This window comes from Dreissena polymorpha, unplaced genomic scaffold (assembly GCF_020536995.1).
Source record: "Dreissena polymorpha isolate Duluth1 unplaced genomic scaffold, UMN_Dpol_1.0 chrUn102, whole genome shotgun sequence".
Classification (NCBI taxonomy): domain Eukaryota; kingdom Metazoa; phylum Mollusca; class Bivalvia; order Myida; family Dreissenidae; genus Dreissena; species Dreissena polymorpha.
The window spans coordinates 1605-73693 of record NW_026273416.1 but is presented as its reverse complement, the minus strand read 5'-3'; the positions used below and the strand labels follow the sequence as shown (position 1 = coordinate 73693).

General features: G+C 37.2%; 1 long non-coding RNA gene across 8 annotated transcripts; it reads left to right on the top strand.

The window, feature by feature from the left end:
• The first annotated feature begins 63178 nt into the window (after positions 1-63178).
• Positions 63179-68458, top strand: LOC127864080 (uncharacterized). 8 transcript variants are annotated; one of them, XR_008041436.1, is made up of 3 exons: positions 63179-63226; positions 65830-66128; positions 68367-68458. It is a non-coding gene; the product is annotated as an uncharacterized LOC127864080 (long non-coding RNA). The 8 variants fall into 8 exon arrangements; XR_008041431.1 differs by lacking the exon at positions 63179-63226 and adding an exon at positions 63629-63785; XR_008041435.1 differs by lacking the exon at positions 63179-63226 and adding an exon at positions 63922-63969.
• Positions 68459-72089: the final 3631 nt, after the last annotated feature.

Here is a 72089-nt window from a genome sequence, read left to right as displayed (position 1 = left end):
AGTCAGTGATATAACTAAAAGAAATTAATACAGCAACAAATTTAAATTAACAAAAACAGACATATACCGGTAACTACAAATTATACAAATATATAGCAGTACATATTGTATGGTATCGTAATATGCTTTTACTGTTGTTTTTTTTAAATCTGTATATTATTTTAAGTAGGCATGTTTTAATAGACATGCGTATCTTTGTTTAATATTTATTTTATGTCATTTCACAAACTGTATTATTTCCGTTTTAAACCGAGACTGTACGATTTTGTCAAATATTTATGAATTTATATAAAACGTGTAAAAACTTATTATACGTATAGTTCAATATAAATAAAAATAAAAGTTAAGAAGGACATGTGTCGAAAAATGCGAAATAAGCCTGATATTTAATTCTGAAATCGACAATGTCTATACAGTCGAGTTCGCCAGCATGTATTTCATGCATGTACGATGTGAATCTAAATTTTGTTTTACGGATTATTTTAATTTCCTGCAACAATATATATTCATACGACAAACGAACACTAACTCCGAACCTAATAAAAAGATGAATGCTTCGGTTATTGTAGGAAAATATGTACGAAATATATTCGTCACAATCGGCTCGGGGCTCTAATTTGTCTTTGCTGCATTTTATGAAATTCGTCTTCAATGTATATTTTTTCTTGCCTATTTTGCGTTATTGTAACATATTTTAATCAATATATTACAATTTAACATATACAAAAATCGTATAGTCTCGCTTTAATAATATTTGTTAAAATAAATTGCAAACTTTTTAACCAATTTATGTAATATTGTTCCATCGTAATCTGTAAAGAACATGACACTAACACGGGGCATCAACAAGAACGATCAAGAACGTGTCCTTTCAATGTTGCTCAATCTGTGTCAGTTTGCAACATGTATGGCGAAAAATTGTTGCCTTGTTTTACTGATAAGGGATTTGATTACAGAACATAAATATATCTTTAAACATTTTCTATAAAATATGTGTTCGTCATTTTTAGTAAACAAATTGACTGCATAATGTTACATCAAATACTGCCTAGGTAAAAAAGTCAGTTGAGGAAGCCAAGAAATCATGCGATAATTTCTAGCTGCTTACCTACTCTGGAATGTATGGGTTTAGTTTAAACCTACGCCCTACATATTTTAATTTGAGTAAAGATTTATGTTATTCAAATAAAAGTTGGCTTGCTATATTCTCAAATCTTTTTCCTAAAAATAAGGGATGTAGTTGACACTTGTTCGTAATTTCATTTCATCGTTCCTCAAAAGGTTGTAACTTTGTTGCTCTGGTCTCTTCCCTACCATTGAGTAATTAAATGGTAATTAAAATGAATGCGTTTTGGTTTCCTTTTATTATTATTTAATTTGAGTTGCGATGCTATGAGGTTAAATTTTATTCACACTTATATGTATCATGAATATTGCTGGGCCAAGTGTGAGGGTGACCGTTCCAAGGCGGTGACCCAAGCTTTATTCTTATATATGTTTATGTTGTTTTGTATTGTGCTGTGTTCTACTATTTGGCAATTGGTCACTTGCCTTTAATTAATGACCAACTAATTGCATGTCACTAACATGCAATACTGCTCCAGCACCTGGAGTTTCACTTCTTTATCTTCAATGCAAAATTTCAAGATATTATGTTATTCACTTCAGTAAACATATACGAACAATGATTAAAATATTCTATGTCTTCAGAATATCCACAAAACATGTGTTTATCATAAATCATTAGAAATGTGTTTATAAGGATGCGCACACAATAACAAGTTTTGTCCACCAGTTTATACTTTTAAACATAAAGATTGACGTTTTTAAACGCACATTCCAATGACGTCATACAGTGGATTCACTTATTTTAAGGAGGTCTCATTTTTGCACACCTACCATTTCTCCAATTTATGATCACTGGAATATTTACCAATTAGGTTTTCCGCATTCTTCACTATAAAAGTGAAACGTCGAATCAGATCAGTCGTAACACCATATGCCGTTATGTTTGAACATAAGACGTTCTTCTGACGTTGATATGAACTCTTTGTAAAAATATAAGTACAACTTTGGCATGTTAAACGTTTATTTGAAAATAAGTTAATAGATGCACAGCTTTTAACATGCTTTTTCAAACTTTCAATGTGTAATGAACTGCTTGAATGCTTTAACCATAAAAGTATACATCTGCAATAAAGCCTGTCTATAGTGAACATATCAAATGGCACTGAAGTCAGAGAGACATATACCTGTAATACAAGTATAAAATTAATTACTGCAAAATCTAAAAAAGATAAGCATTAATTTTTTCCTGCCTTTCAAGTCCGAATTTGAAACATTTAAGTATTTTAATCATAATAGACAGCTTTTTACACACAAATATAATACCTAAAAATCGCACCTTTTACTGTAAAAGTAGTTTTCTTTGAAAACATCCTCTTTCTGTAAGAAAGAACTTTCAATGAGAAAAGTGTTGAAACAATTATATTATTTTACCATCATAGTGGAGAACAGTGTCTTTTATCAACATAAACACCGATAAAGTCATATTTCTCCCTATCTAATTACCCATTAGCACAATAGTTTGTGTTTTCTGTTGATATAAACCAGATACAGTAATTCCTTTACAAGGTAAGGGCTTCATATTTTATTTTTTACCTTGAATAAGGGACACAACTGGCTTATGTTAAAATGATTTAAGTGCACTTAAATCCTTTTGGCACATGTATTACCTCTCAATATGTATGAAAACATATTGTGCCAAAAAGACTTAAGTGCTATTAAAGCTTCCTTGCAGTCATGAAAAGGATATAAAGCATTCTGGCATACAAGGGATTTGTTGATAAGCACTTAGTGCACCTTGGTTCTATCGGATATACTATGTTGTATACAAGGTATGATTCCAGGGAATAAGGAAAATTGAAGAGTATTGGAATAGCTTTCTAAACGTGCAAAAAGTGATTTTTGATAAAAAGTGCACTTACCACGTTCTGGCTCTTACCCCTATATATAATATATACGCCTCCAGCAACACTTTAGACATGCTAGAAACTACGCCCAGTCCAACGAACATTTTATTTAGCATGGTATGCAGATACAAATATACAAATATAGTACGCCTGACACAAACCAAAACAATGCCGAACTCGATTGACTACTTATTTGACTTCCTTTCTAGAAATATCATGACCATTTTTAGGCAAATATATGTTTTATACGGTATCATAAAAACGAAATGTGTTTGCGATGAGCAACATGTTTATGCTTAAATCCAGAACATCATATGTAAAGGGATTTCGGAAATATGCCTTTTCGAGTAAGGTCAGTTTTTCGGAAATGCGTATTGGCAGCTGACCAGGACCGTTACAAAATGGATATCTATAAATTTCGAAAATGGAAATTAATAATGAAATACCATCCATTATAAATGTTTACACTTATTCTGAAGTTATGAACCAAGTAAGAATTAAAATATTTGTTAGCAATACTTTCGTATTTTATAAAAGAGTCAGCCACTATCAGCTGATTATCTTACTCCATTTAAATAATATTTTTCAATCCAGATGACGGAGAGGATGACATAATATAGGAAATGTCTAAAATTTATAGCAAAGGCCTTATTGCGTTTATTTTTTAAAAATTAAACTATTCTGATGAATTGAGTATAAAACACAAAATGCCAGAATGTGATTCCCTTCTTCGAAACCTGTTACCTATAAAACACGATGCTTTGTCAAAGCGAAAACTTACATACACCTGTGTACTCGTGTGCTTTTGTAAATAATCCTAGGTATGCTAGGCATGTATAATAATGAATTTGTAAATGTCTGCATCATTATCTTGTGTAGACGCTTTATGTATAAGTTGATGCAACAAACCATTAGAGTTGATTTAGTTGAATATACACATAACGGTAGAGTAGATCTACTACATTTTTAATTCAAATGTTAATTGGTGAATTGAGTATTATATGTTAAACTTTTTGGCAAAAAGTGCATTTACAATATGCATACAAGCGAGTAGCAAAAATTATAAGAAACTTGTTCATTTATGGAAGTGAACACGTTTATGATAGCCTTATAAGACATTGTACCATATATATTTATATTGTATGACTGTAAGTACGTCGTTCATGACAAAGTATTCACTTGTGTCATATTTTAGCCGTTTAACGTGAATCGTAAGGCATAGTAGACGTCAGGTCATCAATGCACCAATATCGTTACGCCAGTGGTACTTGAGTATTTGCAAGTCTATAGGGTGTCATACTCATTGACAAGACCTTAGACATCTCGTTATTAGGCGGCGATACTGGGAACCGTTTGCACAGGTATACGACCGGTCACGTGATACGTCACCAATACGTTCTACTTCCGGGCATAGTATGTTCGCATTTTGACAAACTTATACTTCCGGGCATTGTCTGTTCGGCGTTTGACACAACACGACTTCCGGGCTTGATACAGCTCTGGTTATCTGCAGTATATTTTTGGGTTTGATATCGCTCGGAGTTTGCTGCTTCGCAGAACCCTACTTCAGAAGCTCACTTGCGGCTCGGGTCATTGACGGCTGGACATTAGTTTAGGTCGTGACTCTCACTACTACTCCACCATTACATCTACCGTTCGACTACTCCAGCTACAGACACTAGATATTATATAAATATAAGATCTGGCACGAGTTGTCATATGATACCATATTTTATTGAACGAGTTCAGGAAATAAGTGAGTAAGCGAGCCTTTGGCTCAACGAATGTCAGATTTTTTGTATGACATGCTTTTAAATGAGTAAAATTATTACATATTTGCGCAAACATAATGAAAAATCCCGAAAACGTTGTTTACATTTTGTTACGTCATTTGACGTTGCAACGTATTTTCAGCAAAATAACAAAATCCGATTGGTCAATCAAACGAAAACTAAACCTAAAGAAAACGCTTAAAAAGTATATTACACATGTGTTATTTTTTAAATAATTTTTTGTTTTATTTGTACGATTGTTGATATCTGGTTCTAGCGGGGGGGGGGGGGGGGGTTATTGCGCTGGGTTATCATAGCGTCTGCAGTCCTGACTATTACAGACTCTTCAATACGAACAAATAAGTACGACAAAGGAAGATTCGTTGTCCACCTGCCTTACAAATGACCTCGTAGCTTTATGATGATTTGGTACAAGCTGACTAGACGACCGTGCTGCAACATAAGAAATCCATCACATGTATATACCTGAAAATTTTATAAACTTCATCAGGTACTATAAGCGGGTTATTTTCAACAAAAGTTGGATGCATATGTGATAAAACAAGGCGCGTAATGGCGAGTGGCTCATATTGAGATTATTGATACCCATGGTTAATATAGTTATCGTTTAATTTTACTTTCTTATAAAATAAACGTGTCTTCGCCGCATTAGCAGATTTAGATTTTTAGGAGGATTGCATTTGTCGCCATGATAGACTCCCCATATATCACGCCGTGCTTAAACAAAACGGTTAATGTTGGAAACATGTGTGCCGTACCGGCTAATACGAGAAACTGCTGCGGATCATATTAGACAATGTTGATTCTTTTTCAGGTAAGTGTGTTCTCTAAGTTTCGCAATTGTATTTTAATTTTACTTAAAAAACAACTTAACAAAAAACACCAATACTCCATGGAACAATTAACACATTCATTCAGTAAACTTGATGCTCGTGCACAGTAACAAACAAAAGCGTCAATTTGGATTGGGAACCTACACCGACCAACAGTTTAAGCATACAACCTGTCGAAGCTGTTGTAAAATGCAGACATTGGTTCATATAATCATTTTATACTTCTGAGCTCGCAAACATTCATCATAATTCTTATGAAGAGTTACTTTTTAGTTTGTAGAAAAAAAGCTCTCCATGTGTCGATTACTGGCATCAGATTATGCATGAAAATTAATATGCATCATATTATAGCTGAAACTACTGGACTTTATTATATAACGGTGTGTGTATAGACTCCATCGATGCTGCTGATATGGTAACATGTAAAGGATTTCTTTCTTTTAAACCAAACACAATTCGTCACAATATAAAAGGTGCCAATTCAACCTAGAAAAAAATATTTGTTAGATGAATGATCTTGTTTTTCCTTGTTCCTCAGCCATGCGTCATTTGTCTAAACGTATGACAAATTTCTATATCCTGCCTTGAGAAAGGTAATCAAAACTAGTCTTTAAAGGTTAGCAATTATTAACTATTTCGAAATCCGATGGAAAAAGCGTAATCTAATACATATCTATTAATGATAGTTACAGTAATGATTGTTTAAATATTGAAATTTAATTATTGATTGATACTTAAATTCTAACTGTAAACGAACTCGTCGTTTGAAGTATCTAACCAACCATACCCGCACTGTACGCGTTAATTTGTGTGCTATTTAAATATAAATTAATTTTTTTTTAGACCAGTTAAGAATTGTTCTCGTATTCCTACTCGTTTTATATAGATAACGTATGTGTGCGTCGGCGTGGTGATTGTTGCTTTGGATGATAAATGTATTGAAACGTTTACTTGGTAGGGAAAATTAGTTGTGTTTAACCTTCGATTTCCATTTAAATTTCCTTTCCTAAATCATTTACCAGAAAAAAGAACGCATACTAATGTATGATCTGTATGGAATAAAAACACATACCTATAAAAGCCATACACGTTTTGTGTTAATGACATAAGGCGAAAAATACGTATTTTCAGAAAGTCTATCCAAATGTCATATTTATAGAAATATACACTCATGTTGTACATAATATCCATTTTTGTTAATGTTAAGGTCAAAAATACACGTAAACGATACATGGCTATGAAATTAGATGTAGGGTTAAATCTGATTAATATATACTAAATCAATTACTTTTCAGTTAAACTATTTATAATTATTTTCGATTATGTGTATTTATTTGAAATTAAATGCCCTTATCTGACTTAACATGTATTACATATCCAAACTTACAATACATTTGCATGAACACATTTGATGCATTTTAAAATTAGTCATTTATTCCGTTTACCTAATCACGTTAAGCCCTGCTGAAAGTATCTCCTTTTATTAAATAACTGCATAATTTAAAATTTAGCCAAAACAACTTCTGCTAGATTACAAGGTCGATAAAACTGCGGAACCTTAATTTATGTTCCTAAGTATTTCATCAACGACATTCACTGAGTTTGGTGGGTGAAACTTGATACGTAGTAGCCGATTTTATGATTGCATCAGTCTAATTATAAATACCACGAATCTGTAGCCAGTCCAAACAGAACAGCCTTTCTATAGTACATACGTTTAGATTGTGTTACAAATATCGATCTAACATATCTTGGTTTGCATTATTTGAGCATGGTGTTCAAAACCTCATGACTATGCATTTTTATAGTGCTCACAAAATGCGTTTGTAAAACCAAACGCTATACGATTGACTACAAAAATAACCAATGATAAACTGTAAAACTGTATAGCGGTCAAGTCCAATATTTGAAGAACATGAACATTACCGTGTAAGAAATACTATTCTACCACGGCACGTGACTTGTTTTCTATATACAAAGAAGGAAAACTACTGTTGGTTATTACCCCGATATACCAACGATTGTTTAAAGTGACGTCACTTTGATTGTACGAGCACTGTTTATGAATGAAGACGACGTCATTTGACTTTAATTGTTGTGATGTTGTTATAAATGAAATCGTGTTAGAATCGAAATAATCGACGGGTAACCGTTGGTTATTGCGGTAATAACCAACGGTATGGAGTTCCGAATCGTAGGAATTAAACCACGAGGGCGTAGCCCGAGTGGTTTGATAACAACATCGGAACGACATACCGTTGGTTATTACCGCAATAACCAACGGTTACCCGTCGATTATTTCTTAACTCTACCACGGCACGTGACTTGTTTTCTATATACAAAGAAGGAAAACAACCGTGGGTTATTACCCCGATATACCAACGGATATTAGTATGACGTCACTTTAATTGGCCGCGCACTGTTTATGAATGAAGACGACGTCATTTGATTTTGATTGTTGTGGTGACGTCGCGTTTTCGCGGAAAATTGGAGGACATTCGGTTAATATGATTCTCATTTATAACCGTTAAAACGCGGATAACTTATTAATGAAATCGTGTTAGAATCGAAATAATCTACGTGTAAGCGTTGGTTATTGCGGTAATAACCAACGGTATGTCGTTCCTATGCTTGTTATCAAACAACTCGGGCTAAGCCCTCGTGGTTTAATTCCTACGCATCGGAACTCCATACCGTTGGTTATTACCGCAATAACCAACGGTTACCCGTCGATTATTTCTTAATTAAACCACTTATTTGCTCACGGTCGCTTATATGTCTGCCATAAAGGAATTGAAGACAGGAAACAGTGCAGGTCCTGGTATGTTGTTAAATGAGTTTTTGATATATGGCTTTGGCCAGTTTTTACCTTTTCTGAATATTTTATTTAATACAAATTTTGATACAGGTTATTTCCCTGAATCTTGGTCGGAAGGATTTATTTTATGCTTTCCGGTGGTTTATAGAGAAATATCAGTGAAATAAAATTGGTATTCCACTGTTTTAAACAGTGAAAAATAACAGTGAAAAATATCGATATTTTTCACTGTTTTACTGTGAAATGACGTCATTGTTTTGACGAAATGACGTCATAATTCCAGCGAAACTATCAAGTTAAACTCATTTACAATGTAAATAAACGGTGAAAAAAACGTAAAATAAAAAGAAAATTTGTTGGGTTCGATGGAATATCGATTTTATTTCACTCGTGATCATAGAAAATATATATTTTCACTCGTGGCATCGCCACTCGTGAAAATATTGTTTTCTATGATTACTCGTGAAATAAAATCGATATTCCACCGAATCCAACACATATCCTCTATTTATTACACCGTTACATAAAAAGGTGTTTTGAATAACCCAGAAAACTATAGAGAAATAACGCTTTTAAGTACTATTGGGAAATTACTTACTAGAATTTTAAACAATCGTTTATAAAGTGTGCAGAGCAATATAATGTTTATATCAAGGTACAAGCAGGTTTTCGTAGCGGTATGAGTACTACAGATACTATTTTTGTTTTACATGGCTTAATTACGCATGTTAATACTGGAAAGAAGTTATACTCTTGTTTTATGGATTTTAGTAAAGCTTTTGATTATGTAGAAAGAAATAGTTTCTGGTATAAATTGATTAAAATTGGTGTAAGAGGTAAAATGCTTACTTTAATTAGAAATATGTATAGTGGTATTAAATCTCGTGTGAAATATAACAATACACTTAGTAATTAATTTACATGTATGCTTGGTGTTAGACAAGGTTAATGCATATCACCTTTCCTTTTCTCTATGTTCTTGAATGATATTGAAGAGTATTTGATTTTGAACAATTTTGACGGAATAGATACATGACCAAATTATTTCTTCTTTTATAGGCTGATGATATTGTTGTTTCTGATACAGCAGATGGATTACAAAAAGGTCTGGATTTACTTCAAGAATATTGTAACAAATGGAAACTTAAAATAAATGTTCAGAAAACTAAAGTCATAGTGTTTAGAAAATCTGGAATGTTGCCAAGAAAATTGAAATTTGTTTTTAATAATGAAAATATTGAAAATGTTAAGTCTTTCTCCTATCTTGGTATTGTATTTACTCAAGGTGGGTCTTTTAGCGAAACTCAGAGTTCGCTAGTAAAGCACAGAAAGCAATTTTCAAATTTGACAGTTATTTATTGAATTTCACTGATGTGTCTATACTTCAAAGATTATAGTTGTTTGCTAAACGTGTTGCACCTATTCTAAGTTATTCATGTGAAGTAGTTTTTTTATAATGCTGTTAAGATTGAGAGAGTACATACTCTATATTGTAAACGAATTTTAAGAGTCAAACGTTCCACACAAAACGATTTTGTATATGGCATTTTTAAAATATTTAGTTTAGCAAATCAAAGATATATTAGAATTGTTAGATATTGGTTAAAATTGTTAATAAGCAATGACAACAAATACACTCGAATAGTATATTAATATGTTAAAAGCTAATGCAGATATATACCCTGATAAAACATCATGGGTTACTTTAGTCCGAGATTTACTGACCTCAATAGGCTTCTACCAAGTATGGCTTTCCCAAGGAATCGGTGATATTGATGTTTTTATGTATGTTTTTAAGCAACGTCTTCATGATAGTTATATCAAGTTATGGCACCATCGTCTGGATAACTCGACCCAAGCAACGTTTTTTTCGGGAGGTAGTCGACTTTGATTTTCAAACGTTTCTTAAGTGTATAAATGTTCAAAAGTTCAGGATTGCTTTCACTAGGTAAATTGTTTCTTCTCACAATCTAAAAATTGAGTCTGGAAGGTGGCATAAACCAATATGTATCCCGTTAGAGGATAGAACAAGTACTATAACTTTGTTATAAGCTTGAAGACGAGTTTCACTTTATTTTAGAATGTTCATTATTTCATGATTTACGCAAACAATACATCAACAAATATTTTTGGTGTAGACCTTGTATGTTTAAATTAAAGAAGCTGTTTGAAATCAAAAAATAAATTGTACTTCGGCGTCTAAGCATGTTTATATTTAAATGTTTTGAAATCAGATAATCTGTAAATGATACATAATTTGTAAAATACACTGAATGTCTCTTTTGATAATGCAACGCACAATATAAGTATTATCATTCGTTCATGTGTATTGAGTATATGCTATGATTTCTCGTTTACCAAGTCTCTACTGGTAATTTAGTGATAAATATTCAACACAAATACTGAAATATCATTATATGTGTACTTTTGTTATACATGTGTTTATTGGCAGATCATGGTGTCTCTTTAAAAAAAAAAGAATAACGAAATGTGTTTATGCATGTTGCGTATCTTTTGGGCAACTTTGTAAGAAATCATTCAATGATCAACATAATTTTGTCTTTTGAATTTACGATTATAAATAATAATGTAAAAAGATTTTGATATATACGAGAAGCAATTCATTGTGGTGTGTAATAAATTATATGTTACTTGTATTTAACCGCTGTATATATTTTGTGTTGACATAAATTAAACGAACATATAGAAACTACAAGACAAAAATGTTCGTATTATTAATCTGCATCTTTGTTTTATTTAATTCTTTAGCACAACTCATTCCTTTAAATGTATTAGGACTTGATTTATTTCAACTAAACTTTTTCATTGCCATTGTGTCGCGTGACTTCATATTACTGTTTATGTACATATCTGTATGTTCACATGGGCCTATGGCCTACTGATTCTGAAATAAAATCTTCTATGTTATTCAAGACCACAAATTAAAGCCACACACCTTTAAATGAAGTATATTTTAATCAATACATATGGATACCATTTGAAAGTGTTCAAAATTGTCATTAATTCTATAACCTAGTTAGCGATTAATTTATTTAAAAAAATGATTTTGAAACCGAAAGTAGGATTTCTATACTTATACGTCCATTTCGGCAAACGCGATTTTTTTTAAGTTTTAAAGCGCAAAAAAGATAGATTTCTACCTTGTAACCACCGGATATATTCCAATTGAGATAGATACAATTTAATATATAGCCTAGTTAGCATGAAAAAATTATTATGTTTTAAACGGTACCGTATTTAAAACCGAAAGTAGGATTTCTAGACGTATACGTCCATTTCGACACACACGCGATTATTTTATAAGTTTTTAAGCGCATAAGAGACGGATTTCTACCTAGTTACCACCAGATAATTCTAATTGGCATAGATAAAATATGTTTCGTATTTATACTTAAATTTACTATGTCATGTACTTCATTTCAAGGCGTGTGGCTTTAACAATCTAGAAAGAGGCTTTTTCTGGTTTTGGTTAATTGATAAAATTAAAATCAGTTGTTTCAGATTCGCAAATGTTCGTTTTTGTTAAAATATTCGTGAGGAAACAGTTATACTGAACATTTACCATGCTCTAAAAAAAATCCATTATAGGCATCTTTTGAAAAACCTGAATATTATAAAGGATTGCAATGCGAAACGATTGAATAATTTGGAGAGTTCTGTTGTTGTCGTTATATTTTGTAATACTACGAGGATTGCTTATATAAAGTATAAAATACATCACTTTTTGTATGAGCACGGTTGGCCGAGTGGTCTAAGTGATAGACGTTCACTCAAGGGGTCAGTGGTTCGAGCCCAATTAAGGAGTACTTGTTTTCTTCAATTTTATTCTTGTGTTTTTTACTGGAGCTTTTTAGATCACATTTTTACATTTATGCATATAAATAATTTATTGACAAACTTCAATACATGCCAAAATCTGTGAAAAGGCCCCGTTAAGGAGCGATAAAAAATACTGGAAAAATTAGCATAGATTCAAGTAATGTTGCATAAAAAATAATATATATATTTAAAAAATATAAACCACATAAGCCTTCGATGTAAGCCTTAATGTCTGACTGCATTTTTATATCGCATACAGTATAATTCTATGTATGAAGCCATGATACAAGTGTTATTTAATGGTGTTCGTTTTATTACCACATTAATACTCATTTAAACATCATATTTCTACAGCCATGAAACATATCTATTTAAGAACCTTCATGTCATTATTACGATAATATTCTTCGTAAAATAGCAAATTCATCAATTACATAACTGGTCTCCTAATGCATTTGTTGTGTCACTTCTATTAAAATCTCAATTTGACGTCTCAGTATCGCATTCAGGATGAAATCAGAGTTATCCCTCACCAAATTCTCATCTCTACATTGCAAACTTCTGTTCATCTCCCACAGCTGCAGCTTCTCCAGCTCTATCCTTGTCTTGTTGAACAGCAAAACCGATTCTGGCGACGGCCATACGTATTATCGGCAATCGCATTATTACCTTGTGACCTTCCGCCAGCATTTCTGAAATATCTGCTACCAATTTACTCTGCAGAGCATCCTGCAAAGCACAAGCTTTCATTAAATTTCTCTCCGGAGTCATGTAATAGCAGAGATGTCTTTTCTCAATTGCAATCTTAAGCTCTCTCGGTGCGTCATACAGCCAGTGAAGTAAGTTTCGTTCATGAAACTCTGTCTTTTGTGTGTTTTCAGCTTGCCATATTATGATGTTTTTCACTCGTACGATGTTATTTCTTTATTAGTTGGTTTCAATACATTTTTGAGGATCATTTTTAGTATAGCATAGACTTTTATGTGTGTGTCATTAGGAATGTGTACAAGGTCTGCCTCACCTGTGTTAAAACAAATCCTCCACTCCATTTCCTCGGTTTCACTTCCCTTAAAACCTACCGGGGTAAGAAAGGCTTTAATGATACAACTTTCTGAAATATGACTGGTGACGGCCAATGTCGGGGTCTTGCAGCCCATCTTTGGAGGATGCTGGGGCAGCCGCAAGGTAATGAGGGTACCATGTCCATATACAGTACACCTAGAAAGGACTTCGGCATTGATGGCCCCGCTTGTTTATGATGGACCACTGATGAATTGATATCTGGATTTGCCATATATCTATCTAGAAAAAATTACTAGAGAGCATTGTGAATTACGTCAGAAGCGGCATCAGCTAGTCTCTCTTTTGACAGTCTGCAGGGTCCTGGATATACACGCGTATCCATCCTAAACACGTATATGTCGTCTGATATGGTTTGAAGACTGACAACAGCTTCCACACAGCGGACATGGTCTAATATTAATAACACGTCCCAGTCGTTTTCAAAAAAGCAGGTCAGCCCCTCTGCCTTGCTTCCAGCTGTCATAACAGTCATTCGACCTAGTTTCGCATTATTCGGCTTATCTTTTCCCCTGTATTTCTCAACTCGCCATTGTCTCATCTTTTCGCCGTATCCCAGCCGGGTCATTATAGAAATGATCTCCACAGACACACTTTCCACATGATTTTGAAAACAATATAATATTTTGTTTGTGTTTATTTAAGATACGAAATTTTATTTTACAAGCACATAATAAAAGTCATATTCCTAAAGAATTTATAAATATAGGTTTAAATAATTTAGTTGTGTTAATTTATTAATGGAGTATTATGCCTTTTCAAACTGTTAAACTGTATGTTGAAGTATTATATAATACCATAAATATAACGAGTTCAAAGAAAGGCATACATATTTGTATAATGTGTAGATCATGTTGTATAATACAGTACATCTTTGATCATTGATTGGCATAAGTAGTGTAAATAAACACACAAACACACTATTGTATTATGGATACTTATAAATTTATAATTCATATATTGATAACTAATACAATAACAGTTATATACTTGTGGTTATTAAAGTGTAAACATTATGCTAAGCTCTTACGCCGGGTCATGTTGGTTTGTTACAACAAATACATATGACGTTATTCATTCCTTACAATTACGGACAATGAAATATTCCCCATGTCAAGTACGTTAATAAAATGCACGCGTGTATTTACTCTGTTGCAATGTGGGTGGATTGTAGACAAACACGCGTTCAATGGTATTTGCTATTAAATCGTACTAAGATTGATTCATACACGATGATATAGTTTGCAATGAAATAAAATGTGTGTTGTAAACTGTGTCGGGATTTTCTTATAGCTCAAGTTAAAACGTCGCTACGTAATCCGTCCATGACGTTTGTATTAAAAAACAACTATGTAAATAGCTGCTCCGGGTGATTTTGGTCTTAATGTTCTTACAAATGTAGATAGTTAAAGATGGTATACACACACATATATATACATTATAATACACACGAAACTGCAGATAGCAATTCTAAAATTTGCATATTGCGGGATATAAATTTCAGTTCAGTCTGTCACCATATGTGATAACAATATGAAAATAGCCTTTAGGCGAAATTCTAACTTTATCAATATGAAACATGTTCCGAGACTCGCATTAAACAGACCAAAATGCGAAACATACATATAAAGAACTTTACATTTAATATATTAAAATGTTTACAATAATATTTATTGTATTATATTTCCGAAACATGATTGAGGAAGTATAACATTGATTTAAAAGATTCTGCATACGGGGATAAAAACTTTTAATACACACATACACATAATTTGTAGCTTTAACGAGATACTAAGCAATAAGTTTATTGTTTTGTGGAAAGGTAAGAGTTGCGCAAGAGAACTACAGAAGTGTTGCTTTAGATTCACATTACCAGCAAACTTACTCATGAGCGTTTAGTGTACAGATTTCAGAGTCTGTTAAAGTCTCTGACTTACTCGTAAGTGACGACTAGAAAGGCTGCTGAATCTATGGACGCTTTTAGATCCTTACTTACCTTTAACGACGACTGTTCAGACTGCATAGCCTGTGAAGTCTTTCAGTCTTAGACTTATCTGTAAGTGACGACTGGGCAGGCCCTACCCCATGTATTCGGAGGGATTAATATTAAATTAATTAAAAGGGATCAATATTTGAACCCGATTGGTGGCTTCAACTTGTTAGCTTTCTTATATGTTCCTTTTATTTTTTAATCTATATGTCTTTTCAAAAGAATGTGTTTTTTTTCTCCTGCTATTTTAAAAAATATGTATAATTTGACGATATTATCTATGGTTTTAGAGCATTTCTGACGTTGCATTTCCCGATATGAGTCTATTATTAATAATTCATCAATCTACCTAATTCATTTTCATTTGCCACCAAATAACGGTTGACCGACCTTTAAAGCTTACTTTCTGAGAGTTGAGCATTAGTAAAATAGTAAGACTTACAGCGGAGAAAATGTTACGTATCGATGAGTACGAATGTATTCAATTTACTCAAGTTCGCCGTGGCGTAATGGAAAATGTGTCCGCCTAGCGATAGGGAGGTCAGGTTTCGATCCCAACTCGGGAAGAGTTCTCTAGATTTTCCCTAAAGACACCAAGTACTGGTTATATGACAAGGAAAAGGACTCGAGAGCTTTTTTATAAGCCTGAGGCTTTCGATGCAATCGAGCAAAAATAAATAGGTTTAAACTAAACTAAACTAAACTAAGTATACTAAAACATGGTATATCAGCTAAATTTATTCCTGTCAATTATTTCAATTCATTAAAAAAAAATCACATTTCAAAATCTTTAAATGCAAAATGAATGTTTAATTTATAAGTTTTATTAACCATTTAATTCATGAACAATTATATTGTCTGTGGTATTGCTGTTTGTATCAATTTGTTTACAACCAATAGCGAAAAAGACTGAGCCTAGTTGGTTTTCGTTCATTTCGATGGATTGAGTATGCCCCTCAGAGTAACTATAATTTATGATTAAATTACCGAAAAAACCGTCTAAATGACGATTACAATTAATATTATTTGAATTTCCTATATAACATGTACTTTCCATTGAATAAGCTCGACATGGCGCACGTTTTAAACATTGTAAGGAGAGCAAATTTGTCATTAAGTACAATTCATTAATTAATATCGTATACCATTTACATACGGAAGTACATTTTGAAATAAGCGTATGCAATTTTGATGGCTAATATATTAAATAAGAAATTAATGGTGTAAGCACCCAATCGGTATTTTGTTTCCTATTCGATTCACTGTGAAATCTTAACATCGATTTTGATCGATAACAAACATGGCAGTGCACCGAAAGTTGGGTATAATAAATTTCAGTATCTTAACGCCCAAAATTGCAGATTATTCCATAATGGATCACACAAAGTCACTAGAATTAATCTAACTTCCAATTGTTTTTATAATGACAATTGCATAGGCGAAAAACAATTTCAAATGCTTTGAAAACATAAACGTTATCTTCTATAGACCCTTCCTCCCCTTATTGTTAACCTTACCACAATAGTTATACATCAGTCTCTTTAATCGTATCCGAGAGGAAAAACTATACAGGCTGCCTTTTCTGTAAAAGCACTTAGCCATTGACTAACCTGGGATTGGCAACTATACAGATTTTTTGTCTGGGGACATTCTCAGTCCTTGGCTTACCTTAGAATTAACACTATACGGACTTTCGTGACTGGGAACGCGCTCAGACCTTGACATATCAGCGAGTGACAACTGTACATGCTTCTGTGTCCCTTGTCTCACCTGAGAATTACGACTATACATGCTGCGGTGTCTAGGTGCGCTGTCATTTCTTGACTTACCTGTGAGTGACAACTGTACACGCTGCTGCATCTGGGAACGTTTTCAGACCTTGACTTACCTTAGTGTAACAACTATGCACACGCTCCTGTGTCTGGGAACGTTCTTATTTCTTGACTAACTTTAAAGTAACAACTGTACCGGATAATGTGTCTGGGAACGCTCTTAGTAATTGACTTACGTGAGGATGATAAGTGTACCGGCTACTGTTTCTGCGAACGTTCTTAGTCCTTGACTTACCTGATGGTGATTATTGTACCGGCTGTTGCGTGTGGAAACGATTGTGTCCTTGACTTACCTGTTGATGATTAATGTACCGGCTACTGTGTCTGGGAACGCTCTTAATCATTGACTTACATGAAGGTGTCAGCTATACAGACCGCTGTGTCTGGGAACACTTTCAGTCTCTTATTTTCTAAAGAGTTGTGACCGTATAGGCTACTGTCTGCTGGAACGCGCATTGTCTCTTACTTACCTGACATGTATGCCATGACAGGCTGCTATGTTTTGAACCACTATCAGTTCTTGACTTACCCGAGAGTGAGGAATACACATGCTACTTTTATGTGGTAGCGCTCTATAACCTTGTCTTACTTGAGAGGACTATGCAGACTGGTGCGTTTGGAAACGCTTCCAGTCTCTGACTTAAACGAGAGAGACAATTGTACAGGCTACTGTGTCTTAATATTCCAATACAGGCTGCTGTGTCTTGATACTTCTATACAGGCTTCTGTGTCTTAATACTAAAAGACTCTGACTAACCCGAGAGTGACTACTATTTAGGCTCCTGTGTCTATGATTGCTCCCAGTCTCTGACGAACCCGAGAGTGACTTCTACAGAGGTTCCTGTGTCTATGATTGCTTCTAGTCTCTGACTAACCCGAGAGTGACTACTATACAGGCTCCTGTGTCTATGATTGCTTCAAGTCTCTGACTAACCCGAGAGTTACTTCTATACAGGCTCCTGTGTCTATGATTGCTTCTAGTCTCCGACTAACCCGAGAGTGACTACTATACAGGCTCCTGTGTCTATGATTGCTTCCAGTTTGTGACTAACCCGAGAGTGACTTCTATACAGGCTTCTGTGTCTATGATTGCTTCTAGTCTCTGACTAACCCGAGAGTGACTACTATACAGGCTCCTGTGTCTATGATTGCTTCCAGTCTCTGACTAACCCGAGAGTGACTTCTATACAGGCTCCTGTGTCTATGATTGCTTCCAGTCTCTGACTAACCCGAGAGTGACTACTATATAGGCTCCTGTGTCTATGATTGCTTCTAGTCTCTGACTAACCCGAGAGTGACTTCTATACAGGCACCTGTGTCTATGATTGCTTCTAGTCTCTGACTAACCCGAGAGTGACTACTATACAGGCTTCTGTGTCCATGATTGCTCCCAGTCTCTGACTAACCCGAGAGTGACTTCTATACAGGCTCCTGTGTCTATGATTGCTTCCAGTCTCTGACTAACCCGAGAGTGACTTCTATACAGGCTCCTGTGTCTATGATTGCTTCCAGTCTCTGACTAACCCGAGAGTGACTTCTATACAGGCTCCTGTGTCTATGATTGCTCCCAGTCTCTGACTAACCCGAGAGTGACTTCTATACAGGCTCCTGTGTCTATGATTGCTTCTAGTCTCTGACTAACCCGAGAGTGACTACTATACAGGCTCCTGTGTCTATGATTGCTCCCAGTCTCTGACTAACCCGAGAGTGACTTCTATACAGGCTCCTGTGTCTATGATTGCTTCTAGTCTCTGACTAACCCGAGAGTGACTTCTATACAGGCTCCTGTGTCTATGATTGCTTCTAGTCTCTGACTAGCCCGAGAGTGACTACTATACAGGCTCCAGTGTCTATGATTGCTTCTAGTCTCTGACTAACCCGAGAGTGACTACTATACAGGCTCCTGTGTCTATGATTGCTTCTAGTCTCTGACTAACCCGAGAGTGACTACTATACAGGCTCCTGTGTCTATGATTGCTTCTAGTCTCTGACTAACCCGAGAATGACTTCTATACAGGCTTCTGTGTCTATGATTACTTCCAGTCTCTGACTAACACGAGAGTGACTTCTATACAGGCTCCTGTGTCTATGATTGCTTCCAGTCTCTGACTAACCCGAGAGTGACTTCTATACAGGCTCCTGTGTCTATGATTGCTTCAGTCTCTGACTAACCCGAGAGTGACTTCTATACAGGCTCCTGTGTCTATGATTGCTTCTAGTCTCTGACTAACCCGAGAGTGACTACTATACAGGCTCCTGTGTCTATGATTGCTTCTAGTCTCTGACTAACCCGAGAGTGACTACTATACAGGCTCCTGTGTCTATGATTGCTTCTAGTCTCTGACTAACCCGAGAGTGACTTCTATACAGGCTCCTGTGTCTATGATTGCTTCAGTCTCTGACTAACCCGAGAGTGACTACTATACAGGCTCCTGTGTCTATGATTGCTTCTATTCTATGACTAACCCGAGAGTGACTTCTATACAGGCTCCTGTGTCTATGATTGCTTCTAGTCTCTGACTAACCCGAGAGTGACTTCTATACAGGCTCCTGTGTCTTTGATTGCTTCTATTCTCTGACTAACCCGAGAGTGACTTCTATACAGGATCTTGTGTCTATGATTGCTTCTATTCTCTGACTAACCCGAGAGTGACTTCTATACAGGCTCCCGTGTCTATGATTGCTTCTATTCTCTGACTAACCCGAGAGTGACTTCCATACAGGCTCCTGTGTCTATGATTGCTTCTAGTCTCTGACTAACCCGAGAGTGACTTCTATACAGGCTCCTGTGTCTATGATTGCTTCCAGTCTCTGACTAACCCGAGAGTGACTTCTATACAGGCTCCTGTGTCTATGATTGCTTCTAGTCTCTGACTAACCCGAGAGTGACTTCTATACAGGCTCCTGTGTCTATGATTGCTTCTAGTCTCTGACTAACCAGAGAGTGACTTCTATACAGGCTCCTGTGTCTTTGATTGCTTCTAGTCTCTGACTAACCCGAGAGTGACTTCTATACAGGCTCCTGTGTCTATGATTGCTTCTAGTTTCTGACTAACCCGAGAGTGACTTCTATACAGGCTCCTGTATCTATGATTGCTTCAAGTCTCTGACTAAACCGAGAGTGACTACTATACAGGCTCCTGTGTCTATGATTGCTTCCAGTCTCTGACTAACCCGAGAGTGACTTCTATACAGGCTCCTGTGTCTATGATTGCTTCCAGTCTCTGACTAACCCGAGAGTGACTTCTATACAGGCTCCTGTATCTATGATTGTTTCTAGTCTCTGACTAACCCGAGAGTGACTACTATACAGGCTCCTGTGTCTATGATTGCTTCTAGTCTCTGACTAACCCGAGAGTGACTCTATACAGGCTCCTGTGTCTATGATTGCTTCTAGTCTCTGACTAACCCGAGAGTGACTTCTATACAGGCTTCTGTGTCTATGATTGCTTCCAGTCTCTGACTTAACCAAGAGTGACTACTATACAGGCTCCTGTGTCTATAATTGCTTCTAGTCTCTGACTAACCCGAGAGTGACTACTATACACGCTCCTGTGTCTATGATTGCTTCCAGTCTCTGACTGACCCGAGAGTGACATCTATACAGGCTCCTGTGTCTATGATTGCTTCCAGTCTTTGACTAACCCGAAAGTGACTTCTATACAGGCACCTGTGTCTATGATTGCTTCCAGTCTCTAACTAACCCGAGAGTGACTTCTATACAGGCTGCTGTGTCTATGATTGCTTCTAGTCTCTGACTAACCCGAAAGTGACTTCTATACAGGCTGCTGTGTCTATGATTGCTTCTAGTCTCTGACTAACCCGAGAGACTGACTTCTATACAGGCTCCTGTGTCTATGATTGCTTCCAGTCTCTGACTAACCCGAAAGTGACTTCTATACAGGCTCCTTTGTCTATGATTGCTTCTAGTCTTTGACTAACCCGAGAGTGACTTCTATACAGGCTCCTGTGTCTATGATTCCTTCCAGTCTCTGACTAACCCGAGAGTGACTTCTATACAGGCTCCTGTGTCTATGATTGCTTCTAGTCTCTGACTAACCCGAGAGTGACTTCTATACAGGCTCCTGTGTCTATGATTGCTTCCAGTCTCTGACTTACCCGAGAGTGACTTCTATACAGGCTCCTGTGTCTATGATTGCTTCTAGTCTCTGACTAACCCGAGAGTGACTTCTATACAGGCTCCTGTGCATATGATTTTCAGTCTCTGACTAACCCGAGAGTGACTTCTATACAGGTTCCTGTGTATATGATTGCTTCCAGTCTCTACCGATGCATATCCGATGTCTCCTTGTGCCATTGTTATATGCTGGAAGTTTACATATTATTTAATTACACAAACGCAAACAAAATAAGGACGAAAGGTAAAACTATATTTTCATATTTCGTTGATTGTATGCGTTGTATAACATATATAATGAAGCACTGTATTATGTACACATACAGAACTTAATATCAAAAAGTCATAGACACTACTCTCCTCCAGGTTAATAATGGGCCTGCATGTACTTTTATCGGTAGAAAATTTAAATACACAATTCGAATAATTTTAGGTTAAACACGGGATATTTGTGCACGCAGTTTAGGCAATATATATACATGCTACTGTACATATACTTTTAACAGGAAGATATTGTATCATATTGATCTCATACAGGCATATTTTATTTAGGAAACGTTTTTTCTAAACCGCATTCTTATTTTGTTAACAGTCAACTAAAATATACTATTTACAAACAGTTATCTTAGTTTGATGCGATCATAACAAAATTGATGAACACTTTCTGGAAATGCTGAACACTGATTAATTATAGACGTGTATATGTATGTTAAACTACAAGAACATACAGTAGATATAGGAGGCTTTGTAAAATTAAGGATATATTTCCATGTGTCCGGCTTCTCAGAGAATGACATCTGTACCGACTTCTGTGTATCAGAAACTTCAAGTCTCTTACCTTCCCAGACGTCAATGTTGGCGGAATGACCATGCGACCATATCTATTATTTGTGCACAAAGAAGTCTGTTTATACTGTAATGAATAATAAAACAATATAAACAATTCACTCAAAAATAAGAGTTAATTGTATTCGTTACAAACGAATAACATTAATCATAGAGATGCTGAAATTTGACGAGAAGTAAACCTTATTTGCTTTTAGTTAAGTTCGAAACATGCTTATATTCGTAAACGCTATCAATGATATTAATGATCATGTATGAAATAAGATACGATTTTATCCTGAAGCCTAAACAATTTCCTCTACTGCTTTTTCATTTGAAATCATATTGATAACTTTAAATGGTATTGTTTAGCCTTGCAAATTGCTATAAAAGAACTAATGTCAATCAATTGTCAAAATATATTCCATATTAGTGAGTACATCGCAAGTAATATTTTGATAAGTGGAATGAGTTCAAATTCGTGAATAAAAATGTTCGATTTTTTGCCATTTAATTTGAACTTTCTTTTTTTGAGAATCAGAGCTTGCTTGTGCTTATTACTTATATTCGTTGGTATTATCTTGTTGCTGATGTATTGCCCATAGTTTAAGTAGGTTTCGACGAGTAGGTGTTATGTTTGATTTTGTTATTCTCCGTGATAATCAAATTGTTTGATTGGTTTAGTTGGTTGTTTTATTCAAGTGATGTTGTCTCGTATAAAATGACACGATACACGAATATTTCGTGGCCTGAATCACAAACCTAATACTCGAGTATGTACAGTTTTGTTTCATCTTAAATAAAACGTGTTTTTGCACATATTTTTGTTCCCTTACAGATTTCTAAAACCGTATACCCAATACATAGACTGGGTTTTAATAAAGAATTGAATAGCATTTTTCTGCATTTCGTCGGTGCATGAACTGTCGCAAAATTTTCGCCTAATAAATTAGGTGTATTTTTCCCGACAGTTCATACACCGATGAAATGCAAAAAAATGCTATTAAATCTTTCAATTACAACACAACATGATCTTAAAGCTGAAATTCTATTGTTGTAAGGGTCATAAAAATCCGTTTAAATCTATCGTATGCATCTATTTTCAGTTTCCGTTTCATCTCCGTCAAAAGGGTATATGTTGAAGTTTGCGCAAAAAATATAACGTCGTCTCGATATTGACCAATAAAAAACAACGCCATTAAGTTTCGCGCAAAATATAACGTTATTTTGACAACTTGTTTATGACCAGAAAGAAGCGCCATGAATATTGATGTTTAAATTTGCATACGAAATGTGTTCATCGAAAAATGAAAAACCGGTCACGTGAAAAAATTATACAATAAGAATGCAGCATTCATATGCTAGTGACAGAAGTTGTAATTATTTGCCTTTGTTTAAAGTTGTTGCTGACGTAATTTTTGACGAGTGCAAATGTTCGAAATCAATTTTTTCGTGTACTCTATAACTCTTCAGTTTCTTGAATGGCTTTCAAATAACTCCGCTATGTTCAGTGTCTTCCGCTTATGTTAATAGGATCATAAATTGTGCGCTCAATCATTCGTACTTCATCCATTATGGTCAAAGCAAAGATCTGCGTTTTTCTGCACCCGCCATTAAAATGAATGTATTTGATGAAAGCATATACCTTTAATGACAAAATAATAACAACAATTCAGTGTTGCATTTCGCTTGTTGTGATTCCTTTATTTAATTGACAGTATTTGCCCCGATATGTTAGATATAATTCATCTGTCTACATAATGTTCGTTTTATGTCATATTGTTTCAAATTTTATAGTTTTAGTAAGACTTGTCAACAAATCTTGTGCCATGAGTCCATGGTTACGTCTAATATGATTTTTCTTCTGTCGTACTATAATTTGTCCAATGGCGCTTATTAAATGCTTTGCTTCAACGGCTTTCATCAAATGTAAACGAAACAACACCTATTTCTTTTCCCCTTTCTTACTCCACAAGGCAATGACGAATTTTCAATGACGGTTAATTACGTCTATGTTTTATATTTGTGCCAGTTAACTATGTATACATACTTATCACCTATTGTCGTTGGCTCCATTATTAATGTTTCTCAGCAATAAAGTAAATTCACACTACGGTTTAGCTTACCGAGATAAAAAAAACGCAAAAGTGATTCATATGCGACAATTCCCAAAACGGCATTTGTTTTAAATATACAATGTGGAAAATGGTGGAAAATATCGGCGATATTATCAAGCTACAATCCGAAACAATAGTTTGCACTATCCAGAAAAAACTTACTATTACATAAGACGAGTTCGGTTATGACATAAAATGGGTTCTATGGTTGTTAAAACCGAATGCAGATAGTGGTGACAAGTAGGACATATACAGACAAGAAGTGATCGTTAGTTTTCAGCTATAATTACAAAATAACAATGAAATTATCCGCAACAGTGAACGTTCGTTTTTATCGTAAATATTTTACACATGTACACATCCGCCAATCTTGATGAATTCCTATATTAACAAGAGAAATATTAACAAGAGAAATAGCATGTGTCTGTTGTTTACATTGCAGTTGTTTGTAAACAAAATGTAAAAAGTAAAATATCACAAAGTGCATGTTTATAAGTTGAAACTTAATCAAAGATACGTTTAGAGGACCATTTCGATATCTGGTAGAAATGTCTTACATGTAGAAATAATATATTCGATATCGCAAAGTGTTGGACAAGCTAGCTCAGGTAGTAAAGCACTGGACAGCAAATAAAAGGAACGCGGGTTCGATCCCTGGCTGGATAATGTAACATTGTTGGCATTTGGTTATACAATCCTTTCTACGCCCAATCTCTCCCTACATCTGATTCAAGTAGGGAAATTGTCAGTAACTACCCATGCAAAGTGTGAGTGGTTAACTGACCGCATTTATACGACTGACATACTGTTAAATAATAGCTGTCGTCGATAAGACGATTTATTTTGTTAATATAAATCACTAAAAATATGTAAAGATGTACAGGCCCATTACGGCATTATTCATCTACATTCGACATGCCAATGCCAGACACGTTTTTCAAATGTATCCAATCGTTCACTTTCCATCTCAATGGAGCGCATCCTATACAACTATTGGAGACATTACGATAGTAGATCACCACATAAAATTAATAGATGAGCAAATGAACACAACATAATTTTCAACGTCGGTGTTATACAAACGTGTATTCTAGAACATTGATTAAAAATTACAAGTGCCTAAGTATAGATTTTTTTAAATGCTTATATTTATTACAAGTACTTCTTATGTTCTTATGATGGCCTAAGAATAATAAATCATATGTAGCTTTTATTTAAGATAACTATTTTTATAAAAATCATATTTAGATTTAAAAAAAAAACTACAGCAAATTACTACCATCTGTTTAGTAGATTTGTTCGCCGTTGGGGTAAATTACAATGACAAAATATGTGTCATATATTCAAAAAAGAATGTACGCATTTTATTTAAAACAACAAAAATAATCAATGTAAACAATATTGGTTCAAGTCGAGATAATCATCGGAATAAATCAGTAAAATTATAAAGCGTTTATTTTTCTTCTCATTGATAATTTGGAAAATATGTGTATTAAAATTATAGCGTTTAAATAAGTTTTAACACAAGCAGTCTGTGGTGTTCATACGAGTCCTTGGTTCGCATGCCGATGAAGGCAATATTTTTCATTCAACTATTTTTCTTTTCGATATAAATATTTAAGACTTTTATTTAAATATGGACTCGTTGTTAGTAAACTCATGTTTATGAATTATTCACAAAATCCGAACAGTTTTAGTTTTTATATATTTTGTTGAAAGTTTGTGATTATAATTAGGCTGTTTATTTCATTATAATTAAATAAAATTTTGAAAGAACATAATCTTAAAAGAAAAAGTGATGGATTTGATGTAATAATTCCACCAATCTGTTCGTGGTCAAAACACATCAGTATATTTCTACATGATACCGTCACACAGGTCATATGTTGTTTTTTTTACTTAAATGATGCAAAAGCCAGCATATGTCTGTGATATTATTAAGGAGTCATGATACAATTATTTACCTGATCATTCAAACACGGAGTCAATGCGTTGTATCATGCATTTCTTTTAAATATTATAATTATTGCATTTCACAGCCAAATTCTTTATTCTTCATTTCATTCGGTGTTAAAAATCGACACTTGCTTATGTTATTCAATTTCGAAGTAGAAATTTAAGCATGTTATAAGGACGCAATAAAATGTTGCATTTGTTAAAACCGATGCAGGGTATTACACTATTTAAAATGCATTATGTGTGATATTTATTTTTTTGGGATGAAACAGGTTACTATAACATTAAATTATTAAATGTGACATTAAATAAAATCAATACTTTTTAATTTCTTTTATGAGTGCTGTAAAGTAATTACAGTTTTGTAATACTATGCTTTTGTTGATGATGTTAATTAAATAAAATGTTGATGCGACATTAGCATTAATAAATCAAAAAGAAAAATACTCTTGAAACAACTGATGTGTTAAGCTTTTTAATTTGTCAACAAATTAGTCTTGTAAGATGGTAAACAAACCATCTAATAAACAGACAAAGGTTTGCATTAGTTGTGTTATAATTGTAAATAAACATATCTTTAACATTTACAATATACTGTATAGCCCTCTGATCCCAAATTAACTTTTTGTTAGTAAAACAAACCAAGTGCGCCGATCATTAAACTATAATATCGTTGTCTGTAGCAACAAAGCTAATTATTTGTTGGTGTATTACCCTGTTTAGTGGCACGCTTTTGATTCCCATCATCAGTGTGTCATGTTTTTTTAGACGGAAGACTGCACTAATTTTCAGTATGTCGAGCGCTTGAAAAGAATGTAATATTATTAATTCAAATTAAAATGCATTTAAAAGTTTAAGGTTTATCTTCTCTTGAAAATGTAACATGTTAACCGATTGTTCAGTAGTTTAACCAGTTAACTTGTTACATCCCTGTTATTTGCATGTAACATTTATTACTATTGTGTTATCTACCATCCCTGTTATTTGCATGTAACATTTATCACTATTGTGTTATCTACCATCCCTGTTATTTGCATGTAACATTTATCACTATTGTGTTATCTACCATCCCTGTTATTTGCATGTAACATTTATCACTATTGTGTTATCTACCAAAAGAAGGGTGTTATTATGATACGTCAATTATTTGCGTGATTTTTCTTTTATGTATTAATATGCACTTGCAATTTATATATTCTCTAACTTGATTGTATAGATTTTGGGTTTTGTTCACCTATGTATTTGGTTTATGTCACATGCAATACCGAATACATTATCTTTTAAACTATCGTTAATTTATGTGAATTGCATTGAATCTTGCCAATTTATATTGTGCTATCTAAATTCTGATTCATTACTATATTAAACGCTTTTGAATGCAAATGTGTTTATTGCCACAACAAGTATGAGTTCTTATAGCGCATGTAAATTCACTCTGACTGGGCTAAAGATAGTGAGTTGCTATAAATGTTATTTTTATGGTCTGTGAATTGTGTAGTATTTGTCTAAAAAATAAAGCTTGCATTTTTCACCGTGGAGTTTTTATTGCTTTCATTTGCGAAATATTACAAATCAAATAACTCAATTATATTTGATAAATACATCAAGATCAAACCCATTATATTTAATGTACTAAGGTGAAACTGCCAATATAAAACAATTAATGAAACACAAGTGTATACTTTATTTAAGAAAAGAAAAGCTCTGCAAGAAGACTGTGCAAGTATAAATCTTTTTATTCAAATAAAATATTACATAAAGTAGAAACATGTTTAACACATCTTACAAATTAAGAGGCCAATGATGACTCTTAAGGGCTCCCTAACCTTACGGTTACAAATTGTGGAAGACAAGGGGGTTTAGTTTTTGACCCACTTGATCCAGATTCAAAGATGGCCTTTGTTTTAGCAAGATAAATATTCAGACCAAATTGTATCCAAAGTGAGTCATAAATGTGGCCTCTAAAATGTAAAGAAGGTTTTCCTAAAATTTGTGGACAAACGTGAGCCAGATTTGCACTCTTCCTATATATTAAAGTAATAATCATTCTGACTGCGGTTCATCAATATTGTGTCATAAATGTGGACTCGAAAGAGTCGTAACAAGTCATTTCTAAGATATGACCTACTAACCTTGTTTTTAGACGCACATGACTAGTTAACAAAAATCGGCATAGATATTGTCAAAATGAACATTAAGACCAAGTTGTATCCAAAGTTAGTCATATATATGCCATCTAGCGCAGTAATCAGGTTTTAAGCTCACCCTAGCACAATGTGCTTTTGTAATCGCATTTTGTCCGTCGTGCGTTGTGCGTGATGCGGCGTCAACATTTGCATTGTTAACACTCTTGAGTCCACATTTATTTTCCGATTTTAATGAAATTTGGTCAGAAGATTCGTCTTTATGATATTGTTGACGAGTACGAAAATGGTTTGGGTTTGTTGACAAACATGGCCGCCAGGGGGCGGGGCATTTATCCTAATATGCCTATATATTGCTATAATGGTGTTAGGGATTTTGTTCCGCAAATAAGGGGATGCTTAGGGACGAATATTTTTGGGGATTAATCTCTAACAATCCGGTTATTTTAGGAATTAATCCATAACATTCCCTTCTAGGTTTTATATGCTCCCGAAGGGAGTAAGTAAGTATTTCATTACTTTGCACAATAGAACTGAAAACATATGAAACATGAAAAAGTTTCGATATTTAAAGCAGCGTTGATAAATTAAACGTCATTTTAAAATAAAACATAATAGATTTGAAAACCTTATGAGTCTCTGAACCAATGTAAAGTAATGAAACGTAATAATGGTATTTTAGGTCGAGTTAGCTTTTTTACATGAACACCTTTAAATTGCCTGAAACTTAATTATTTCTTTCTGGAAATAATGAATTAAGAATAAGTATAAAAGTGATCTCAAAATCGAAGGTCTTTAACTTTAACGTTAATATTTTCGCGCGTATTAAATAACAATACTTTGAGAGATTATCGGCCAAGTTAGACTATTTACAATCATATTAATACTTCTGATGTACATATCATTTAAAGGTAATATAAAAAATACAAGACTAGGATTTTTTTTATTTTAACGTGAACAGTCTCGGAGATATTCATTACCGATGCATGTTTTTCTTATTGAAAAGTACATATCCGCCTTTGCCTAAAACTTTACTATTATTTCTAAATTACATTTCATGTTGGAACATTTAGAGGTAATATAAAAAGCTATGGCCGAAAATAAAGTAATTTATATGTAACTGTTCTGCTCATGGTTTCTATATTTCCTCAACTGATATATTTCTTTATTAATTTTTCCAAATAAAGTGTTAATTTTAGAATAAACTATAAAACAGGAAGTTTTTCGTTCATTACGTAAAAATAATATTAGCAAGACAATAAACATTTTGAATGCATTACTATTTAAGGGAGACCATGTCCCCAATGTGGATAAAGTGTGTTTATGTCTGTGACACCACATGCCTACGCATGTGTGGATAAGATAATCACGATAAGATGATTGAAATCTCGTCGCTGGGCGTGAACACCCAATAACACTAATCTTTGTTTATTTATAAATCGTTGATCATCATCACACCTTTTTACTGCAAATAATTGGTGTAACAAACTGGTAAACATTGTTACTTGTGACAATTTACTCATAATTAAGATTGAATTTATTATTCTCTATTTTAATAACATTATTAAATTCTTCCCATTTTATCAACCATATCATCATCATCCTATCAACATCATTATCATTATTGATGACCACTTGCATGCATTTTGTTTGTATAAATATATTCAACATACATGTATACTCATGGACTGTAATGTCTAATGCATCTTAAATAAACCATATTATTATCGTACAATTAATAACCCAAATACAAAATAAGAGTGATTGCTTGTATTTGACAGGACTTCGACATATATAAAATGCAAAAAACAATTCTTCTGACGCTCGTATGTGTTCTATGTTCAACGGAGATCGACCTCAATGGCACCGCTCAGTTGATGAATCTAAAGACGACTATAAAAAGGGTAACATCCTTGTTCTGATGTCTAAAGAACTGAAACGATACTATTTAAATGATGTAGGGCATATCATTATGAATACTTAACATGCATATGTGTGGCATGTGAAAAGTACAAATATATTCATAACAATTCGACGGAAAGTATATACCTAAAATCAAGAGTTACGGTTTGAATAAACTGCTCCCCGCCGTGCCCAAAGTGCACACGAGACGCCCCCAACGCCCATCAATCACGTTAAGTTGTTTAAATAGTATAAATTTACAATTGTGAAACATTTATTTGTTTAAAGAAGCTGCTATTCTCTGCAAGATTCATCCACCACCGCCAATCAAGAGAAGTGTACATGACTTCACGTACACCCCATACAATAATCGGAAAAAATGAACGATTTTATGTAAAACCGCGATCGGGATACGCAACCCTAACTTCATATGACGATTTTTTTAACAGCTATACTTAACCGACGTCAACATCTAACCAGTCACACAAAAACGAAAACAAATAAGTTATCGTAAAATAAGAATGTCTTTTAGAATTAAACGTTTATTACGTAAGAAAACAAAAAAATATAACACTGACATTAAAACAAACCAAGATTTCAATAAATATGCTAGACGTACTGTACAGGAAGTGTGAGTCTCAAACATGAAAAACATAACTTAAAAATCCACATTATACAATATAAGTAAAAGATTAATCGAAATAATCAAGACAACTTAGCTGCTTCAGACTTTAATGAAAAAAAAACCCATCGACTTTCTCAGTAAAGGAATCGGTTCGTGTTTAGATCCCATCTCACATGAACTAAAACGAAATGAAAATAAACTTAATATCGACTTTATAATTGCAAAATATAAACGTAAAAGTAATGTAACCAATTATTTAGACATACATATGTTCATTAAGGGCAGGCAGGCGGGGTTATCACCCTTGCGTTTTCCTGTTCCATTACTTATGCCTGTCAAATACCCGCTCGAATGGCGTCTCAATAGATTTGCAAATCATATATACCCCAAAACGAAAAACTCGTGCGCTTTCGCGTCAAATCTTAAACACACATCCCTGCGTTACTCGCGCTAAACAATTACCATAATCTATGTTCTTAATAACATGTATAAAACCGTACTACACCGTATTTATCAATTGGAGAATACTTTCATTTAAATGCAAATGGTGAGCAATTAATTACTTATGGCGAGTTAATTGTGAAAACAATAACTTTTAACAACTTTACGCAGTAGCAATTTAATTTCAGAATTTTTTTATTTCATCAGGTCCATTTATAGAACTGCTGAACACCGTTTTTCTACGGCAACGTGATACCATTCGCTGCCACTGTAGACAGCTACAGCGTTCACCATTCAATATACATGTAGGCCATGTGAAACCCTTTTATAAATAAGAGCGCGACTTTGTTGCTGCCGTCTGTCAATTTCCTCGACTGGAAAGAGCATGTGTGTTGCAAAAAAGCAAGTGCTGAAACTAAATAAAGACGCGCAAATCAGTATATGTTTTACTGAAAAATTACACCGGAATTAATGCAAACAATGGGAAAGTACCTTGGGAAAAATATTGGTGAGGCGGGGGAGGGGGGGGGGGCGAGGCGTATATTACTTACTCGATACTATGCTCGTTGATACCAATGCATTTATGAGAATAATTATGTTGTACATTCTTTGTTAGTCTCAAGCACAAAGAGACCGGTACATGTTTCTCTACTGAATATCTGCTGAACTTGTTCATTTAAATTGAGATAAACTTTACAAATTTCAGGCCGTGGTACACTTTTTATTGAACAGTTCATATCTGCCTTTGCCATAAACTGAAATTGTCATTATGTTTCTTAATCAAGTATCAAATTGAAATTGATAAAAAAATAAAGGTTGAACAAAAAATGACGTTCTCAATATTTCTAAACTGATCTTTTGTTAATTAAATTTTCAAAATAAAATATATACTTTTTAGATTTAACTGTAAACACAACACACATATATTTATTCTGCTTTCACTTATTACGGACACATAATATTAGAAAGACAATAACCATTTTGAATTCTCATCTGCGATAGAGGCGCAAATGCCTTCTCTTCAAGGTGGATGTCCCAATTTTTGACGATGCTGGAACAGCATCGTCCAAGGTTTGATAATCATAGAAAAAAAATCACAATGGCAACCTATGTAAAAGACCGAGCCAGTCCGATTGAGATAAATCGATTTTTCAGTTACTTCCCCTTTGCATTCGCCACTGCGTAGGAGATTGCTCGTCATTGATAACATTCTCCTAGCAGAGCTGTCGTTCGTGTTTCAACATTCAACAATGGCTGCCCCCATGAGAGTCTCGAGTCAAAACTTTCTTACTGCATAAATTGGCTTGTTTCGCTATTTATAAGCTGTCATTTATGATAGATGAATTATGTATTCACTAAATCTCCGCTAATGACAACAAAGGATGGAATTCGAAGGATATATTCGATGTGAATGGATCACTTTCTATGGCTTCGCCCATGAGAGACTTGATAACACTCGTGTCAAAACTTTCTAACAGCTTAAATCGGCTTGTTTCGCTATTTAGTAATGCAACAATTAATGGAATTCGAAGGACATATTCAATGTGAATGAAGCACTTTCTGGATCTTGACAGTTTGACAAGGCAAAACAGGCATACTGATGATACTGGTATTTTTAGTTATCAATTTAAGTCACATTTTGCTTTATAAATTTTGTTTAAGCATTTTGCGACTTATTGAATGGCTATGATACCCGATATCAACATGTCATATGGGATTTGCATATCACCAAGCTGTCCTGAAATACAACATTTAATACAAACTCTTTACTCAAATTACTGGTAAGTATGAATTCTTTCTTCTTTCTATTTAAGTAGTTGATGTCATTACAATCAAAATAATTAGACGTAATTTACCGTTTAGTACATGTTTATTGACCTCATATTTATAGGAGTAGATATTATGTTAAAAGGGGCCTTTTCACAGATTTTGACATGTTTTGAAGTAAGTCATTAAATGCTTTATATTGATAAATGTAAACATTGGATATTAAAAGCTTCTGTTAAAAATCCAGAATAAAATTCTTTAAAAAAAAGTAGTCCGCAGCAGGGCTCGAACCAGTGACCCCCTTAGTCCTGGAGTATTAGCCTACTCGACTGTTCTGCCAAGTATAATGGTTGGCGTATTTTATACCTAGTATAAGCAATCTTCGTAGTTTCACACAATTAAACAACAACAACATAACTCTCCAAATTATTCAATCGTTTCGCGTTGCAACGCTTTATAATTTTTTAATCGTTAAAAGATGCATATAATCGCTATATAAGACCATCGTAAATGTTCAGTAATACTGTTTCCTAAAAATAACATAACTAAAATGAAAATGTGCAAATCCGATACAACTTTTTTCAATTTTAGTCAATTTACCAAAACGTGAACAGATCCCTTTAAAGTTAAATGAACCATATCTCAGTAAAAGAGACATTGAGGCGATTGTGGCCAGTTTAGATCCAGTTCAGCCTGCAGTTGCTTGAAAGCTGTTTGCTTAAGAGCGGTTTTCTGACAATGACAAATAGTTTAATTGGATACTGATTAGACTGCCCTTTTCCTGTGACCTGGCTAATTAAATTCAGAAGCCTGGTAACAGTTTAACGTTAATGTTACCAATATGTCAGACCAGGGCCTGGATTTTGAAGTCTAGGGCATGCATGGTCAAAAGATGTCATTAAAGATTATACATTTTTTCAAACACATAATAATGCATACACATATAAATAGTAAAAGGCACTAAGTCAGAAGGCATTTGACTTCGGCTGGTGCCTTGGCACACCAGGTGTTTCGGTTGCAATAGTTTGATGGACTCACTACTTGGATGTGTAGTTACATTATTTACAGTATATCAAACAGTATTTAGCATGAACCAATGATTTTTTCAAACATAAATTATTGATGTAAAATGCTTGAAGGAATAATATTTAAGGTTTAAGAAGGCATTTTCTCTTTGTTTTAAAGGATATCTTTGAAAATTATATTTTTCATGATTTTTTTGGCAACAAGGGGTAATGCATTTAAAAAAAATGTAATTAATTTTCTGACAAAAAACTGGTACCATGAGTAGCATGAAACAATATTTTTTTTAAACATTTGTAATTGATAAAGAATGATTGCAAAAATAATATCTAAGGTCATATAAAGCATTTTTATGCCCCCTTTCGAAGAAGAGGGGGTTTATTGCTTTGCACATGTCGGTCGGTCTGTCGGTCTGTCGCTCCGTCCACCAGGTGGTTTTCCGGATGATAACTCAAGAACGCTTGGGCCTAGGATCATGAAACTTCATAGGTACATTGATCATGACTCGCAGATGACCCCTATTGATTTTCAGGTCACTAGGTCAAAGATCAAGGTCACATTGACAAAAAACATATTCACACAATGGCTGTCACTACAACGGAGAGCCCATATGGGGGCATTCATGTTTTACAAACAGCCCTTGTTTATTTTATTTTAATAGGTTACTCTGAAAATTCTATTTTTCATGATTTTTTTTTGCAACAAGGTGTTATGAAATTTAAAAAATGTTACAGGATTTTTAGACCAAAACTGTACTATGATAATACTATGATGCACTTCGCCAAAACATTTATAATTATATTGCTTATTCTTGAAAATGTATTTCCCCTATTCACTAAAAATAACACTTTTGATCAGAAAATTCATATATAATGATGTTTACTTTTATTTTCAAGAATCATAATGCCTCTTTTTAGTTGTATTTAGCCACAAGTTCTCTTCAGCCACTTAAAGGTTATATGTTGCCTTTCTTTTAATAAATGCAAAATAATTCTACTCTGTGAGACATTTATAAAATATTGTATGTCTTTACAACACCGACAGGCTAATAAATTTATATATCAAGTACTTCCATACTAACAGGACCTTTCTAGGCGAGCAACTTAGCAACCTTGATTTGTTCATATCTTCCTATCAATCTGTTATATGTGTTCGGAGTCATTTGTTCGGAGAACATTTAATGTTTGTTATAACTTTTAAATAATTCATTGTTCAAAGTGATATTGTTATTGACCGATAAACCAACATACTGATTAAAAGGGAATATTTTATTAATTATTTGCATTTTATCTTACATTAGATATATTTGCCTAAATGTTTTTCAAACTATAGAGAAATCTATATACAATTAATGATTGACGACGTTTAACAAAAAAAAACAAATAGTAAAATGGTTTCCGGATGATAACTCAAGAACACTTATGCTTGAGATCATGAAACTTCATAGGTACATTGATCATAACTCGAAGATGACCCCTATTAATTTTCAGGTCTCTAGGTCAAAGGTCAAGGTCAAAGTGACCCGAAATAGTAAAATGGTTTCCGGATGATAACTCAAGAACGCTTATGCCTAGGATCATGAAACTTGATAGGTAGATTGATCATGACTCGCAGTTGACCCCTATTTATTTTCAGGTCACTATATCAAAGGTCAAGTTCATGATGACCTGAAATAGTAAAATGGTTTCCTGATAAAAACTCAAGAACACTTATGCCTAGGATCATGAAACTTCATGTGTACACTGATCATGACTCGCAGATGACCACTATTTATTTTGAGGTCACTAGGTCAAGGTCAAGGTCACGGTGACCCGAAATAGTCAAATGGTTTCCGGATGATAACTCAGAACGCTTATGCCTAGGATCATGAAACTTCATAGATACATTGATCATGACTCGCATATGACCCCCTTTGAGGTCACTAGGTCAAAAGTCAAGGTCACGGTGACCCGAAATAGTTAAATGGTTTCCGGATGATAACTCAAGAACCCTTATGCCTAGGATCATGAAACTTCATAAATACATTAATCATGACTCGCAGATGATCCCTATTTAATTTCAGGTCACTATGTTAAAGGTCAAGGTCACGGTAAACCGAAATAGTAAAATGGTTTCAGGATGAAAACTCAAGAACGTTTATGCCTAGGATCATGAAACTATATAGGTACATTGATCATAAAACGAAGATGACCCCTATTAATTTTCAGGTCACTAGGTCAAAGGTCAAGGTCACAGCGACCCGAAATTGTAAAATGGTTTCCGGATGATAACTCAAGAACGCTTATGCCTAAGATCATGCAACTTGATAGGTAGATTGATCATGACTCGCAGTTGACCCCTATTGATTTTCAGGTCACTATATCAAAGGTCAAGGTCACTGTGACCTGAAATAGTAAAATGGTTTCCTGATAAAAACTCAAGAACGCTTATGCCTAGGATCATGAAACTTCATAGGTTCATTGATCATGACACGCAGATGAACCCTATTGATATTCAGGTCACTAGGTCAAAGGTCAAGTTCCGGTGACCCGAAATAGTAAAATGTTTTCCGGATGATTACTCAGAACGCTTATGCCTAGGATCATGAAACTTCATAAATACACCAATCATGACTCGCAGATGATCCCTATTTAATTTCAGGTCACTATGTCAAAGGTCAAGGTCACGGTGACCCGAAATAGTAAAATGGTTTCAGGATGATAACTCAAGAACGTTTATGCCTAGGATCATGAAACTATATAGGTACATTGATCATGACTCGCAGATGACCCCTAATGATTTTCAGGTCACTAGGTCAAAGGTCAACGTCACAGTGACTTAACTTTGAAAAATGGTTTCCAAGTGATAAGTCAAGAATGCTTACGCCTATGATCATGAAACTTCTTAGGTACATTGATCATGACTCGCAGATGACCCCTATTGACTTTCAGGTCACTAGGTCAAAGGTCAAGGTCACGGTGACTTGACTCTGTAAAATGGTTTCCGGATGATAACACAAGAAAGCTTACGCCTAGGATCATGAAAATTCATAGGTACATTGATCATTACTCGCAGATGACCCCTATTGGTGTTCATGTCATTAGGTCAAAGGTCAAGGTCACAGTTAGTCAAAACAGTTTAATGATTTCCAGATGATAACTCAAGAATGCTTACGTCTAGGATCATGGAACTCCATAGATACATTGATCATGACTTGCAGATTACCCCTATTGATGTTTAGGTCACTAGGTAAAAGGTCAAGGTCAAAGTGATTCAAAACAGTAAAATAGTATCCAGATGATATCTAAAAAATGCTTACGCCTAGGACCATTAAACTTCAAAGGTACATTGACTGGTATATAACCCTTAAAGATTTTCAGATCACTTGGTCAAAGGTCAAGGTCACAGTGACTCATAGCAGTAAAAAGGTTTCCTGATGAAAACTCAAGAAAAGCAAGGCCTAGGATCATGAAACTTCATAGGTAAATTGATCATGACTGGCAGATAATCCCTATTGATTTTTAGGTCACTAGGCCAAATGTCAAGGTCACAGTGACAAAAAATGTATTCACACAATGGCTACCACTACAACTGACAGCCCATATGGGGGGCATGCATGTTTTACAAACAGCCCTTGTTTGTCTTATGTTGGTAAATGTTCATCTCTGTCAATTCTAGGTTAAGTTTGAATGAAGGTCATATTATTCCAAACTAGGTCAACAAACCAAATCACAGAAAAAGTTAGAGAACACTTCCAGATCTTCATGAAAATTGGACAGAATTGAATGTTATCTCGATGAAATAAACTTGCAGTTTGAAAGTTGGTAGTTTGTCAAAAACTAGGTCATTAGGTCAAAATATAGAAAACTTCCTTTACCTTTCTACAGGTCACATTATCTTCCTGATTTTCATGAAAATTGCTTACAATGATCTTAATCAAATCAAAAGCTGAATATGCAAGTTGGTCCTGGCAGGCTAAAGCTAGGTTACAACTTAGTCAAATCATACACAAGTTTTTGACACTATAGAAGGAGTTTTGGGTAAGCGATACAGGGCTATCTTGTTTTAGAATAGCCTGTAGTAAGAAAGGGAAGGTATTGTATTTGTTTTAAAATAACATTTTATTGTTATTGGAAGTAACTGAGCAATTATATGATGTCATAGTTTTGGTTATTTTGCTCACTTGTTATGATGTGACAAGGTGAGCTTTTGTTATCACTCTTTGTTGTATTTTATCAAAAGTTTATTGTGAACACATAAGATATAATTTTACAATGTTTAAATTTGGGTGTCACCTCTTTGCCAGATTCTTATGAAACTAGTCACCTCTATGTCATTTTTTGTTTCATATTCTATCAAAAATTAGGGAACTAGGTCAAATATAAGAAAAGGTCTGTTAATACTTTAGTGATCACATTCTCTCTCTGATCCACTTGTAAATTGGTTAGAACATTATTTTAAATGATTTCAAAGTCAAGCATGAAAGTAGCATATTTAACATTTAGGTAACAAGGTCTAGTCTCAGTGATTAACAGGTCACGTTCCAAAGTGGGTCATGTGCTTCCAAGCATTTGATTAATAACTAAAATCATTAAAACCCATGTTAAAACTTACATTTTTTACCTGATCTTCATGGCAGCTGATCAGAATGTTCAAATAAATAAAAGTAGGATCTCGGTAACAAGACTCAACTAGATCGGATAGACGCAAATAGTTTGGTCATACTCACAATGCCTTTTTTCTAGATCTTCAAGAAAAATTAGTTAACACCACTAGGAAACAATCAGTTTCAGGTGAGCCACATTGTGCTGTTAAAGCTATCTATGTATAGTATAGATTGTTACAAAACCTTGTTTATCAATAAAAATAGATGAAAAAATGGCTATCTAAAACTTGTAGTCTTGGAAAATAAGTCATCAACTTATAATCTACGACAATCTTTTGAGAAGAAAAACAAAGTTTGATTATTATTATACCCCAACATACTGTGATTGGGGGCTAGCACAGGAATTCTAAATGATGTTCCTCGAAAAATAATGGGTTAGCATATTGTTGCTGTTTTACCCAGTTGTCTGGACCATTACTCCCAAAAGAATTTTAAGTTCAAATATGAGATATTTAGGTGAATTAATTTCATTAAAGGGATGCAGTGTCCAAGAACGAAAACGATTGCACCACAACCATTATATGCGGTGATGTAGATTAACTTGAATGGATGCTTATTTATGTTATGCTTTCCGGTGATTTTTACAGAAATATCAGTGAAATGAACTGGTATTTCACTGTTTTAAACAGTGAAAAATAACAGTGAAAATATCGATATTTTTTGCATTTTTTCTGGGAAAATCGATATGCCACCGAATCCAACAAATATCCTCTCTATATCCATCCTCTTCAAAAGCATCGTCAAACCAGTACTTTCAGTACTTTGATTGATTAAGCGATTTCTGGTATGCCTGTAACACTACATGCCGGCACACGAGTATATACGATTATAACGATAGGATGCGTGATCTTTATCACTTGACTGAAATATCGGTTGCCGCAATGACACAAATCTTTGTTGCAGCACTGCAAATGTTACGTATAATCCAACTTGTACCGTGTTAAAAACACACACTGTTTCGTTTTCGATTCTTCGGTGTTACTACAAACAAATTCTTTGTTGAGTTTACAAATGACGTGTATTTAAGGCTATGAAACATTACGCTGTATGCAGCTTATACATTGTATTATGCGTGTGAGTTTGTAATTCAGAGTTTATTGACAGGTCGTCGCTGAGTCTTCACTACTACATAATGTGCCCTTTCAGGGGGAAATATTTAATATTGAGCCAAAGTAGGTCAAATTTACCTCGGCTGCCTGGGTGTTCGCCAAAGAAATAATTTTTTATCAAAATAGACCAGTGTACGATGGCCAATGAGATCTTAATGTGCACTCGTAGACAATTAATAAATTTTATTATTCATAAAACCGACCAAATTAAATCCTCATCTAAAGTAGTTCTTTACGCCCCGCCTACTCGTTTACGGCAGTGATTAACTCCGCCTTTTCATCCTTATTCCCGGCTGATATCGACTGCGCATGCGAAGAGATTAATTCATCCCTTGAAGAGATAAATTCATACCTTGCGCTGAAATGCGATGAATTCATCTCTTGAAGGGATGAATTCATCCTTTGCGATAAATTCATCCCTTAAAGGGCTTAATTCATCGAAATGTATCCCTAAAAACCGCTGTAAAAGGTTTAATACAGATGAATTCAGATGAAACGAGTCGAAAACGGATTAATCCATAAAATTCTGCTGAATGAGGGTTATTTTTTAGGGATTATAAAGAGATTAATCCCGGAACAAAATCCCTAACCCTACAGTATAATAAAACCTTGCTAACACTCTAGAGGCCGCATTTATTGTAAAGTCAGAAGATATTTCCCAATAATATCTTGGTCGTGTTCGGGTTGGTTGAAAAACATGGACGCCATGGGTCGGGGCATTTTTGCTAATATGACTATAGTAAAACCTTAATAACACTCTAGAGGCCACATTTATTGTCCGATCGTCATGAAACCTGGTCAGAATTTTTGCTCCATGATAACTTGGACCAAATCAAAAAAAGTTTTGGTTGGTTGAAACCAGCACCAAGAAATCTTACAGCAGGAAGAAAGTGTAGTGCGCGCAGACACAGTTTGCAGTTTCAGGTCAACTGCCCTACAGTGAGACTTACCACCCTCTCCACCGTTGCGCCGACGCCGAAAGGACCTGCAACATACCCATCCAGATCCAGATCCAGGTTGAAAAACATGTCCGCAATTTGGCGGGGCATTGTTCCTTATATGGATATAGTAAAACCATGTTTACACCCTTAAGGCCAAATTTATGGTCCGATCTTCATGAAACTTGGTCAAAACATACGTCTCAATTCGTTTTTGGATGAGTTGGAAAATGGTTCTGGTCTATTGAAAAAATGGCCACCAGGGGTTGGGGGGCATTTTACTTACATGGCTCTGTATGGCTATAGTAAAACCTCTAGAATGTTAACATTCTAGAGGCCACATTTATTGTGCGATCTTTATGAAACATGGTCAGAAAATTTTCACCAATGATATATTGGACGAGTTCAAAAATGGTTTTGGTTGTTTGAAGAACATGGCCGCAAGGAGCGGCGGATTTGTCCTAATATGGCTATAGTAAAATCTTGTCTACACTCTTTAAGTCACATTTATTGATCAATCTTCATGAAACTTGACAATAACACCTCAGCTAAATACGAAACTGGCTTCGTTCCGTTAAAAAACGCCAGTTGGGGGGGGGGGCGATGTTGTATTTCGTATATGGTTATAGTAAAGAAATAGTAAACACTCTAGAAGTAACATGTATGGTCCAATCGTAGTAATTGAGTTCTTATTAAAGCTGGGATGAGTTCGAACATGGCTCTGATTCGTTGAAAAACATAGCCGCCAGTTACGTGACAGTTTTCTCCATATGGATTTAGTTAAACCTTGGTAACATTATATGAGTCACATTTATAGTCAACTCTTCATGAAACATGGTCAGAACATTTGTTCTCATGATATCTCGGCTGAGTTCGAAATCGGTTCTGTTTCGTTGAAAAACATAACCACCAGAAGGCAGTTTTCCTTATATAGCTTTAGTAAAACCTTGTTAACACTCCAGAAGTCGCATGTATAGTCCAATTTTCGTGAAACGTGGCCACAACATTTTTGTTATGCTGAACTAAGTTCAAAAATGGTTCAGGTCGCTTGAAAAAACAAGGAAACCATGTTGATGGTATGGTGGTTTACAATGATGACGACGACAACGATGATGTTCTTGGTGATGAATTCGGAAATATTATCATTAACTATAACTTATAATTATATTGCATTAATCAAATTAATTATTGCCATCACTACATTTATTCTTATTTTTTCTCAGAAAGTCACATAGATGTAAACCCAGACAAACAACAAGTTTCATCTTAATCTGATTTGAACTTTATTTTTATATCCTATCCTCTGTCATTGTACTTATTATAAATCATCTGTACTTGATGTGTTGTGGTACAATAGTATTTATTGATGCCTTCTGAAATGCCCATGTGGTGATTATGTAACAGACTTATAGCTTAAACTCACTAGCAATTGGCCCCAACTGGGAACACATCAAATGCCTTTGATGTCAGAACGACACCATTGATAAGTATAGATAACAGATTGCATATTATTATATGCATATCATGATTATTTATTGCAGAATAACCCCAGGATGTTTTTTTGCAGAATAACACAATGATTTATTAAATAATTACCCCATGATTGTTTTTTTTCAGAATAACTCCATGATGCATTTCAGAATAACAGCATGATGATTCGTAAAATAACCTTTAATCTTTAATCATCTTTAATTTCCTTCACATTCAACAGAAATCAGGTTGCGGTTGGTGGCAGTTAAATTGTAAATGTATTTAAATCCACATAACTTCTTTAATCTGAACCAAATTTCATCTGCAAGTTAGGTTAATAAGGCAAATTGGAAATGATTGCTTATATTGATAAGTGGCAAGCATTGAAAAATAATTATAGCACTTATGTATGCAACATTATTCAAGTAATATGTTGCCATATATGGAGTAGGAGATAAAAAGCACATTGGTTTATTTTTATACGCTGTAGATTATTACTTAAATATACATGTCAGTCAATAACAAATACTTCGCCTAGCATATTGTGTGGATTGTTTTAAATTGTTGAATGAGTGTCCGCATTGAATCCTCTAGAAAACTATTAAACCATTGATGGGATTTCAATAAAAAATACTTCTTTAAGTACATATTCAAAATAATGCTATTGTTAATTTAAGTGCGTTCTTTGGAAATCACTTAGTGTCAGATGAACATTTCTCAGTATGAATAGACAAGCATGCCTAAAATTTTCCTTGTTTAGGAGAATAATCCTTATACGAAACTAGTGACTGGAGTGTGCTAACAATAGTCTGTATTGAACCACTTAAATAATATCTACAATACATCCTTCTCCAGTCTGAATGTAAAATTATTAAAAGAGGTTTCTTAAAGAGACCACAACAAAACGTTCAACCGAAAGTTTTTATAGATTTAATAAGTTCTATGTTTAATATTTCATTAAAAAATGTGTTCATCAGACTAGCCCTGCAAAACTAAATTAAAAAATGTCTACGTAAAAATTAAAAAAAAACAAATGTAGGAAAAAGGAAATAATGAAAACAATCGATCTCTTAAGAAAATGTATCCATTCAAGTGATTCTAAAATAAACCAAATTATCACATGCCTTTCCCTGTTTCCCATGTAATATAACCATTAAATATTTATTAATATTACACATGTGTAATACAACATTTTTAAGCGTTTTTATTGGCTTAGTTTTCGGTAATTGACCAATCGCATTTTGTTATAATGCTGAAATGACGTTGCAACGTCAAATGACGTCACGAAATTTTAACAACATTCGGGATTTATCATTATGTTTGCGTTAATATTTATTGAATTTGCTCATTTAAAAGCATGTGATGAAAAGGCTCTGACATTCGTTGTCATATCATACCATATTTTATTAAACTCGTCCAGGAAATTCGTTAGTAAGCTCGCCAAAGGCTTGCTTACAAACAAAATTCCTGAACTCGTCTAATAAAATATGGTATGATATGACAACTCGTGCCAGATCCTATATTTATGCGATGATTTCATTTCATATCATTCAGAACTAGATAAACCACAGACACTGATTCTCCACATTGTTAGACAAATCCACTAATCGAATAATGATTATCACCAAAAAATCCTATTAATATATAAATAAATTCAAATATATACAAATTCATCCTTTTTGTTCACCTATACATATGAATTCTTCAGCTGTTAACGTTGGAGTTAAAATTCAAACGAATAAAAAGGATAGTTTAGTACACAAATTAAAGGTTTAATATAGTATACACAAGAAGCTAGAAATGTGTCACAGACACTGATGTCCCCATGCTACATGTTTGGACACAAACAAAACCAATATTATTGTCTACAAATGGCAAAAACACAAAGGGCCACAACTCAACAAAAATGTTTGGCTGTCAAAATTCCTTTCTTTACGATCAAATACACATTATGTTTATAAATAAATACGTATGTCCCCGGACCATACACAGCAGCTACATGGGCCATCCCGGATGTTTTTATCTTCCCTGATCGTCACGATCTTGACCGTCGCAAAACTACCGTGTTAGCCTTCCGTCGCCCCATGCTATTACCGGTCTATTAAGTACCTACAAGGATCAACATCTATATGGGACTGGGGCAGTTAATACATAGGATATAATATGCGGCCTATAAAGCAAAGTTAGCCTATGCAGAAGTGCACTGAAATTATGCAGAATATGTACCATAAAAAAAAGCATACCGCATATAAATCGTACTTCACCTATTTATAATACTATATAGCATATACACATTATTATTAAATAGGATAAATATACAACATATTTAGCACATTAAATTTAGCGCTCTATTCAGGATACTTATCATATTTTGCATCTTTATAAAATAGGATGACAAAAACAGCTAATTCACTAATTTTAGCCTATTTAGCATCCTATTTAGCATGTTAAACCTATTTAGTTAGTTTAAACAAAATGATACAATATAGAGAACAATTACACATTTAGCCTCTTTAGCAGGTTATTTACATGCCGTGTTCGATATTTCCAGAGCGTGGGTATGCACCTTTAATGGCCCCTTTTTGACACAGAAGAGTTATCTTCCGATAGTGACCTATTGCACACAGACCTTCCCTCGGCTGCCAGTCTGGTTTTCTTCGTTTTTTGCCGTGGTTTTATTAATGTAAGGCGGCATTGATTGTAAAAAGACGCCGCGTGCTTTTTTCTAATAAATGGATGGGCACCTTTAATGACGCCCTTCATACAAACTAGAGTTATCACCCGGTATTGTCCTTTTGCACACCGACCTCTCGTTGGCTGCCAGTCGGACTGACATATCTTTGTGCCGAGAACTTTTTTTGGGTAAGGGTCAGGGATGAACATATAAACCGATGTTGTTATAATCACTGAAAATGGTTGGTTGGTTGGTGGTTCCGATTACATATTATATTACAGTCATTCCTACTCTGTCACAAGAAACACACATAGACAGAAATCGATAGCTTAAATGAGTAAACAGTAAAATAACATTAATTGCTTGTTTAATTGCTTGTATCTGTTAAGTTTTACCTGGCAGGGCGTGATTAAATACTCGGCCATTGGTCTGTCAGGGTTATAAAGACATGGTTCGTACACTACATTTAAACAGGCGTTATACTTTACACGGCAGTTATGTAAACCCTTCATACTTAAGACAAGTTATGTAAACCCTTTATAATAAGGCAAGTTATGTAAACCCTTATTACTTAAAGCAAGTTATGTAAACCCTTCATACTTATGGCAAGTTATGTAAACCATTCATACTTAAGGCAAGTTATGTAAACCCTTCAAACGTATGGCAAGTCATGTAAATCTTTCATACTTAAGGCAAGTTATTTAAACTCTTCAAACGTATGGCAAGTTATTTAAACTCTTCAAACGTAAGGCAAGTTATTTAAACACTTTAAACGTAAGGCAAGTTATGTAAATCTTTCATACTTAAGGCAAGTTATGTAAACCATTCATACTTGAGGCAAGTTATTTACAAATCAATTACTCATTGACAATATTATGCCGCAGACAATCACTGGTCCGACAGTACACGTACCAACAGAGAGCCTTCTCATAATACTACTTATGTTCAAAACGGCGTTAAAAATATTAATTCTTAATGGATTTACTAATATACTCACATTACCAATAGGTGAAAGTGAATTGGGCTTGCCTGGGAAATAACACTAGATCTGGAAACCAAAACAATAACTGTTCTGTATGGTTTGCTCTCAGCAACGAGATTATTATGTGCTGTTGACATGTACCGTTACTGAGATATATTTTAGATTGGTGTCGGTATCATGTCAAGTTGTTAACCCCGTGAACACACACTCTTTATGGCATTAAAACTGTGTAGTTTAAAAAAAAAACAATTGTTAACGTTTTTATTATTCATAAATTCTTAATTCAAAACGATATTATACATTCCGGTTAGTTAGATACCGCAGTAAATTGGACCAAAACGGATGTTTAACGCAATTGTTTTTGTAACTAGGAATGATCGTTAACACCAAAGCATGCGAGGCATTAACAACATAATAATAGCAATTCAGTATGCAGTCATAAGTATGTACTTCTTGTCATAGATCTTTGGGTGGGCAAAACTACGTAACAATCAGTAGTGAAACATTTCAATCTTCAAAAATCAATCGTGAACAGGACAGGCGGTTTTAAAAAGGAAACAGATCCTCACGTGCATAATCACATGACGGTATTGTTCAGTCTCCTTGCGTTCTTGAGAAATCAGCTTTTGAAGTGTTCAAGCATTTGTCATCATTTAAACACTTGTTCGCCTTCTGCAAAACGACCGTCCTCATTGATAAATGTTAGATTTTAAAAACGATCCTTTAAAGAGATGGACGCAATATATTCAACTATGCGTCTCAAATTTAAGCTGTATATTTAAGTTGTTTTTTTAATTATATATTTTTTTTATTGAAGGTTTTTCTTACTGATATCTTAGAAACCTTCAAACATTACATAAAGTAATATTTTATAGTAAACATAAACTTTATGAGCTTTGTTTGATTACTAAATCCAACACTTCTTTTTGGTAGGTTAAATACCGCTGTAAATTGGATTAAAATACATGTCTAACACATTTAAGTTGGCATGTAGGAATTGATTGTGTACACAGAGATATGCGAACAATTACAAGAAAAACTGTTAATGTATCTAACTGATATATTGCGAGTGCATGGCGAACCGGTTAACAAAACAGATTCATGTACTTGCTAAATCATCACTACCAAGAATTAAAAGGTGCATGAAAAAGCAATTAAAAAGTTTAAAGCAGATAAAGCAAGGATTGAAAGAGAATTGCTTTGCATGTTTTTAGCAAACTTTCTACCCAAAATGAAAAAATATAATTGCGGAAAATAAATTTAGGACAAACAAGTTGTAAAATATATAATAGGGAAGCCGCCTAACGATATCATTGAACATTTCCTAGAGATCTTGCACTGATGATGGTGATAATGATGACGCTGACGCTGATGAGAAGGATAATGATGATGATTATGACGATGATGAGGATGGTGATGATGATGAAAGTGATGATAGTGATGATGATTATGATGATTATGATGAAGCTGATGATGATGAGGAGGAGGAGAAGGATGGTGATGAAGATGATGTTGATGACGATGATTATGATAATGTTGATGATGATAAGGATGATACTGATGCTGCTGCTGCTGATGAGGATGATGAGGATGAGGACGATTATGATGATGACGATGATGATGATGATGATGATGATGATGATGATGATGATGATGATGATGATGATGATGATGATGATGATGATGATGATGATGATGATGATGATGATGATGATGAATGGGATGATGATAATGATGATGATGATGATGATGATGATGATGATGATGATGATGATGATGATGATGATGATGATGATGATGATGATGATGATGATGATGATGATGATGATGATGATGATGATGATGATGATGATGATGATGATGATGGTGATGATGATGATGATGATGATGATGATGATGATGATGATGATGATGATGATGATGATGATGATGATGATGATGATGATGATGATGATGATGATGATGATCACACTTATCTTTTTCAATTCAGAACTTAATGAGATGCTACTTTTGTTTCATATAATTAAAAAAATATGTATATGGTTTCGGTCAATTATAGAAACATATATAGAATTTGTTTGCATTGTATTTCGAGGATTTTGAGAGTCGGGAAAGCAGGCATATGTCAATGCTGTGTATAATGAGATGCCGATTTGTGTGCGTCTGTATTCATATGCAATTATTAACATTAGTCGGTAATTACAAAAACATCCATTGTACAGTTAAATTCGAGCTCTTCATGTGTGGACGATGTACTCTATGGTAACACTGCTCGATCATGCTGATTTAAAACTGGCGTGAATGCATTTGTTTCCGCCTTGCTGCTCAGAGCTCCCGGTGCGTCAGTAAGACTGAGGTTATCGTGAATGCAAATATTTTCTTATGGCAAGTTATATTGTTTATATTTAACAACTTCAGGGACATTAAGTTGGGGCACTTTCATCTAAACAGGATGAATACTTGTTTTTGTGTAGTTTCTTTTCAATTGCCGTTTGAAGTTGTAGTCTGCAAAAGATATATAATGTCAATAGTTTGAGTCTTTACTTTAGTATGACGTTGAACTGTGAACTAACAGTACTTATCGTACACACAATACGCCGTATTCTCTAGCTATTTTGAAATTGATTAATTGATAATGAAGTTAAAGTTGAGACAAACTCCCCAATCCCAAAACCTGGACATTTGACCCATAAGTGTGACCATCATTAAGGTAATAGACAAGTTGTTCAAACGGCTAGTCATCTGCACAGGAGGAACATTTGCTGTTTTATTAAATCCCTAATTAGTGATTAAGTTGTAGTCTGGAGAAGATATGCAATGCTCATTTTGACCATTAAAACGTTGGTGGTGACACTGACCTTAAGCTAGGGAAATTTGTCTTACACTTAACACACGATCTCCGTAAGGTGAACACATTAAGTATTTGTTTGACCACCTATGAAGATGCAGTCGGATCAAGTCCATTGTCCTCTTATTATTACAGTAACTTAGGAGCCTGTGAATCAGCTGTTTTATTTGACATGTCGTCTCTTCATGCTGATCATGTGTGGCAAACATTTCGAAATTGCAGTATGAAAGATGAATTTTTAATCCCGCAAGCTGCGTTATGGTCAACTTCAATCTTCTTCTTAAGGCATTGAGAGATATGTATCTTCAGGGTGGACAGCTGAATAAATTATGGCACAACTAGTTGTTCGATTTATAAATAGTTTACCTTAAAATGTGAACGTTGAGAGAGAGTTATGGGTAGCATGAACCAATGATTTGTTTTAAACATAAGTTATCGATGAAAAATGATTGCAGAAATACTATTTTTGGTTTCAGAATTTTATGTTTGCTTAAATGAATTATTCCGCAAATTATATTTTAATGAATTTTTTTCGGAACAATTGGTTGCGAACTTCAAAATAATGCTATTGGTTTTCTAACCAACAACAGGTACTATGAAAGTACCGGATAAAATGCACACATTCTGCAAAACTTTTATAATTCTGATGTTTATTCTTGAAAATGTATCTTCTTTACAAGCTATAAATACCACTTTTGATAAGAAAATGCACATATAATGATGTTTAAGTATTCCTTTTGTTTTTAATTTCAATAAGCATATAGCCTATTTTTCAGCATATTCAGCAACTATTCAGAGTTCATTGACTTTTTATACTGAATTAAAACATTTTCAAGGAAAGTTAAACATTTAATTAAACATTACATATCTTAACAACAATATTAAAGATAAGTAATTGACATATCAGGTACTTTCTTTCTAACATTACCATTTTAAGATGGCACCCTAGCAACACAGTGATCAGTAAATATCGTCCTGTCAATCAATCTGTTACGTCATCATTTTTTTATGAAAACATTTCATGTTTGTAATATCTATTTTAATATATCAATAAATCAATAAAAAATATACTTATAAAGACAAACGTACTGAATTAATATTTTGAAAATGATTGGCATTTTATTTTACATGTGTGACACATTAAGCTTAAACTTTATCAAAGTGTTTTTCTAAACTATGTATAATACTAACATTTTGTTTACCAAAAATAAATTATGTGATAGAATTTCTTAAATACGAAGAAATAATTAAAAGTTTATCAGATATGTGTCAACATTTCCAAAATTAGTTATGACAAGTTATGAAACTATCGAAAAAACAGGATAAACTGAAATATGTGTTATCTCCATATTTCATGCGCTAAATTTAAGACGTCTTTTTTAAAAGCAATTATATAAAGAGTACTGACCAAAATCAAGGTAATATTACTTTTGAATCATTTACTTATTGGTATACCGCAAGAAAGTGGTAGAATACTTGTTGAAAACATAAGAAATTTGAAAACTTGTCTGGTGAAATTTTCCGAATGGTCACGGAAATTATCGATTGTGGGTTTCCGAACAAGAACATGTCGCAGTTTCCGAAAAACAAACTGACTGCACCCAAAAATATTAGCATTACTGACTATAACTGGTTGATAAATGTATGATTTATATTCTCATTCAATAAAGTGACAATTTCAAGGCCGATACACTTGAAATATGAAGGCTATTCTGTGTTTTGGGCGTATGTCTATCGATATATCTGTAAGTTCGGGAAGTTCCGTAACGACTCGGGCAATGTTGACGCACACACAATTTAAGCAAAATTCTTATGTTTCCGCAAATATTCTACCACTTTCCTGGTGAATACCAATAAATAAATGATTTTCAAGTAATAGCACATTGATTTAAGTCATGAAACACTGTCTATAACAACAAAAACAAATATTTCAAACTTTTTGGTTTACAATTTTGCGATGCAGCATGAGATCGAATGTTCTGTCGGATTAGTGTTTTGACTATCTTGATTGAGTGATTTCAGACTGTTTTATCCAAACTGAAAAGAGCTCTTCAACGTTATTTAGACCCATGTAAAGCGAAGTAATAAAGAACTACTTTTGGTTCACTACTCGACATATGACGTCACGATTTGCCTCCCTTGTCGGTTTATGATACTATTGGTATTACGTCAGAAGTGACACTCTTGTAATGGTGGATATGTGTTGTTATTTATATAACAATTTCATGATGACAAAGTTCCAGTTGAAACAAGTGTTGAACGACCACATTTTACTAAATAAATTCTAGGTGTTACATTGACCGTTAAAGAATGGAAGTGGATGTTGTGATATACATTTGTAAAAATTTATTGTTTTATTAAATGCTGATTGACAAGGTAACGTCTTGACAATGTTAGACGCACGTGCGTACGTAAACACATTTACTGTGCTCTTCGAACGCTTTACGAATGATAACCATTTTAATTGGACATCTAGAGGTTAAAAGATACTACAGACTTGCTTATATATTTATCAGAACTGATGTGAATACAGACGGTATATGAAGATTTTATCTCAACTGCTGTAAAAACTGAATTTCAAAGCGTTTGAATATAAATATGAACTATCGATAACTTCTTAAATAAAATAAAACAAGAACAATATTCGAATGAAAAAAAAAACTACTGTGATTGTGAAAACCATTAGTGTTAGTGCTTGGTAAATTACTTTTTTTACTTTTGTAGCACAATGTAAATGTGTCATATTTTATAAAATAAGCACTGAATAAGAACTCAGTGCTTTATATGCTTGAAGTATATGAGTAATTACTGAGTACTCAATTTCATAGAAATCTTTATATTCGCGGACTGCCTTTTTCGTATATGACCTAAACCTCCTCTGAACATAAATTATTGACAATATAACCAAGTAAGGGATAGAGTCAGTTCGTGATTAAACATACACGTTCTATGAGTACTCAACCCATAGATATTTAAAACCAAAATAAACCAGTACAATATGGTTAAGTGAAATTCATCAAAAGTCAGACTGATTCTACCCGATCTCCACGATGTCAAGAAAGTAGTATTAAGCTATAATAAGAAAATGATATTTGAAATATAAAATGTTTAGAAAACAAACGTATGCGATCCCATTGGATTAACTAACAACAAACCGAACACTCGCAGGTGAGCGTTTGTACATTTTTACATTTACACTTTTTTATTTACAATATGAAATTTTCATTGAATACTTGTAAATGCTCGAACTAATTCAGCTAAACCATTATTGCATTTAAACAAAGCAATGACTTTTATTTATAAATATAAAAGTATGATAACGGTACAAATTTAAGATAATGCAGTAGCCTTGATGGATAGTTCTTTTCATATCAATGTTAACTATTTAATAATCAAATCTTATATTTAATAATCAATTATAATGTCTAATGGTCAAAGAAGTAAAATGATTTTTTTTTCAAATATTCAACAGACATCTAACCTCTAATGAAACAATAATTGTTAAGACTGCATACATGCCCCATAAACTCAATATTAACAACAAACTGGGTAAAGTTACTTTAGCCTTTAATCTCTTGCTTTGAATTTACAATAAAAAAACAAAAAGATTTTAAAGCGCCCTTTCCACGTTTTGGTAAATTTACTAAATTAAAAAAAGTTGTTTCAGATTCTCATATTTTTGTTGTATTTGTGAGGAAATAGTAATACTGAACATGTACCATGCTCTAAAATATCCATTATATGCATCTTTTGAAGATTTAAAAACCTGAAAATTATAAAGCTTTGCAACGCGCAACTATTAAATAATTTGGTGAGTTCTATTGTTGTCGTTAAATTTAAGAGGGATCCACTGTCTTTCGGCTTCTTGATGGTCACATGCCATTGCTCCACAGCAGTGTGGATAGTTCCACCGTTCTCTAAACACCGCTTCCACTGCATGCCATTCTTCAGTGGTTAACGGTGTTCTGAAGACTTAGTCCTTAAATTTTTCTACGATTGCACGACATACAGAAGGCACAAATCGGGATATCGTATTGTGGGCCACTCGAAAGTCAAACGCCAGTGAAAGGTAAGAGTTGCCAGTGGCATACAAGCGCAAGGTGATGGCCAGCTTTATACCAAAGTACAGAGGAGGCCGTCTACTGAAAACACAAAAATGAATAAGTCGTTTGAAATAATCTCTAAAATGTTTTCAAAGTCACTCTTTAAATCCGCGCTTTGTGATTCCGCATTTTCACGGCATTATTTTTTTTTCAGTTTAGGTACTTGGCGTTGTATTTGTAAACAAACAAACCTAATTTGGTAGTGTCTAGATAGATTACCTTATTTTGACAAAAATAACAGGTCATTGATAAAAGTACAACATTGATACAAATGCTCACAGAATGCCTAGAACTATTAAGAATGCATTTCACATTATCCCGAAAGCTCTTCGAATTTTAATTCGAATGACAGTCGGGATAGGTCTCTAGTGTTACTATAAGTATATAAGTACATCAATAAGTATGTCAGACAATTTATACTCACTCTTGATTAATTTGAATGCGAGGCCCGACTCATGTACATAGTTCTTGAAACAACTCTTGCTTGAGACGCAAATAAGCTTCGAAATCAGCCGGGTTCTCGAGAAGAAATTCGTGCAAAAGGGTCTCGTATTGCCCGTAGAGGAATTGTCTCTGAATCCAAGGCTTGACCCTAAATCGTCTTTTACGACGCTGTGGTCCTTCGAAATCCTCAATTATTACCATAGCAGCAACTACAATGTTGAGGCGGTGTCTGGCTATTGCGTGCCTCTCCCTTAGCCTCGTGACTCGCTGATCTCTGTTCATGACCATAAAACAGCCTGCAAATGAAAGTTTAAGGACTGCACGCATTATAAATATATATATATATATATATACCATTTTCCAGACGGCGCGACACGCTTACCTTGCGGAGTCCGTCCGATGCCCGCAAGGAGCACGGCCGAAGCCCGCCAGATTGACGTCCGATTTATTAAAACGTTCCGGCTTTCTTGCGGCGCTACGTCGATATTGCGACGATAGCCGTCCGAACATCGACCGGTTGTCGTCCGATTTACAATTTGACGCTCAACCCAAAAGCTTTTCTCAAACTGTCCGATTACCGTTCGATCATCGGCCGGTGCTCGTCCGGCGCCCATAAAAGGCCGAGTTCGTGTCACTCATCGGACGGCGACCGGCTCCGACGTGTCAAGTCTTCCCGATGCCTGGAGATCGGACACATCGGCTGGCGACCGGATTATTTGTGACTGAGGCATAACTGCTGCCAGCCGTGTATCGTGAACTTCGATAATTATAAGCAGTTTACATGTTCTATGTATTATAAAAGGCTCCTTTACGAATATTTCTTTTGATTATAGGAGGAAGGCAGTTAAGTCCAGCACAAGCACTGGTATAGTTCTCTAGTCGGAGCTGGTCAAATGTTTTCGCAGTTGTTATCGATCTAGCCCCTACCGAGACGCGAACCAGATTTGTTTCTTCTAATATTTTTGTCCTGCTCTGACAAGGTATATTTCTCTCAAACGTTCATTCAAACTGTACCAGGTCAGAGGCCACAGCTGCATGCTGTGGTTCCCTCTTTACTCATCCAATCGTCGTCTGTCAATATGTAAGGCTGTATTATTGTCTTTGCCAGCGGTGTGCCAAGTCGAGAAATTGCCCGATAAAACGGAAGAAATCGACTCCTCTCACCAGTACCATACTGCTGCCAGATTTCTTTCATACCGAGTGTCTGGAAATACTGAGTGGAGTTAAAGGGATCTTTTCACGTTTTGGTAAATTGACAAAATTGAAAAAAGTTGTTTCAGATTCGCAAATTTTCGTTTTAGTTATGATATTTGTGAGGAAACATTAATACTGAACATTTACCATGGTCTAATATAGCCATTATATTCATCTTTTGACGATTTAAAAACCTGAAAATTAAAAAGCGTTGCAACGCGAAATGATTTAATAATTTGGAGAGTTCTGTTTTTGTCTTTTATTTTTTTGTGAAACTACGAAGATTGCTTATATAAGGTACAAAATGCGACTCTTGTACATACTTGGCAGGATGGCCGAGCGGTCTAATTGGTTTTTACTCCAGGACTCCGGGGGGCACTGGTTCGAGCCCTGCTGCCAACTACTTTTTTTCCTTTTTTAATGTTATTCTTGATTTTTTACTGGAGCTTTTTAGATCCAATGTTTACATTTATCAATATAAAGCATTTAAAGACAAACTTCAAAACATGCTAAAATCTGTGAAAAGGCCCCTTTAAGCAATAATGCAAAACTTTCGGTGTCGTTGGACATCACAACAACTCTTTGAAATTGTTTGATATGAGTAGCCCACTCAACACGAGCTACATTATTGGCATTGGCCTCCTCAATCCAGTTTAACAATTCAGGTATTTTTTACTTACCAGACTTTATTGCTGAAAGAGATAGAGCTTTATTATCAGAGCCAACTAAACTTGCAATGATAGGGTTTGCGAAGACGTCTTTGCACACTATATTCTTCACCAATACATTTTCCTCGGATACCCATACTTTATTGAGTTATTGTTGGATTGGCGTGTCCGTGCTCATGTCAATAATTACAGTACCCGTTGCTTCGTCGCCGTGCCTTAAACGTTCACCGTCCTTAAAAGACATCTCAACGTACCAGTCTAGTACACGATGAATATACTATGGCCCCTCACATATACTTGACGCTGAGTTGATGACAGCGGTAATTGCACCACCTAGAGTGGAAAAATGGGCAAGTGGCATATGTCGCATCTTTACTGAGGTCTAGTCTAGATTCAATCTCTCCACTAAGTTTAAACTTATTAACATTGGCTGGTATTGGCTCACCATTAAACAATTGGGATGAAGAGATCACGTAATGATAAAATTTCTGCTTGAGGGACATGCCTTCTTCCTTTGCAATGCCCATGCTCCTCTGTGCATCTGCCATATCTTTGGATGACGGGGCTCTTTCTTTCTTTAAAATGGATTTTGATGTCAATAATGACGGCTTGATATGGTCAGTCTATTTGGGAAACTTTTTATTTGTAATCGTAGAACTGATTTATTTGGCTGCTCAACTATTCTCTCCTGCCTGCATGCGTTCAACACGTTGATTATTTTCAATACATTGGAGTAGGTTTACAGCCGTCTCTGTCAACAGCCAGTTGTGTCAGAAAATTGTGTAGTAGAACGGGAACACCGACAGTCACTGGGTATGGCTATGGGTTGTGACGTTTGTGCTCATGGTCCAGCAAATATTAATGCATTTTGGTTGTACGTGTGACGAAAAGTGGAGATCAGTGAATACTGAAGATAGTATTCTGTGTAATCAATCGGTTTGTTTGAAGCCTGGTGATAGACGCGCGTGTCTCTCCTACAACATGGCCTCTTGTACCCTTTGATACTCTCTGAATAGTCTGCTCAACCTTTGTATCATCTGCAACACTGCAACTCGGCCTGGGCGGTCCCGAGCAACCCATTGACCAATGGGAAAGCGCCGCTAAAGTGAGGGTCTGTAAACTCTATTACTTTTATTTGTTCAAGGTACCATGATACGTAACGCAAGTAGTTAATGCAGTCACATTCTGCAAATATCTGCATGTAATTTTCAATTGTAGCTGCATGCCGATTTCGGTTTCTGTCTCTACACGAATTGACCAAACTTTTGCTATTTGGACAAGATATTTTAGATTTCATAGTAACCAACTCCTAAGTTAGTAAATAGTGTCTAAAACACAATAGATATTAAAACCTTGAATAGACTGACTTGTCTCTACCATATGTTCGTGTTTTTTATTTTAACTTTTTAATAATAGTTTGTTTGTTTTAATTTTACATTTGATTAACAATATTATTAAAAAAAAACTGTTGTCGCTTTAACATTATAATACATTATTTAGTTGTTTCTCAAGTTTTAAAATCCATCGTCCCAAAATACGGAAAATTGCTAGAAATTCTGCTTCGTATTGTCTGTATTATTTCAAATGAGATACTGCATTGACATATTCTCTGATAAACATGAACAGAGATATAAGAAATGTTGACATATAACCCAAAGTAACAAAGCCAATAAAACAAGACTGGGATCAAACCAATAAAGACAATTAACCAAAGTTAATCAAAATAACAGCAGTTGTGGTAAACAGACTCACATCACGCTATGCCGTGACTTTCCCGTTTTTGTGAATAAAAATTAGTATCTATGATTGGATCAATGTTTACAATCCGAAGGCACTAATAAGCATGATATTAAATGATTATCAATATAGAAGAATGGTTTTATTGCACATTATTTGAAATTTGCATACAATTATGATATGCACATCATAAGTTTATCTTTCATTGACACAGGGAGTTTTCCCAAAGCAGTGGAAACAAGCATCTGTTAGACCTCTGTTGAAAAAAGCCGGCCTAGATTTAGTATTTTCCAACTACAGGCCAGTGAGTAACTTACCATTCTTGTCCAAATCGATTGAAACTTGAGGAGTTCGCTTCGGAGTGTAATGATTGGATGAAGGGTAACAAACTCAAAATGAATTCTTCAAAGACTGAACATATTGTATTTGGTAGTGCCCTACAGCTGAACACGTTAACCATCCAGGAGATTGACATTTGTGGTGACAAAATCGAAAAACAAAGTACCATCAGATACTTAGGGGCATATTTGGATAACACTTTGAGTTTTAAAGATCACATATAGATTAAGTGTAGAAACGCAATGTTGAACTTTTTTAAGATCAAAAGTATTCGCAAATACCTGACACAAGACGCAACCGAAACCCTCGTTCTCTCCTTAGTGATTTCGCACCTGGACTATTGTAACGTCGTTTTGTATGGGATTTCTGACTGTGATTTAGCAAAATTACAACGAATTCAAAACATGTGCGCTAAATTAGTTTTGAATCGTAGAAGAAGAGATAGTTCGAAGCAGGCACTCTACGATTTACATTTGCTGCCAATCAAAGCAAGAATTAACTTTAAGATTCTCACTTACATGTTTAATTGTCATACTGGAAATGCGCCAACGTATTTGATTGAGCTGTTAACACCAAAAGTTCAACAACGCTCCACCAGATCTTCAGAGTCCTGCATCGAGTGTTACACCGTACCATTCAATAAACGCAAAATATTTAGCGACAGAGGTTTTAGCACAATTGGACCCAAACTGTGGAATAATCTGCCATTGAGTCTAAAACAAATCTCCTCGGTTGACTGTTTTAAAAGAATTCTGAAAACGCACTTCTTTAAAGACTATTTCTTATTGTTTAGCAAGTCTATGAAATTTAAAAATAGTGGCATTTGTGACCGTTTACTATAATATTAATATGCATCTGTATTTTTATTATTGTTCTTTATCTTAATTGGTTTTAAGATGTGATATGAACATTTTAGTTTTATATAATTCTTATATTTAAATTTGTTGAATTTTATTATGTATTTTTTTTTTCCATTTATATATGTTTATTTACATAGATTGTGTACAACGCCATTGAATATGTTTAAACGTAGAAATAGGCGTTTTAGCAAATAAACCAGTTTAAGTTTCAGTTTACATACACATTTGAATATTTCATACTGCTAAAAGTAGCCTTAACGTTTAGTAATGTTAAGGAACGCATGAACTAAATTCTAGTGCGAAATTCTCCCAACTACATACGGGTCCACAGACCAAGTACAGTACTTGATCACGTGTTCGAACCGCACCCACCAAGGGACACATCCGCAACGCCATTAGGTATTTGAAGAACGGCACGTCTGCAGGACCTGACAGCATACCGGCTGAAGCACTGAATGTTGACGTCGAAACCAGTGTGGAGTTTCTCTACTCACTCCCTCTTCAGCAAGATATGAGAAGAAGAAATACAAACAGAATGGAAAGAAACGCGACACCAGTTCCTGCTCGTACTACCGAGTTAGATCGGTGTTGTCCAGCACATGAAAATTGTTTAAGCGCATCCTTCTGAACTGAATGAAAGATCCGCAACTCCGTGACTAACAAGTTGGCTTCCGAAAGTAAAGATCGGATTGAAACTCTGCGCATCATTCTGTGGAAAACTCACCATTCGACGTCAGCTTTATCGACTATGAGAAGGCATTCGACAACTTTTACCGGCGGTCCCTCAAGAGACTAATGAGGCAATACTTGCCAGAACAGATCTCAAACATCATCAGGAAGTCCTGTACAGAAATTACACGCAGCATCGTTCCGAGCAGGCAACTAGCAGACACCTTCGAACCCGCCGTTCTCGGATTTGTCATCCAGAAATCTACTAACTGAGCTAAGCGGTGCTAAACTAAAACGGAGTAATTTTACGCATAAAATGTGTTCTTAAGTTATCTAATTTCTTTACCTGCTTTTATAACGCCCTTTAACAACACCTGCGAAGATGTGTACTTTACACTTTAAAAAAGTGGAAAATGTTGACAAATTTAAAAGAATGGTTAAGAAACATCTACAAGACAAACAAACTGAGAGAAGTGAGGGCATATATATGTATCATTGATATAAGAATATGACTGTGATATAGAAACAATTAGAATCTGTGATATATACTATTTGACTTGAAATGTTTCAATATTTGCAATAATATTTATTTTGTTAAGCCTCATTTTTGGTAATGTTATTCATTTTTTGTGAACATTGGTCAGTTGTCGGATTGAAATAAAACGCTAGGTAATTCACATGTTTTCTTTAAATCAAACACCAAAGTATATGTTTGTAAGTTAGATCATATAACAACTTGAAAAAAGTTTCTAGTTCTTTTAATGGATCCCATTGGAAATAAGCTTTTATCTTAATGGGTTATCCATAGGTCAAATATAGCATTTCAATTGATAACTAATTTCTATAACTGTTATAATATATACATTTGAATTAATTTAAATATTTGTGTATTATTTTATAATTACAGCTGTAAGAATAACATTGATGTAACTTTGTTTTATGCTTTCATGTATTGTGATATTGTTTTATGCGTTTGAACTAGAATGTAAATAAAAAAATATGTACATAGTAATTATGGTTATTTGGTTTAAAAACAACTAGCAATGCGTAAACATATATGCCTGTTTCTTTTGTAAATATAGGAATTTACCAAAGTTGAAGCGGCAATATGAAAACATGTTTGTTCTCCAGTATTATTTATTTATATTTATTTATTTATTTATATTTATATGTTAATGATATCGTTGAAAACTTGTTTTCAACACGCCTTTAATGCAATTTTAACTCCCGCTTAGAAAAAGTTCGCATTTCAATGATTCTTTTTAGCGGGTTACCCAGATACTACGCCTAGTACAATACAAAACAATAATGGACTTAATCGCTTTCTTAAAGTAATGGTCACATAACGATACAAAATACTTCATCACAAGATCCGTATAAATACAGTGGCTGAATGTGTATTTCCATGTTTATTGAAGACGCTGACCAATATAGCCATGACGAAAAGACCTAGACAAAACAATGACAATAGCTTTACAAACATAACAAAACAAGGCGATACTATGAAATATAAGTGAAAGGAATATCATAATAATTACACAAATTAACACACATTTTATTATACAATAATAAACAATGTTAAATAAATTTCAACATACAACTCACCAGGTTGAAGTAAATGTCGACCACGAGAGTAAACTTGCGTCCACTAGACGGTCTTTTAAAGTGCAAGCGTGGTCAGTAAATTTACAATGAAATAAAACAGTTACATGAACGGCCCACACAAATCTTGCATCGGAGCATTTCTAGATAATGATTTGACATGACAACTACTGGTATTGCATCAGTCTTAATGGGTAAACGCGTATTGGAGAAAGGACATAATTCCTACAAAATGTTAATGGGTTTAATAAGAAAAGGGAGACACATAATTGAACTGTTCTACATAACGCAAACATATATGTTGAAACTGTATGATGCAGCTTGTTTTTAATCAACGACCTGATAATGCTTTACTTGATAACACCGCAGTGGAACTATATTACGTTTTCATTGTGAGGGATGTCAGTTTTGCGTAAATGCTTTTGTAAACAATGGAAGTAGCAAAATGGATATCTATAAAAGTTCTTAAAAAGATTGACATTTAAATAAAATTCATTATAATAATAATTATATAATTTAATTATTTGTTCGCAGTATTTTCATATTTATTATTTATTTATTTGTTAAGCCAATAGTAGCCGTGTTTCTTACACTACCTAAGTAAACTATTTTGATTAAGATCGCTGAAAAGAAAATGTGGGTAATATTACTTGTTTGAAATAAGTGACTTTTAAACAGTTATATGTACGATCCTAGTGCACGCGTTTTTTACTCTTATCGAACTTTCCTGCTTAATGAAGTATTAAATGTAACCGGTTTAACTTTAACTAGTTGGGTGTAACCCCTAATAGATTATAATGAGGGTATATAAGCAAACTCATCATTCAGCACGATTTGCGGGAAAGAAGTCATCCATATTGGTTGAAGCAGTTGTTCTTCACTTTTATTCTGTTCGCTATAAAGGTATGTTGTATTTTAACTATGTAAATTTATTAGTAACGTGCTAGGCTAGATGGCCATTGAATAGTGCTTTTGTCGGTATTGTATTTATCAGTTAAATATAATTGTTTTCATTGACCTTGGTATTGTTTATGATGGTAGCATAATTCTTTATATTTAAAAGTCATAACAGAGATCACTTTCTTTTCTGTATGCTTGCACCTATGAGCTAATATTGCAGTCACAGCACTGGGCATCATCTGCAGTCAAGACTGGGGTCATAAGCTGTCATAGGAGGCCAATCCACAATTGGTATGTCATGTTATTGGATGTATTTTTTATCAAGTTCAGATTTGTATCTTTTATTATTTTTATGATTAGCATTGGGAATGTAATGCTAGTTCGATCTATTGTAAGTTGTCGATCTATTGTAAGTTTTCGTGGTATTGTGCTACAATATAGCGAGACCTTATATTAACGACCACTAGATATGTATGAATAACATAGTATTTATTTATGATAACATACTCAAATGTTATTGTAAGTCTGTATCAATTTATATTATTGTAGAATATTGTTATTGTTATTTCAGGGCTTTGACAACTTTGCGATGCCTTTGTGATATCTCTGAGACGCTTTGAATAAGCTGTTTATCATAGTTATTTCCAGAGATTGTATTACAATTATGTAATCATTAAAAGTTATAGTATTGAGAGAAAACTGAATTAAATGGACATGTAATGCACCCAGCTTGTGTGTTGTCTGTATATATTCATTTTTTATAATATAAGGAACACAAATACAAGCCACATAAACACAAAAGGCTAGCATTTGGTTCCATAACGATAAAGGTGTTACTTTTAAAGCACGTTTAGATTTTTATAGTGTTGCATAGTTATATATCAACAATGAAAACTTCATTTTAAGTTCCTGTTGCAATAAAAGAGTAACATATATATTGACCTTTTCATAAATTTATATTATAGCAATCATTTGTAACTGTCGTAAAGTGGCCATCTGTGACATTCATAGCAAACATTTGTAACTGTCGTAAAGTGGCCATCTGTGACATTCACGATTCATTTGTAACTGTCGTAAAGTGGCCATCTGTGACATTCACGATGCTATTTATAAATAACCAAAATGAAATTGAAACAACGTTTGTATCCTAAGGTGGACACATGTGTTTCATAATAAAAAGTAATTTATATAATAATTGTTGACAACTATTGAACATTCATAAACAACTGCAAAATATCAAATGCCAAGCAAGTATCCTACATGGTATATATATATATATATATATATATATATATATATATATATATATATATATATATATATATAATATAATATTATGAAAGACAATTTGAATGGTTTACCAAATCATGTTATACATACATTTCGAACAAGTTTATAAATTATGTATAAAATATGAACTATCAAACTATAATTGCGTTTTGCTTTGTTCAAAAGACTATAATGGCTATTGTCGAGCAATTCTTATACACATGTGTAAGTCAAATGACGGCGGTCATTTTTCCAAGTCCCACACTTCATGGCTTGATTGGTCCACCAGTAATAAATCACACATCTAGTTTACCAGTTAAAATAATCTATCTGGAATACAAACACATACCTAACATAGCCATACAAGTTATTTGTTAACGACATGTGGTGACGAACAACCATTTTCAGATAATCTATCCAATACGGGCCAGTTAGCGTACCTTCGGCGACACTTTCACCGGAAGCGGTGGCACTGAGACGCCACAATGCACTTTTGGCATGCGTGGCCCATCGGGCCGAACAAGTCTGCCAAGTTTTGGGCCACGCATGCCAAAAGTGCAATGTGGCGTCTCAGTGCCACCGCTTCCGGTGAAAGTGTCGCCGAAGGTACGCTAACTGGCCGTATTGGCCCCGTTACCCCATAATAGGAGCCTGAAGTCGCGATTATCTCTCGGAGTAGGTGACCCAGAGCGACGAAACTTGGCAGACTTGTTCGGCCCGATGGGCCACGCATGCCAAAAGTGCAATGTGGCGTCTCATTGCCACCGCTTCCGGTGAAAGTGTCGCCGAAGGTACGCTAACTAGCCCGTATTGGCCCCGTTACCCCATAATAGGAGCCTGAAGTCGCGATTATCTCTCGGAGTAGGTGACCCAGAGCGACGAAACTTGGCAGACTTGTTCGGCCCGATGGGCCACGCATGCCAAAAGTGCAATGTGGCGTCTCAGTGCCACCGCTTCCGGTGAAAGTGTCGCCGAAGGTACGCTAACTGGCCCGTATTGGCCCCGTTACCCCATAATAGGAGCCTGAAGTCGCGATTATCTCTCGGGGTAGGTGACCCAGAGCGACGAAACTTGGCAGACTTGTTCGGCCCGATGGGCCACGCATGCCAAACGTGCAATGTGGCGTCTCAGTGCCACCGCTTCCGGTGAAAGTGTCGCCGAAGGTACGCTAACTGGCCCGTATTGGCCCCCGTTACCCCATAATAGGAGCCTGAAGTCGCGATTATCTCTCGGAGTAGGTGACCCAGAGCGACGAAACTTGGCAGACTTGTTCGGCCCGATGGGCCACGCATGCCAAAGTGCAATGTGGCGTCTCAGTGCCACCGCTTCCGGTGAAAGTGTCGCCGAAGGTACGCTAACTGGCCCGTATTGGCCCGTTACCCCATAATAGGAGCCTGAAGTCGCGATTATCTCTCGGAGTAGGTGACCCAGAGCGACGAAACTTGGCAGACATGTTCGCCCCGATGGGCCACGCATGCCAAAAGTGCAATGTGGCGTCTCAGTGCCACCGCTTCCGGTGAAAGTGTCGCCGAAGGTACGCTAACTGGCCCGTATTGGCCCCCGTTACCCCATAATAGGAGCCTGAAGTCGCGATTATCTCTCGGAGTAGGTGACCCAGAGCGACGAAACTGGCAGACTTGTTCGGCCCGATGGGCCACGCATGCCAAAAGTGCAATGTGGCGTCTCAGTGCCACCACTTCCGGTGAAAGTGTCGCCGAAGGTACGCTAACTGGCCCGTATTGGCCCCGTTACCCCATAATAGGAGCCTGAAGTCGCGATTATCTCTCGGGGTAGGTGACCCAGAGCGACGAAACTTGGCAGACTTGTTCGGCCCGATGGGCCACGCATGCCAAAAGTGCAATGTGGCGTCTTAGTGCCACCGCTTCCGGTGAAAGTGTCGCCGAAGGTACGCTAACTGGCCGTATTGGCCCCGTTACCCCATAATAGGAGCCTGAAGTCGCGATTATCTCTCGGAGTAGGTGACCCAGAGCGACGAAACTTGGCAGACTTGTTCGGCCGGATGGGCCACGGATGCAAAAAGTGCAATGTGGCGTCTCAGTGCCACCGCTTCCGGTGAAAGTGTCGCCGAAGGTACGCTAACTAGCCCGTATTGGCCCCGTTACCCCATAATAGGAGCCTGAAGTCGCGATTATCTCTCGGAGTAGGTGACCCAGAGCGACGAAACTTGGCAGACTTGTTCGGCCCGATGGGCCACGCATGCTAAAAGTGCAATGTGGCGTCTCAGTGCCACCGCTTCCGGTGATAGTGTCGCCGCAGGTACGCTAACTGGCCCGTATTGGCCCCCGTTTACCCCATAAAGGAGCCTGAAGTCGCGATTATCTCTCGGAGTAGGTGACCCAGAGCGACGAAACTTGGCAGACTTGTTCGGCCCGATGGGCCACGCCTGCCAAAAGTGCAATGTGGCGTCTCAGTGCCACCACTTCCGGTGAAAGTGTCCCCGAAGGTACGCTAACTGGCCCGTATTGGCCCCGTTACCCCATAATAGGAGCCTGAAGTCGCGATTATCTCTCGGGGTAGGTGACCCAGAGCGACGAAACTTGGCAGACTTGTTCGGCCCGATGGGCCACGCATGCCAAAAGTGCAATGTGGCGTCTTAGTGCCACCGCTTCCGGTGAAAGTGTCGCCGAAGGTACGCTAACTGGCCGTATTGGCCCCGTTACCCCATAATAGGAGCCTGAAGTCGCGATTATCTCTCGGAGTAGGTGACCCAGAGCGACGAAACTTGGCAGACTTGTTCGGCCCGATGGGCCACGCATGCCAAAAGTGCAATGTGGCGTCTCAGTGCCACCGCTTCCGGTGAAAGTGTCGCCGAAGGTACGCTAACTGGCCCGTATTGGCCCCCGTTACCCCATAATAGGAGCCTGAAGTCGCGATTATCTCTCGGAGTAGGTGACCCAGAGCGACGAAACTTTGCAGACTTGTTCGGTCCAATGGGCCACGCATGCCAAAAGTGCAATGTGGCGTCTCAGTGCCACCGCTTCCGTCGAAAGTGTCGCCGAAGGTACGCTAACTGGCCCGTATTGGCCCCGTTACCCCATAATAGGAGCCTGAAGTCGCGATTATCTCTCGGAGTAGGTGACCCAGAGCGACGAAACTTGGCAGACTTGTTCGGCCCGATGGGCCACGCATGCCAAAAGTGCAATGTGGCGTCTCAGTGCCACCGCTTCCGGTGAAAGTTTCGCCGAAGGTACGCTAACTGGCCCGTATTGGCCCCGTTACCCCATAATAGGAGCCCGAAGTCGCGATTATCTCTCGGAGTAGGTGACCCAGAGCGACGAAACTTGGCAGACTTGTTCGGCCCGATGGGCCACGCATGCCAAAAGTGCAATGTGGCGTCTCAGTGCCACCGCTTCCGGTGAAAGTGTCGCCGAAGGTACGCTAACTGGCCCGTATTGGCCCCCGTTACCCCATAATAGGAGCCTGAAGTCGCGATTATCTCTCGGAGTAGGTGACCCAGAGCGACGAAACTTGGCAGACTTGTTCGGCCCGATGGGCCACGCATGCCAAAAGTGCAATGTGGCGTCTCAGTGCCACCGCTTCCGGTGAAAGTGTCGCCGAAGGTACGCTAACTAGCCCGTATTGGCCCCGTTACCCCATAATAGGAGCCTGAAGTCGCGATTATCTCTCGGAGTAGGTGACCCAGAGCGACGAAACTTGGCAGACTTGTTCGGCCCGATGGGCCACGCATGCTAAAAGTGCAATGTGGCGTCTCAGTGCCACCGCTTCCGGTGATAGTGTCGCCGCAGGTACGCTAACTGGCCCGTATTGGCCCCCGTTACCCCATAAAAGGAGCCTGAAGTCGCGATTATCTCTCGGAGTAGGTGACCCAGAGCGACGAAACTTGGCAGACTTGTTCGGCCCGATGGGCCACGCCTGCCAAAAGTGCAATGTGGCGTCTCAGTGCCACCACTTCCGGTGAAAGTGTCGCCGAAGGTACGCTAACTGGCCCGTATTGGCCCCGTTACCCCATAATAGGAGCCTGAAGTCGCGATTATCTCTCGGGGTAGGTGACCCAGAGCGACGAAACTTGGCAGACTTGTTCGGCCCGATGGGCCACGCATGCCAAAAGTGCAATGTGGCGTCTTAGTGCCACCGCTTCCGGTGAAAGTGTCGCCGAAGGGTACGCTAACTGGCCGTATTGGCCCCGTTACCCCATAATAGGAGCCTGAAGTCGCGATTATCTCTCGGAGTAGGTGACCCAGAGCGACGAAACTTGGCAGACTTGTTCGGCCCGATGGGCCACGCATGCCAAAAGTGCAATGTGGCGTCTCAGTGCCACCGCTTCCGGTGAAAGTGTCGCCGAAGGTACGCTAACTGGCCCGTATTGGCCCCCGTTACCCCATAATAGGAGCCTGAAGTCGCGATTATCTCTCGGAGTAGGTGACCCCAGAGCGACGAAACTTTGCAGACTTGTTCGGTCCAATGGGCCACGCATGCCAAAAGTGCAATGTGGCGTCTCAGTGCCACCGCTTCCGTCGAAAGTGTCGCCGAAGGTACGCTAACTGGCCCGTATTGGCCCCGTACCCCATAATAGGAGCCTGAAGTCGCGATTATCTCTCGGAGTAGGTGACCCAGAGCGACGAAACTTGGCAGAACTTGTTCGGCCCGATGGGCCACGCATGCCAAAAGTGCAATGTGGCGTCTCAGTGCCACCGCTTCCGGTGAAAGTTTCGCCGAAGGTACGCTAACTGGCCCGTATTGGCCCCGTTACCCCATAATAGGAGCCCGAAGTCGCGATTATCTCTCGGAGTAGGTGACCCAGAGCGACGAAACTTGGCAGACTTGTTCGGCCCGATGGGCCACGCATGCCAAAAGTGCAATGTGGCGTCTCAGTGCCACCGCTTCCGGTGAAAGTGTCGCCGAAGGTACGCTAACTGGCCCGTATTTGCCCCGTTACCCCATAATAGGAGCCTGAAGTCGCGATTATCTCTCGGAGTAGGTGACCCAGAGAGACGAAACTTGGCAGACTTGTTCGGCCCGATGGGCCACGCATGCCAAAAGTGCAATGTGGCGTCTCAGTGCCACCGCTTCCGGTGAAAGTGTCGCCGAAGGTACGCTAACTGGCCCGTATTGGCCCCGTTACCCCATAATAGGAGCCTGAAGTCGCGATTATCTCTCGGAGTAGGTGACCCAGAGCGACGAAACTTGGCAGACTTGTTCGGCCCGATGGGCCACGCATGCCAAAGTGCAATGTGGCGTCTCAGTGCCACCGCTTCCGGTGAAAGTGTCGCCGAAGGTACGCTAACTGGCCCGTATTGGCCCGTTACCCCATAATAGGAGCCTGAAGTCGCGATTATCTCTCGGAGTAGGTGACCCAGAGCGACGAAACTTGGCAGACTTGTTCGGCCCGATGGGCCACGCATGCCAAAAGTGCAATGTGGGCGTCTCAGTGCCACCGCTTCCGGTGAAAGTGTCGCCGAAGGTACGCTAACTGGCCCGTATTGGCCCCGTTACCCCATAATAGGAGCCTGAAGTCGCGATTATCTCTCAAGTAGGTGACCCAGAGCGACGAAACTTGGCAGACTTGTTCGGCCCGATGGGCCACGCATGCCAAAAGTGCAATGTGGCGTCTCAGTGCCACCGCTTCCGGTGAATGAACAGTGTCGCCGAAGGTACGCTAACTGGCCCGTATTGGCCCCGTTACCCCATAATAGGAGCCTGAAGTCGCGATTATCTCTCGGGGTAGGTGACCCAGAGCGACGAAACTTGGCAGACTTGTTCGGCCCGATGGGCCACGCATGCCAAACGTGCAATGTGGCGTCTCAGTGCCACCGCTTCCGGTGAAAGTGTCGCCGAAGGTACGCTAACTGGCCCGTATTGGCCCCCGTTACCCCATAATAGGAGCCTGAAGTCGCGATTATCTCTCGGAGTAGGTGACCCAGAGCGACGAAACTTGGCAGACTTGTTCGGCCCGATGGGCCACGCATGCCAAAAGTGCAATGTGGCGTCTCCAGTGCCACCGCTTCCGGTGAAGTGTCGCCGAATGTACGCTAACTGGCCCGTATTGGCCCCGTTACCCCATAATAGGAGCCTGAAGTCGCGATTATCTCTCGGAGTAGGTGACCCAGAGCGACGAAACTTGGCAGACTTGTTCGGCCCAATGAGCCACGCATGCCAAAAGTGCAATGTGGCGTCTCAGTGCCACCGCTTCCGGTGAAAGTGTCGCCGAAGGTACGCTAACTGGCCCGTATTGGCCCCGTCGTTACCCCATAATAGGAGCCTGAAGTCGCGATTATCTCTCGGATTAGGTGACCCAGAGCGACGAAACTTGGCAGACTTGTTCGGCCCGATGGGCCACGCATGCCAAAAGTGCAATGTGGCGTCTCAGTGCCACCGCTTCCGGTGAAAAGTGTCGCCGAAGGTACGCTCACTGGCCCGTATTGGCCCCGTTACCCATAATAGGAGCCTGAAGTCGCGATTATCTCTCGGAGTAGGTGACCCAGAGCGACGAAACTTGGCAGACTTGTTCGGCCCGATGGGCCACGCATGCCAAAAGTGCAATGTGGCGTCTCAGTGCCACCTCTTCCGGTGAAAAGTGTCGCCGAAGGTACGCTAACTGGCCCGTATTGGCCCCCGTTACCCCATAATAGGAGCCTGAAGTCGCGATTATCTCTCGGAGTAGGTGACCCAGAGCGACGAAACTTGGCAGACTTGTTTGGCCCGATGGGCCACGCATGCCAAAAGTGCAATGTGGCGTCTCAGTGCCACCGCTTCCGGTGAAAGTGTCGCCGAAGGTACGCTAACTGGCCCGTATTGGCCCCGTTACCCCATAATAGGAGCCTGAAGTCGCGATTATCTCTCGGAGTAGGTGACCCAGAGCGACGAAACTTGGCAGACTTGTTTGGCCCGATGGGCCACGCATGCCAAAAGTGCAATGTGGCGTCTCAGTGCCACCGCTTCCGGTGAAAGTGTCGCCGAAGGTACGCTAACTGGCCCGTATTGGCCCCGTTACCCCATAATAGGAGCCTGAAGTCGCGATTATCTCTCGGAGTAGGTGACCCAGAGCGACGAAACTTGGCAGACTTGTTTGGCCCGATGGGCCACGCATGCCAAAAGTGCAATGTGGCGTCTCAGTGCCACCGCTTCCGGTGAAAGTGTCGCCGAAGGTACGCTAACTGGCCCGTATTGGCCCCGTTACCCCATAATAGGAGCCTGAAGTCGCGATTATCTCTCGGAGTAGGTGACCCAGAGCGACGAAACTTGGCAGACTTGTTTGGCCCGATGGGCCACGCATGCCAAAAGTGCAATGTGGCGTCTCAGTGCCACCGCTTCCGGTGAAAGTGTCGCCGAAGGTACGCTAACTGGCCCGTATTGGCCCCGTTACCCCATAATAGGAGCCTGAAGTCGCGATTATCTCTCGGAGTAGGTGACCCAGAGCGACGAAACTTGGCAGACTTGTTTGGCCCGATGGGCCACGCATGCCAAAAGTGCAATGTGGCGTCTCAGTGCCACCGCTTCCGGTGAAAGTGTCGCCGAAGGTACGCTAACTGGCCCGTATTGGCCCCGTTACCCCATAATAGGAGCCTGAAGTCGCGATTATCTCTCGGAGTAGGTGACCCAGAGCGACGAAACTTGGCAGACTTGTTTGGCCCGATGGGCCACGCATGCCAAAAGTGCAATGTGGCGTCTCAGTGCCACCGCTTCCGGTGAAAGTGTCGCCGAAGGTACGCTAACTGGCCCGTATTGGCCCCGTTACCCCATAATAGGAGCCTGAAGTCGCGATTATCTCTCGGAGTAGGTGACCCAGAGCGACGAAACTTGGCAGACTTGTTTGGCCCGATGGGCCACGCATGCCAAAAGTGCAATGTGGCGTCTCAGTGCCACCGCTTCCGGTGAAAGTGTCGCCGAAGGTACGCTAACTGGCCCGTATTGGCCCCGTTACCCCATAATAGGAGCCTGAAGTCGCGATTATCTCTCGGAGTAGGTGACCCAGAGCGACGAAACTTGGCAGACTTGTTTGGCCCGATGGGCCACGCATGCCAAAAGTGCAATGTGGCGTCTCAGTGCCACCGCTTCCGGTGAAAGTGTCGCCGAAGGTACGCTAACTGGCCCGTATTGGCCCCGTTACCCCATAATAGGAGCCTGAAGTCGCGATTATCTCTCGGAGTAGGTGACCCAGAGCGACGAAACTTGGCAGACTTGTTTGGCCCGATGGGCCACGCATGCCAAAAGTGCAATGTGGCGTCTCAGTGCCACCGCTTCCGGTGAAAGTGTCGCCGAAGGTACGCTAACTGGCCCGTATTGGCCCCGTTACCCCATAATAGGAGCCTGAAGTCGCGATTATCTCTCGGAGTAGGTGACCCAGAGCGACGAAACTTGGCAGACTTGTTTGGCCCGATGGGCCACGCATGCCAAAAGTGCAATGTGGCGTCTCAGTGCCACCGCTTCCGGTGAAAGTGTCGCCGAAGGTACGCTAACTGGCCCGTATTGGCCCCGTTACCCCATAATAGGAGCCTGAAGTCGCGATTATCTCTCGGAGTAGGTGACCCAGAGCGACGAAACTTGGCAGACTTGTTTGGCCCGATGGGCCACGCATGCCAAAAGTGCAATGTGGCGTCTCAGTGCCACCGCTTCCGGTGAAAGCTGTCGCCGAAGGTACCTAACTGGCCCGTATTGGCCCCCGTTACCCCATAAGTAGGAGCCTTGAAAGGTCGCGATTATCTCTCGGAAGTAGGTGAACCCGAGCGACGAAAACTGGCAGACCTTGTTCAGGGCCCAATGGGCCACGCAGTGCCAAAAGTGCAATGTGGCGTTCTCAGTGGCCACCGCTTTCCGGTGAAAAGTGTCGCCCGGAAGGTACGCTTAACTGGCCCGTATTGGCCCCGTTACCCCATAATAGGAGCCTGAAAGTCGCGATACTCTCGGAGTAGGTGACCCGACGACGGACGACGAAACTTGGCAGACTTGTTTGGGCCCGATGGGCACGCATGCAAAAGTGCAATGTGGCGTCTCGTGGCCACCGCTTCCCCGGTGAATATGTCGCCGAAGGTACGCTAACTGGCCGTATGGCCCCGTTACCCCATAATAGGAGCCTGAAGTCGCGATTATCTCTCGGAGTAGGTGACCCAGAGCGACGAAACTTGGCAGACTTGTTTGGCCCGATGGGCCACGCATGCCAAAAGTGCAATGTGGCGTCTCAGTGCCACCGCTTCCGGTGAAAGTGTCGCCGAAGGTACGCTAACTGGCCCGTATGGCCCCGTTACCCATAATAGGAGCCTGAAGTTCGCCGATTATCTCTCGGAGTATGTGACCCAGAGCGACGAATCTTGGCAGACTTGTTTGGCCCGATGGGCCACGCATGCCAAAAGTGCAATGTGGCGTCCTCAGTGCACCGCTTCCGGTGAAAGTGTCGCCGAAGGTACGCTAAACTGGCCCGTATTGGCCGCCGTTAACCCATAATAGGAGCCTGAAGTCGCGATTATCTCTCGGAGTAGGTGACCCAGAGCGACGAAACTTGGCAGACTTGTTTGCCCGATGGGCCACGCATGCCAAAGTGCAATGTGGCGTCTCAGTGCCAACCG